The sequence below is a fragment of the Telmatherina bonti genome, assembly GCF_933228915.1.
Source record: "Telmatherina bonti genome assembly, chromosome: 23".
Lineage (NCBI taxonomy): Eukaryota > Metazoa > Chordata > Actinopteri > Atheriniformes > Telmatherinidae > Telmatherina > Telmatherina bonti.
Window position 1 is genome coordinate 8,861,562 of NC_136632.1, and position 56,927 is coordinate 8,918,488.

At 40.2% G+C, this 56,927-nt stretch overlaps 1 protein-coding gene across 2 annotated transcripts; it reads right to left on the reverse strand.

The window, feature by feature from the left end:
* Positions 1-927: 927 nt before the first annotated feature.
* Positions 928-43,763, reverse strand: sema3aa (sema domain, immunoglobulin domain (Ig), short basic domain, secreted, (semaphorin) 3Aa). 2 transcript variants are annotated; one of them, XM_079263463.1, is made up of 17 exons: positions 43,667-43,763; positions 21,022-21,182; positions 19,719-19,781; positions 16,095-16,214; positions 15,216-15,306; positions 15,005-15,124; positions 12,325-12,467; positions 12,072-12,186; positions 11,890-11,959; positions 9,514-9,658; positions 9,202-9,421; positions 8,346-8,437; positions 8,206-8,247; positions 7,829-7,986; positions 6,172-6,239; positions 5,929-6,077; positions 928-3,684 (listed from the first exon to the last, which is right to left on the reverse strand). In XM_079263463.1, exons 2-17 carry the CDS (start codon positions 21,178-21,180, stop codon positions 2,959-2,961), a joined length of 2,481 nt encoding a protein of 826 aa, XP_079119589.1. In that variant the 5' UTR covers positions 21,181-21,182; positions 43,667-43,763; the 3' UTR covers positions 928-2,958. The 2 variants fall into 2 exon arrangements, with proteins under 2 accessions (XP_079119589.1, XP_079119588.1); XM_079263462.1 differs by lacking the exon at positions 43,667-43,763 and adding an exon at positions 34,390-34,941.
* Between the last annotated feature and the right edge of the window lie 13,164 nt (positions 43,764-56,927).

The window sequence follows — 56,927 nt, forward strand, 5'->3', positions numbered from 1 at the left end:
ATTGTTTGCCATTAATCATTGATTCTCATGAGCTTATAGCTTTGAGCCAAATCCATGTTTTGTTAGTGTTTCTTCAATGTTCTGAGTCAGTAGACGTCACACGGCATCCAAACTGGTAATTTTATGACTTTTAGATCATCTTTATAGAATATAACCAGTTTGGACAGACAAATGTTATCACCCATGTCGGCAGTCAGAAAGATGATGCTGTATAAATGCTGCACATACTGCACTGACTTCCACTCAGGTACTTGGCATAATTTATAATAAATATTTGTTAGTATTGATACAACTGGGTGTGCATTCAGGCAGAGGGGGAAAAAACAGAATAACCCCTTTTTCTTCACCTGGATATTTTACCCCATGCCTGCAAAATGACCCCCAGTCCTCCACTAAGGATGCAGCAGGTTGCCATGGAGGATGGCTTTTTCCTGAAGGCTGTGGGTGGAGATGAACAATGATGCATCTACTAAGTCTAGATATGGCACTTCATATTTGAGAAATTAACTTTAACTCATCACTCAACATGTCCTGCATTGTGTGTTTTGTCATATAATCACAACAGTTTCAGTCATTTTACTCCCATTTGACCTCCAGGGAAAAAAGCTGGACTTCACATTACATTGTAAGTACTACGTCATTCCTCTTTAAAACATGTCATCAAGCAGCATCTAGGAACAAAAAACTTATAGGTTATTAAAGTCTACGGGATTTCCTGATTAAACCTGATGTTTGAAGAGCCGTAGATTTGTTTTAAATATGTTTATTCAAAGTTATGAGGCTGACTAATCACTGAGCAGAAATGATTTAATCCCACCTAGAAATAAATGTTACCTTCAGCTAAACAGGGAGTGAAAAAAAAAAAAAAAAAAGATTGAGGAGACTTTTCTTTTTGTAACAGAGATGTTTATTTAGACAACTCAATGCATGCCAGAAAGAGCTGTGCTACAGCAGCTGTAACTCCCAGCTCTCTCTCATATTTCCAACTCTGAGGGAGAGACAAACTTCTGAGTGCTGGAACACTTTCTGCTCTAATTTATTGCATTGACACGTTTACTTTCGTCAAGTATTGAGGAGCCGGGAGGAGACAGGAGGTGCCGCTGTTGAATTAAAGATAAAGGAGCCTGGATCTTAAAAGAGCTTTGGCCAGAGTATCAGAAGTTGTTAATATCACCGTTTTGGCAAAAAGGACAAAAAGTAACTCACACCTTGCCCACATTAAGGGAATTTTACCTCTCACACAAAAACACGTAAAAAGACAATAGAAAAGATGCACTTACTGTAGGTAGCATTCACATGCAGTATAATGTGTCTTCTCCTCAGACTAGATTTAACAATTTTCTCCACTATTTCTTACAGAGATTCACAGCTAATGTTTTTTTTTTTTCAGCTTGGGGGATTATCTTACATATAGTAGCTACTGGTTGGGAAGGAGACGCGTCAGGTGGATGTGTGTGGGGAAGGAGGACATGATGAAATGAGTTCATATGAAAGGCAAGAGAGATGAAATTGTGCTTATCGTTGTCAAAAAACATGGTTAATAAACGCACAAAACCCCTTAATTAACCCTTACATCCCACAAAGAGGGGATTCTTAGACACATTTTTTCACCAGTTGGTCCATCAAAGCATCTTTTTGTTGTTGCTGTTGCCATGGTTTCTCCAAGATACTGATGAGCTGAAAAATATCAAAAATAAATGCAACCCTTTCACAAAACAATGAGCAATAAATAATAAAGTGGTGCTCTTGTACTGTATATGTACTGTATATACACAGAGAGTTAAGGTTGTTGTATATATGTACACACAAGGAAGGAGAAAAAAAAAAAAAAAAAGTGGCAGCCTTCTTTTAGGCTGGGATTTTTTCTTCTTCTTTTTCATAGCTCAAAACTGGGATTTGAGTCCAAATTCGATAAATCCCAGAAGAAAGCATTAACATAATTTACAGAGAAACTTTTGGAGGACAGGGGAATTATGCACAATGAAGGCTTTTATGCTGCCTAGAATCGTGAAAAAAAAAAAGTGGTGCAGGTTTGGAAAGGAAAGCAAATATTAACGAAAACGAAAAGCAGGAAAATAAAAAAAAAAAAGAAAGGCCTGGAGTTTGCCATAAAATAATTAGCTTATTAAAACATTTATTGACAACAACATGCACTATGCTTTCCCAGCCTCAGTGGAGGAGGTTACGATTGGAGCACTCTTTAGGTTTTTTTTCTTTTCTTTTTTCCCCATGTAAAAGTGCTCCTGTTTGTTTTAAAACAACATGACAGCAACTGATGCAAGCCGTGCACACGTGGAGGTGAAGCGCAACCCTTCTCTCTCCTCCGTTGAGGGCGCTGTTTTGTTGTTGCTCTGTTTGTCTCAAAAGACGAGATGATCTTTTGTCCTCTAGCAGTTCTTCAAAAAGCTGTGAGCTTTTTTTTTTTTTTTATCCATTTCCATGTAGGCGAGTTCACATGCTCAGGTCAAAGAGGGCAGCAGGATGCATTAATTCTGCTTCTGTGAATGTCTGGAAATAGATTAATGTCCCCAAGACTGTCCTCTCAGCACATTAGTCCATTTGCTTTTGCTCTGCAGACAAATGCTTCACTAACCAGTACCGTCCCAGTCTTATTTTAGTAGCTTATGTACAGGAGGAGGTTGAAATATCTGCCAGGCGGTGTCCAAGGCAACCAGGAAGATCCTCTCACATTTACAGTTTGCATTCCAGTTTTCCAGTCCTCTGATCGTCCTCGTCTCTTTCACAGGTTATGTGCATTTATGTGCGTGTCTCTTAATGAGTTTTATGTGTGTCGTCCATCTACAAACTGTGCTGGATGGTTTTGGTTCTGGCTGCTGCTATGAAGACGTCACTGGATTCACAACTGACAGAATGTGTTTATGTATCTCTGCGAATGCATGGCTTTGTGCTTATGTGTGTTTGGATCGGACTGAATGTGTGCATCTCTGTGCCTTTTTCTCAAACGCTTCGTGGGGGTCTTTGGAGCTCATGGGTTCTCCTGTTGCGTCCCTTCTTATTTTCCTGCATCCGTCTCCACTTGGCTGTATGCTGGCTGCTCCCCCGAGATCCCCCTGCAACCTGAGAAGTGGCCAGCCCGCCTTGCGCCTTCTGGCCATTTTGTGTCTTCTGATTGATCTTAGGGGCTTGGCCGCTCAGCATACCCAGATTCGTTTGGCCTCTCTGGGTATTCTGGCTTCTTGTTGACCCTTCTACTGCTGGAGTTCCACTCTGCAGCCACGGCCTGCTTTGGGGTGGACTGGCCTGCTGCTTCTGAGCAGTGGGGGCCAAAGCTTTGGGTCGTAGAGCAGAGTTGGAGCCAGTGGCGCTGTCAGATTTGCCCTGACTGTTTGGAGTCTTCCCCTTCTTCTGTTTGCGTTCTTTCTTCCAAACTTTGTCGCAAAACTCCTCCACGCTGTTCAGCTCTGGGTGGTCTAACAGAGACAGGAAGTCTCTGTACCACACCCTGTGCTTGGGCGACTGACCTAAGCCCCCTCCTGCACTGGGAAGTCCAGGTAAGATGTCACCCAGTTTCTGGGTTGGGATAACCTGGAGGTTGAGGCGCAGCAGGGGTTGAATGAAGCCGTGTTCGACGGCCTGGCAGTGGTAGACGCCTGAGTCAGACTGAGTCAGGCTGCGGATCAGCAGACCCTGGCCTGTACGGAGCACCCTGTCATCCAGCTTGATCTAAAACAAACAGACAGACAAAAAAAAATAAAAGAATTTGAGTTGGCAAAGCAGGAAATAATGAGTCCACAAGTCTGAAACACAGCTTGGAAACTTTCCAAAACATTGATTATAAAAATTACTGTTGAATTGTAACCATTAGTAGTGGTTTGCTGCCAATTAAATACTATTATAAATTAAATTAAATACAATTAAATACTACTAAATACTGACAGAATATAAAGTTTTAAAAAAATGTTGCTGTTTTTCATGTTTTTTTTTTTTTTACTTCTTTGGCTAATCTTAGCCTAAATGTACGAAGACATGCTTTATCCACTCTGTAAATTAACTCAGCATCCCCGATTCGTCATGTGCACACTCATGTAAAATCTGTGGATTTGGCATCTCTTGACTCATCAATTCATTACACTCAGCTTTATCTGTATGGAGCAAATTTATGACACAGTCAATCTCAAGACATGGTTCAACTGTATTCAAGTATAACCAAATTCAGAGATCACAAAAAACTCCATATTCATAGGGACCCTATGAATATGCTGTAGAAATAAAGACATTTCATTTACTTTTACAGGAGAGCAACACGCAGTTTTGTAACATTTGGTCTGGTCTACCCTGAGACCAAGAACTGGTGACTGATAAGCACTCCTACACATTGATATTTTTTTTTAATATAATCTAATTTATTGTAATCTAATTATAAGCAAATTAAATAAAATTAAAAAGGCTCATCCATATCTGCTCAATTAATAATAACTGCGTTTAAAAAGTTACAATTACATCCTCAAATTGTGAAGAAAAGAACAAAATGCAAAACAAACGTATAGAATAAAATAAACTAAGCGGTGGCTAACAGTGGGATGAGAACAACACAGCTGCTGCAGAAGAAGCAGGGAGGAAAGACATTTTGCACATCGTAAAAATAAATCATTAAAGCATGAGCAGAACTGGGGATTTATGATTTTTGTTAAATGAATGAGCTGCAGGTGCACTCTTGACTCTTGTGAGAAAGTTTCAGTCTCATTCTGTCAGATGCACCAAATAAAGAACAAACAACAATAAAACAGAAGAAACGAGCTCTATAACTCTATAAGTCCTCAGGCTGAACCTGGAGTTATCTCACTAAGCCACTAATTCAGCTGTACAGTGCAGGCCCCACCACTCTCGGGACGAGGAGCTTTTGTGTCTCAGTGTAGCTTTCCTGGCTAAATAAAGGATTAAAAAGAAGATAAAAAAAAATAAAAAACAGCTCTCAGGAAGTGGATTTTGACCACGGCAAGGATGTTTTTGTGGCCTTAATGAATGTGATTTAAATCTGTAACAAAAAATGTAATTCTACGTTCATTCTTTTTTTCCTTGTTTCAACTTTTAACCAAGTTTAATTTACTTTGGCTTTTTGATTAACAAAGAAAAAAAACTATCTCTGCAAGTGTTTAGATGAAGGAGCGGGGAATATTTTTCAAGTCAAACTTAAACTCTGGGTGTAAACAAAGTCAACAAATCTAAAGATTCAATTGCAGCTAATGCAGCTTTAAAACCAGCCCAGAGTCCATATTGTTGATCAGATACGTGGACGTGAAGCTGGAAAACTGTATTTCTAATCCAGTAGTAATATCCTTCCAGATAAAAATATGAACCTGCTGTGTTTTACATCTGATAAGCCATTTGACTTGCTGCTATTTGACCCAGCTGGACTTCCTGTGTCATGTTACTGCTTCATGCTGATACCTGAAACATGTTCTCATTGACCAGCTAGAAAAACAGCCACAGTGCAAATTCTTGCAAAAGTAATCAGTTACAATCTTGGGTCAAAAGTGAAGCTAAACACCCCACACCCAAAATTTTCACCCCTCCAGGTCGATGAGGGTGAAGATTAAAAGAAGTCAAAGCTCACCAGAGGGGTGGCGCAGGACATGCTGAGCACAGGGCAGATGGATGTTTGGTCTACAGAAATCTAATCAATGTGAAATAGATATTTAACACTTGATTTTTCATTTACTTGTTCTCTCTAAAACAGGGATCCCCAATCCAGGTCCTTGAGGACCGGTCTCCTGCAGGTTTTGCAAGTTTCCCTGCTGCAACACACCTGATTCAGATAAGTGTGTATTTAGCAGACATGCACAGAGCTTGTCTGAGTCTAAGTCAGGTGTGTTCCAGCAGGAACACTTGGAAAACCTGCAGGACACCAGTCCTCGAGGACCAGGGTTGGGGATCCCTGCTCTACAACACACACATGTACACACAGACCTCTTGCTTGCGATCATCGTTGGGCTTCTGCAGCTGCCAGTAGATGAGCGCTCTCTGAGACTTTGGACTGCACTCCAGAAACATGCTGCTGTTCTCCACCCCAAACACATTCCTGTCCTCCACGCTGCCTCCTAAGCCATCAATGTCATCTGGCCAAAGCAAAACACACACATTCAGAGGGATGAGACATATGTGGCATGAAACATGAGGCGTGTGTGCGTTAGCATGCAGCCTTTATAGTACCATGATGCTGAAGGTCTGAACACTGGGAGAGAGGATCCCCGTTTCTGATGTCTTGTCGCCTGGTTCTCCTGTAGATGAAACAAAGTGAAGTGAATGGTAATGTTTCACATCTACCACTAGGGGGCAATGTTATCCAATGTCAGAGAAAACAGGGATTTCTTCAACCTTTACCCCACTGCTGAATGACACAGATGAAAAAAAAAAAAATAATAATAAAAAACTAAAACCCTGGAAAAATGTAAGAAACAAACCTGCTGAACAGTAAAAAGTTGAGCTTCATTGCCATCCAATGAGCCATTATTATAAAACACACAGAAAAATGTTTTGCCCTTGGAAAACCTTGTAAAAGCAGAGCAGCTCTTTGTCCTCTCTGCATAAAATTCCACTATGTCATTTGCTTTTTTTACTATGATGGCGAGGCATTTTCATAGTCTGGCTTTACTGACTGGCTTCGTATATCTCCCCTGCTCTGAGCTGTCATGGTTTGAAGCTGTTGACAGGCTGACAAGTGATGTAATAATAAAGAAAAAATAAGAAACTTAAGAGAGCCGGACCCAAGGGCTGGACAGAAATGTTCAGAGCAGGATAAGAGAAATAGATAGGAAAAAAACACTGTGCATGTGTGTATTCTAAAAAAAAATGCGACAATTTCAATCCTCCTTTTCTGACTTCTTTGTCAATATACGCTCATCATTTCCCTCTTCTTCTCATCTGTCATCTGCCCATTTCCTGAGCTAACATTCCAGAGTTTTTTTTTGAGCCCCTGAGCACGTGCGGGCCCGGTGTCTGGTTCTCGTTCTGTGAGAGAAAATATTTTCAATGCAAAGCGGAGCAGAAAGGAGCTGAACCTGGCCTTTAACCATGGGGTGTGCCACCTTCTCAACAACCCTGCCAAGCGGGAGTATACCCACTGGCCTACTTCTCCTGGTGTGAGAAGTTCTGGATGAATGAGATGCAGGGGTGTAGTGCTGTGTGTGTGTGTGTGTGTGTGTGTGCGTGTGTGTGTGTGAGGGCTGAAGCGGTCAGCCTAAGCCTGCTGGAAACAGCAGAGGGTAATTTGAGGGTGTGTATGTTCATACCTCCTGGCTGCAGGGTGAAGCGGTCAGACAGCTCCTGTTGACTATAATTTAGTGCATGTGAGTTGGTGTATGTATATTCATGTGACTGTGTGTGTGTGTGTGTGTGTGTGTGTGTGTGTGTGTGCATCCTGACTGCACGGTGATGGATTCACAATCAAGAACAACTGCTACTGGCAGGAGAACTAACCTATATTACTGGATTGTATTTCTTGGAATGCCTTCTGGTGCATATGTGTATTTAATGGCTCCATTTTGTGCCTGTATGATATTCTGATTACTTCCATGTTTGGGGGTTTTGGCATGCACTGTGGATCTTAGTCTATTTTTTTTTTCATTCTTTGCATTTGCCAATAGGCCTGTGGAGGTCTGTAGCAAGAGAAATTAGATTTCACATCAGGACAAGTGGACTTTTTTTAAAGCCGACTGCAGCAGAGTGCAGGTGTGCTGATAACTCCCAGGTGTGGCTACATTTAACAACATTATCACAAAGGCAGGATGTTGCTGAAAGGAGCCATGCAGGCTAAGCAAACCCTCCGAGGATACATAAAGAAGACTTTTAAATGTGTCCAGGTTCCTACCTCTTAGCAGTAGGAAAGTATCTGGAACACTCAGCACCATCCCAGGCACAATAAGGGTCTCTGGCCAGGCAGCACTCGGCGCAGGCTTTCCCATACACCTCACAACGGTGTAGAGACATCTGTGATACACCCAGACCTGAGCCAAGGTACAGCTGTTGCTGTGAGAGTGAGAGACAAAGCAAGGATGTAAAATGAAAGGTTCCTGTGGGAGTTTGTCTGGAAACATTCTTGTAGAGAGATGGTGGTTGTGGGTTCAGGTCTCAGTAGACATATTGGTTTTTGGATAGCTGTGTTAGGTCAAAAAGCCACAACTGCTTTTTTATTGTTTTCACTTGAACCTTTTTGGTTAATTACGATGTGTGAAAATGAGCCTTTACCTGCTTGGTGGACAGCTCCATGACAGTTATAGGAGTGGGCTCCTGTACAGACAAAATAGAGACCATTTAAAAGCACATCATTAAAGAAGAAAAATTCTGGATATCTGTAATGTGGTGCCAGTAAATTTTCAATGACATACCCTAAAAACCGTCATCTCTTCTAGCACAACCTCCTCTAGGTCATGCCAGCTCTCTCGGGGGATTGTGACCACCTTCAGCACTGTTCCCATATCTGAAACACAGAGTAAGTGAACATAAAAATAATTTATACTGATGAAATATAAACTCTTTCGCCTTTCTTGCTTGCAGCTCTGGACATTCCTGATTGGTTCGGGAACTCTAAGCACCTTTATGTCCACCTTTCTGTCCGAATCACGTCATGGAGAGTCTCCAACACAGCTCATAAAATTGGTATACTTTAAAGTTGTTCCAGCTGTTTGTAAAGACAACATTTGACTTTGGTTGTACGTGCCCCGTTCAATCATGGGGTGAGGACATAGAACTGCTGTGGTCAAGCAAACATGAGAAAGAATGAGGAGACAGAGCAAGAGTCATGAGGACAAAGCATCAAGATGAAGTGTAACTATGATATCTTTGCAGCGGTTCTGCCCTTAAGTGCAAATAAAAGCACAAATATCCCAGAATAACTGCAGAAAGATGAAAAAGTGTCAGATTTCACATGAATGTGGTGATTCAAACGTTTTTAAGCCTTCCTGCTTTGAGAGATTTTATCAAAATTCTTCTCTAACACATTCTATGATGGACTGGCGACCTTTCTAGGCTGTACCCTGCCTCTCTCCCAATGATTTCTGGAATAGACTCCAGCTTCCCCATGACCTTTAATCAGACTAAGCAGTTTGGAAAATGAATGTTCTTACATCTTATGTGATGTATGAAAATGAGCTGTACTGTGCCTATTACTGACTGATCTTGACTTTGTGTCAAAAACTTTGACACAAAAGGGGCAACCTGACAGGAAAAATGGGCCTACTGTACCTGTGCCGATGAACATGACATCATACTGCCCATCTTCTGCTTCCACTCTGTCAACAACCAGCTGGGAGAACTGGTAGTCCACATCGGTCCGCACCATGATTGGCTGTCCACCTATTGGATGCACTGGGTTGTACATGGCAGGGTGACCCCGAGCAAAGGTGATGACATCATCAGGAAGGTCCTTGGTGGAGTCAAAACCTCCAAATGTCTTGCTGGGGCACTAAAATTTAGAGTAAAGAAAGTATGGATGTATTTAGATGGTACAAATGCAACTTTGCTGCTAAAACTCGTGCCACATAGATGAAAACTCACAGTGCCAGGGCGAGGGTAGGGCACCCGCCCTTGGAAAGGCACCCATTGGTAGTTTGGTCCATCTCTGTGGGCGTAGGGACCCAGGAAAACCCTTCTTATGTCTGCCATGTTATACATACACACCGCTGAGCCTTTGAATATGTTACTGCGGAGGGAGAAAGAAACGCAGAAAGGGTGAGATACAGAGAGAAAAAAGTGTAAAGATCAGTTGAAGGAGGGAGTGGAGTAAAGACGGATGACAAACAAGGGGGATTCTTAAATGATTGGTCACCAGAGAGAGGATTAGGAGCTTGTGAAATACTGAGGAAAGACAGCAAAATAACCCTTCACAGCACAAAGAGAGAGGGGAGAAAGGCTGTCATTACCTAAGTACAGGAATGACAGATTGGAACTTCTCTCTGATTGCTTCCAGCCTCATGAGAACAGACAGGAATTTGGGCACACCACCAACCAAACGGGAGACCTGGTTTAGAGTGCATTTGAAATCCAGTCCAATATTCTTGGCAAGCCTTCGCTTGAGCAGGCTTCAAGATTGAAAAAGGCAAAGTTGAACAGTTTTGTGGATCCAGAAAAGGAAAATTATGTTGGTTTTCTTCCAACGTAGGCTCGATCAGGGTCAAACCATTGGCTGCATTTTGACCCGTGAGTCATATAGGTGGAAGAATTGGAAAAGCTACATTAATATTGAAAGATTCACCACAAGTTGGGGAGATTTGGACAAAATAAGCTGTTTTGTTGCAATTTGTGCACACCATCAAGCCCATTAACCTCTGAACGTGTATAAAGAGATCTGTTTCACAGCTTTAAAAATTGGTAATTACTCGTTTTCCTTGCTCAAAAATAACCTCAAGCTTGTTCTTTAACGTCCCAAGTGTCACCTTTTAACAGATGGCACATTTTTATTTGGGCAGCAAATCTTCTGCTATTGCAGAATCCAAATGCTTCAATAAGATTCAAAATGTCCTTTGTCTTGCTGACTGCAATGGGAAGTTGTATCAGACTAATTAGGGATGTGGCTGGCATACACACAGCCGGCGATATTCACTAAAGCATGGAAGATGAATGGATTAGCATTTGAAAATGTTAATTACAGAGAAATTCAATTAACTCCAGGGGCAAGGAAAGACACTCCAATATCTGTGCTTAGGAGGAAGGTTCACTATGTGTTTGTGCACACACACACATGCACACACACACACACACACAAATACAGACACAGGGGCACAATCAAACATTGATCTGTCAGTGGCAGCTTGTCTGTGCCTCATTAAGCAGTGATATTAAAAGCAGGTTCTTCTGTATCTCTGCACCATTCATCTCTGAAAACCGGCCACTTAGAAAACCAATTAAACCACTCTAATTCCCCAATGCACCATAATTGAATTTTAAAGTGCATGCATGTGTGTGTCTGTGCAACAGACGTGCTTATACGTAGGTGGATGCACGCCAATGCGCACCCACCTCCTGGTCTGAATACAACCCAGAGAGCTGAGAAAAGCCATACGGGTCTGGTGATGCAAGGCGCCGTCCGCTTCACCTCTGTTCTATTCAGCACGTCTTATCATTAGCTGTGATTGATGGTGAAGTGTTTGTCCTCCTTTCAAAATTGCTTCGCACACAGCATCGGACACAAAATACCCCCCTCCTCTTCCTTCCAAAAATGCAAATTCATCACCATCTTGATAAGTGCCACCATCTGTGCCAATTCAGCTCACTTATCTGCCCTTCCCCATGCCTTCACCTCTCCACATGCTTCTATAGAAGCCACACCCGGCCTCTGAAAACCCCATTCATGGCTGGGGAGGTGGCCAAGAGAGGAACGTGCATTCCTGCTAAGTGAATATCATGTTGCTCCCGCTCCCTTCTGCTCCCTAATCTGATTTCCCTACAAGCCTGCCAAGGTTTCAATGAAATAGGGGACAGGTAGTGAGGTATGGGGGACTCAGATAAAAGCAATCCCCATGCGGAGACATGGGGAGGGTTTCGGAAGTCAAGGAACCATTGGACACCTGTAAGTGGATTAAAGGCACTCTGTGTGAGAAATAGACAGAGGCACGTTTGGTCACTCATACAGTGACGTGTCATTAAAAAAATGCTTTGGAAATGATATTACAAAAAAAAAAAAAATGGAATAAATTGTGAAAGAATGAGATCTTGAAAGCAGATATGGAGCAGGTGTTTTTCAGATAAAAAGGAAATAACTTGCCTAGGAGACATACCCAATAAAAATACCGTATATCAACTCCTTCTGATCGCCTAGCAACAAATCAACAAAACAAATATGATACAACCGGCGTCTGTCACACTATTTAAGAATTTGAGCCCTTGCATGCATGCAGTGGAGGTCATGATGAAAAGACCTGCGCAGGACTGTACCTGGATGTAGTGAATACAGCGTAGATAACTGGATTCTTCGGATCCTTGGAGCTCATGAGAAACACGTCCTCTAAAAGTCAAAACACAATTATGAGTGAAGGTTTTCCAGCAGCTTTTTAAAGACGAATGCAAGGTTGTTTTATCTTCCCAGCATTAAGGAAAAGAGGAAATGAGATGCTTACGTAGTTCATCAAAGTGTGTGTCAATGCCATTGACCCCAGGTACTGAACACATGAGACGCGCCTTGAGGAAGGTGGTCCACTTGTTTACGAGGCTTCTGTGACCTCCCATGTCATTCTGCAATCACATCAGCCCAGTTTCATGAGATTTACTTGTTCATATACGAGGAAAAGAACCAGATCAATGCAAAATCTGTCTAAAAATCAGCTTTCTTGTTGTTTAAAAGACTGATTTTGTTTAGTTTTGTGTTGTTACCTTACACAGTTGTCCTATCCTGGCGATAGTAGCCTTCCCGGTGTGCTCTCCATCCATAGCATTCTCTTTAAAAAACAGGAAAATCTTGTCGTCCTCAGGGTTGTCACTCTCAGGGATCAAGTGTACGCTGATGAACCTGGGGTCTACACAGAAAACATCAAAATAAGTAGAGTAGAAAATATTTTTGTACGTCATTCTGAAGTCACAAGATTACCTTCTACCTCTAAAGCAATCCCTCATCATGTTTTCTGGTCACAGCTGAGCAGTAACAGCACAGTGCTTTACACCAAGCTGTTACAGTATCTGACTTTACCTCAAGTGAGAGCCCCACATCCAAATCCTACATAAACCCTGCCTCTGGACCACATCCTTGCAAGTAGACATGGCTAATTGTCCAGGGTAACACTTAAATAAATTCATTGTGACTGTAAATGCGAGAAGGAACCAAAGCTAAGCCGAGGAGTCGGGGCCACAGAGCAGAGATACCTCTCGACGTCAAGGAGGCATAAGGAGCAGGGAAACCTGGCCGCAGTCATTGAGGCGTCTTCGAGCGTAAAACGAGCCTGCGTCTGAAAGCTCGAGGGTTAGCCGGGGAGAAACAAGCAGTGCCATGTTACACCTCCACGGCAGCTCAGGATATAGAGTAGCTGTGAAAAAGGAGAGTGTGGCCAAAGTGGGAAGCAGATTTATAAGTGCTGTGCGGGTGCGAGACCTCTGGTATGAATCATGTGTACCCCACACAGGCCGTATATGCTGAATATGTGCCGTTAAATCTACAAGTTCCCAAAAATCATATGTGCATGCGATCGCACCGAAAAATAGGCTGCCGGTTGTGTTGCCAAATCCTGAGGTCATTCTATTCATCAATTCCCAACAAAAGACCCCCTTTATTGAGAGGAGGTTTAATCCAACATTCATGTGAAGGGAGTGGGGGCATTAACAGGTTGATAAATGTAAATAAAATCCATGAATATAAAGCTACCCGTGTCTAAACTACCATTTAACCCTAAATCCTTTTCGAATAATCCGCAATTACAGATTCATTCCCGTGTTTCTCTCTTTCCACGTTTGAGTACCATGTAACCTTGTTGATAAAGGCCCAAGAGAACCTCCCCACCCCGGTAATCCATACAATTACAAGCCCCTCTTTGTGAAGAAGGCGCTGGATTTTGCCAAGCCGAATGACGACAATCCCCAGCGTATTTGTTTGAACAAGGTGAAAGATCGATGGGGATTAACGTTATAACAAAGACTTCCCCTTTTTAAACGGCCGTTATTGATATATCATAGTAATCAGCACTGTAGAGACCAGTGTTTGTGATTTTTGACAGTGCTTGGGGGGTTGAGAAGAGTTGGGAGGAATTTGACCCCACTACAGGAAAACAGCTGAGAGCGGATTAGTTCTGTGGGAAAGAGGAGAAAAAGGGATGGCACAGCTTGAGGGAAAGGTTCAAACTGACCTTTTGTGGCTTCCTAAGTCCTCTGCGGTGCCGAAAGATAGCCAGACAGACTGAGCAGTCAATAACCCTCACTTCAGCTCTAATCTTACTAGGACAGGCAAATCCAGTGACTTTTTCAATGGGCTCTGATATCTGATGTCTGCACATGAATGGAAATGATTGGAGACTTGAGACTTGGGGGAAAATTTAATGCGTCAACGTCTGCTGAAAAGCTAAGCAATGTCTTTTGTCCAAATAATAACCTGTGATAGAAGGTTTATCCTGGGTGCTACTGAGAAATGAGGTGTAAATAAACTGCAAACACCTGATTTTTTCTCTAAATCAGAGTAGCCTTGAGGTGAAAAACTCAACACAAAAAACAAAAATGACATTGTTATAAATAAACAAATGAACTTTTTACTCAAAAAGCTTTTTCAAAATTTATTCACTTTTGTTTCCTTTTTTAAAATTTTTACAAACAATGAAAAAAAAGTAATTAAAGATGGAAAATAGCATTTCAGAAACATCTAGCACATTAACTGCGGTGTGTTGTATGTTTTTAATACTTATTACATATAATCAATTAGATTTGTTTTAGAAAACACTACAACTCAATGATAAAAAGATTCGAAGAGGTTTAAGGCATAAAATGTCATGCTGCGTTTAGCTCAATTCTTTTCTCTTTGTTGTCATAATCCTTGAACTATTGTCGGATTTTCTAAAATGCTGATTGATTTTCTGTAAATGTTTTGATTTAAATTTTCTGTAAATTTTCTATTTTCAGCTTTTGTGATATATTTTACTTTATTTCTAGGACCATTTTGCGAAATGATCACTGTTAGATGAGCTTTTTTCTGTTTTATAAAAGCTGTTTTGAGAAATTTTACTTTGTCTATTTTTGCTGAAGCTTTTTGTTCCATGTTCTGTTACATACCATGTGTGTAAATTTGGTTGTGCTTTTAGTTTTGTTGTTATATTCACTGAAACTTGTGCATTAGCCATTAAGGGCCAACATAATGATTTTTTTGTGTGCATTTGCTGAAAACCCTTCTTTTGGTTAGCACTTTGAGACCCGATTTACAAATATATATATATATATATCGCTTTATGAATAAAATGCATGATTGATATTACTATAACCCTGAAAAAAAAAGCCATATATTTTAGTGATCCTTAATTAAACCATGCAATATAAAGAAGAAATAAACACTTTATTTTTAAGAGGAAAAAATGTAATTTACCATTCAGCCATCTTGAATCATGCTGCTCTGTTCTGATTGGATGATGATCCCCCAGCGTACGAAAAATAGCAAAGTCCCTTCCCATGAAATCAGCAGATGTGCCCGAGTACAGCTCTCCATCTGCCAGAGAACAGTCATAGTCAGACACAAATGACCACCTCTGAGGTGAGAGCTACTTCCTGAAACTAATAAAGGCAGTGATCAAACTCACCAATCAGAAGTGAGGCTGAGAGCATTTTGGGGTCATAGGGGCTTTTCCCGCGGCCATTCTCAAATTGTGAGGCCAATCGAAAGATGTTGTCCTGCGGTGGAGAGGTCAAAGTTCAACATGAGGTCAATGAAAGTCACATTAAGCCTGGTTGAAGGTGTATTTATAGCTGTGTTTCATGTTACAATATACTCTCATTATTACATGCTATTTTGGGCTGGGATGCAAAACAAATTCAGTCTGACATGAGCAATGAGTAATGTCTTTATTTTTTTCTCTCCCTTTTTTTTTAACACTACTGGCTTTCTGCTTTTGCTGAAATAGTTTCTGTAGTTGAACAGAAATACACATAGATAATGAGGAGTAAAGTAATATAAAAGTAGACAATACCTCTGCATCTAAAAAGTAACAAAAGGTAGATACAGCTTTTTCATACTGACAGCACTTTCAGCGTGAATGAACACACACAGAGTCAGCTACACGTGAAAACTACATGGTGGAAGCATTCACTCCCACCCCTTTTGTCCGTCTGCAGAACCCATGCTGCTACATTGATTAACCTGTAGACCTGTATCAAGATGACTGATTAAACTTATAAGTAAGAGGGAGGTTGTTTAATATCCGACAGCTGTAATTGAACTGCGGTGACCCATTTTTTCCCTTTACTTCTTCACAAGAAAGAAACCATCAATGGGAAGATAATCGATGAACACTGCTGCGCTTGACTTTTCCTCCATGTTTACTTTCATTCATTTGGTTACAATAGCACCGGTGTCACATTTACTGCCAGCTCAGTTGAGAACTAAATTACCTTTTGCATTTATATAACTTATTAAAAATACAACATATTTGAAAACATTTAGGTGACAAATGTATTATTACCTCTGCCCTCTTGCCCATTTCCAGAAAAGCACAAATGGGGTGGAAGGCTCCTGTGCCACAGATGTACAGATGGGTCTGGTTGTACGGTTGAAGGACCCGGATGAAGTTTGAGCACTCTCTCTGTATAACAAGCAAAAAACAATTAGCTTAAAACTTCATGATGAAAAAAAAACAAGTAGCTGGTAAAAAATAAATAGTTAAATACATTGTTTTAATGTGATACCTGTCCCTGTTTATGTTGTAATCTTAGCAGTGAAGCACACTGAGCCATGAGCTTGCATATGTTGGTCATCTCATTCTGGCAACTATCTATTGTCCTCTACACAAAGTTGATATTTTCAGATGAAGAAAAATTTGGGGGAAATTCAGCTGAAGATCTAAACTAATAAAAAGCAGAGCATCCATCGGGCTTGAAAAGAAGTGTTGGTGAAATTCCAGTTTAAGCAGGGACTTTCCAGTTGGTTTGGAAAAGGCTTGTGAAACACAGTCTGCTTTAAGGAAATCCCACCTGTAAGTCAAATCAGGCAAATCTGCCACAGATCTTTTAATGACCCATATGTTTAAATTTAGTGAGGGTATTTGGGTTGGCTTTCCACTATGTTGATAGTCCCAGTGGTGTGAGACTGTTTATTAGAGAGCTAATCAAGGGGATTGGTTAATGTAGGAGGGTTATTAGCAGTCTCGAGGAGCTGATTTGGGTACATGTGTTTAAAAGATTAAACTTGGGTTTGCCTAATTTAGAATACATGCTGAATATTCTTCTAACAAATAGGTACACATTTGCAAGGGGATTTGGAAATGCAGCACACATCACATCACATTACATGACAGCTAAATTACCCCCTTTTTTCTTCCTCGCCTCAACACATGTATCTTTGCTAAAGCTCTCACTTTGATGATGTGATGATGTCCCTCCTATGAGACGTAAATGGATGCAGGGCATCAGGTTGGTGTGATGACATTTTCCAGCACTGCTTAAATTAACTCTGGGATCGCAAACTGCAAAGCTTTTCCAAAACACAGAATTTTCTGTTATTATTCAAAAGGTCAGAAACCTTCAGCAGGAATAGTTTCTCCTCCTTAGTAATCTGCTTAAGGGGAAAGTTTGACATTTTTATTTGGTTTCTTGTAAAGAGTTGGATGTAAAAAAAAATCTGAGCAATCACTGTGTTTGCTCAGCTGGAGAGGATAAGCTTGCTAGCTTAACTTGTTGGTTAGCTTGTCTGGCACTTTCCAAAGGTTGCAAAATGTATTTATTGATTCATCATTTCAACCTGTAAAAAAATTGTGTTAAAAATGCTAATTTGCAGTTATATGGAAAGTTATAGGATGGAAAATTACTTGGATAGGGGCTTAGTCTTGAATAAATGTGTTAAGTTAGCTAAATTTAGCATAACTTTGCAATAAGTAGTGATGGTGCTGTTTATTCAAAAATACCTGAGGACTCAGTGGAAATCTTTTTGTCCAAATCTAACCAGAAAGAGAAGATTAAAAAAAAATCCTTTATCTTACAAGTGATAGATTATATAACAGAAGAACCAAAAACATTCCAAGATTTTAATCAGGGGAGATTTTTATTGTTAAAAAACAAATACTTTAGCATCAAGCTAAACTACTTGTGCTAAGTTATGTGACTGCTAGTGGTAATTTCGTATTTCTCACACAGATGTGAGCACTGTTTAATTTTTAAGTTCCAGCTCTTAACATATACTAAAATATTAAACTGCGTTTGTATTACAGAATATTATCTGTAAAGTATGACAAAGACTTTGCTAGCTGCATCTTTTCCTCTCAGCAATTTAACGCCTTTTACCATTCATGTCACCATTAACTCACAATCCGTACAAAGTCCACACACGACAGCCACAACACGACTGCTGACTTCCAAGAGAATGACTAAACTTGCATTATGCCGTGCAGCTGACTTCAAAACTGCTGGTCTGTGCATCGGCATGACTGTTCAGCTATAATGACTTTACCCTCTGTTTCCTACTGTTGAACTGTGCGAACACATGTCCCTTTTCAAATTATTCTCACGCCCTTCTTATACACATTTCATCAATCCCTTAAAAACCCTTCATGGTCAGCTCTGCTAAGCATCTTAAATGGTTGTCTTTGTTACTCATCAGCTATGTGGTAGGTAGGGTGCACCTAAGCACTGACAGGCGTTAGTTATGGTCACTCAAGTGCAGCTGTGTGCTGCTCTCAAGTGAAAAATGATTTCCTCGATCACAAGCCATGTCATTAAATGAAAACCAAAACACCCACAGAGGATAAATGAATCATTATCGGATCAAATTAATCACTCTTTGGAATGGACATTAATGACGACTGTCCGTCAGAGAAATGGGTGGACAGATTTGTTCGTATTTGAATGAGGTGAGTGAATTTGGAGTTAAAAATTTGGGTTTGTTGATTGAATCCAGAAAATGGACTGGAAATGTGGCGTAAATGTTAGATTATTATGCTTGGTCCTTAATAGCTGGGCAGCTGATCAGGAATGACATCAGGCGGTTCAACATAAAGCGAAAGTTGAGAATCTGACTTCTTGGTTCAGTGGATCAAAATGCAACAACCTAGACCATGTTACAGTCACTCTACTAGTGGTAGTGATAAAGCTCTCAGGCATTTTGAGGGAGGGACAGGGGGGGCCAGCTGTTACATTTGCTTCATGGCTGTAAATTGTGGTTTGGAGAAATGCATCACTTTGAGAGCTCTGAATGCTTTAGTAATGTCCTAATCAAGGTCTGTGGATGCAGTACTCTGTCTCTGCTCTCACCGCCTCATTTTCAAGGGTAAACATTTTCGCAGCACGCAAATACCTCATCACCATGTTTTCTGTAATTCTACTCTTTCATTTATATGGAGGAGGGAAGGTGGAGTGCTCCATGGACAGTTATGACTTTGACCAAAAACTCAAAAAGCCGACACTGAAATGGACCCCAGTGGCATTTCTGTGATTTAAAATGATGTATGTAATTCTGGATAATCCTAAAACCCTGCAGCCCTGCACTCCAGACTCACCCAGCCATGAAATTGAGAGCAGATACAACACGCAGAGGGCATTTCCAAACAGCAACACAATAAGATACACTTACAGCAGTGTGCACACAAACAAAGCCGGTAGCACACAATATGTGTTCAAGCAGAACAGCGCATGTGAGCTAACACACCACCCGATAACAAGTACTCAAACAATACACTTCCACATAAAAATGCACACAAGCTCTGAGGCAGATACATAAACATGCTCCCAAAATTAAACCGTACATTAGAGAAGCAAATAACCTTTGTCATTGTTCTTGTGACACAGACAATCTGTGTACACCTCCCTGTGACTGCCATATTTTATGTCTGTGTGTGGCTGTAGGTGTCATTGGGATGTGGCCCCTAAAGAGAACAATGCAGCAGAGTTGAAATGCAGCGCTGCTTTTATCAGAGTTAATTTCCGACCTTTTTGTTTCCGCTGAGCTGCTGAACAAAGACAGTGACTGTATGTCTACCCTGTAGCATAGGTGAGACATTTCTCTGAAAATCTCTGACATATTCAAAGGAAGACAAGCTAAAAGGCAAACACTGCATGAAAGAGCTCAAAGCGTGATGCTATCATGAATGAGGACTTACACCAAGGTCTTTCCCTGCCCACTTGCATTCATCCCTCTTGGAAGGAGTGGCGGGCCACGCAATCTGTGCAAAGGAGAGGAAGACAAATCCAAATTACAGGAGGTGGAGGTGGAAAGGAGGACCAACATGTTGCTTCATGAGACAAATGCCACAGTTGTCAGAAGGCTGTGAGTCAATGCGGTGAATCAGAGGAAAGAAAGACTAAATTTGGATTTGTCATCTTAGCACTCTTAATCACTTTATATCCTTGGTAATACCGCCAAAATAATCTCATGTCAAGATGTGATTAATGAGGGATAGCCTTTTACAAAGACATGCAGATTAAATCCATCATAAAAGCAGAAGAATGGTTTAGAGTTTCTTTATGGTAAATGTAAGAACATAACTGGAGTTCATGTTTGGAATTAAGCTTTACAAAAAAATCAACTTTCCTTTAATGGTTTGCATGCGGTTGCACTTTTCCCTTCGAGTATTAAAAGAAAGCATCTTTATTTCAGAGATCAGTCTCACTGTCATGCATCTGAGGCCCCTGATGTCACATGAATAATAAACACACATGCAGAATGAGTGTGCATGTGCAAGCTGTCATATATAAGGGAATCATTAAATCCTGAAAACTAGGGTATGACAGAGCTCAGCTTTTTCTTTTTTTTTTTTTTTCGTCTTTGCTGCTGGCCACACAGATGTCGATAGACAATGGAAGCATATGCACATGCATGCCCATGCATTATTATGTCCTTATGATACACAAAGAGTCCCCCATTCTGTTCCTTTATGTTATCTCCTCTCTAGATCAGCTGAGTTTTACTCTCGTGGGAATATGCACTGCTCATTTTATGGTAAATAGATTAGCTTTGCTTAATTACCGCTTTTTGGCCTTTATCTTCTAATGGTGCACAGATTAGAACAAAAGAGCGACAGGAGAGAGAAATAAAAGCACACTTCCGAGCCTAGGGCAAAGGAATTTAGGGACAAGCTCCCTTTCTGCATTGACTATGCATTTTTCAGCACTTTCATTCCCCTGTGCGGCTCTCTCTGCAGCCTGCAGGCAAGTGCGTGTCAGTCTTGTGTGTCTATGATAGCAGGCTGAATCAGATAAAAAAAAGACTGTTAACCTAGTCCAGGTGGAGTAATACAATTATGGACAGCCGCGTCTGGCCTGAGACAGACATTGGGAGGGATAAAGGCAGGAGAGAAGGAGATGGAGTAATGGACTCCAGAAGCAGCAGGCAGAAGAGAATGCATTCAGCTCTCAAACATATAAGTAAAATTTTAATCAGGGGAAGAGGCATCTCAGTTTCACCTGTTTGTTGTCTCTGTTGATGTTAACAAGGTCAAAGGAGAAGATGTGGTCCTCTGCTCCAACCAGCAGCCTCCCTCGCTCTTCATCCAATAGAAAAGTGTCATAGCTCGAACTATTGGCCAAACCATTGAAGGTGATGAGGTTACTGGACTCTAACATCTCTGGAAGAGGAGAAGAAGAGGAAAATGAACACATTTTAACACCTTTGTATGAAAAATCCTTGAAAATATCAGAACGGTACTTGAACAGTTCATGTTTTGCTGTTTTGATGGCAGGTCTAATGAGCTCTAAATAAACCTAACCAGTTATGATGGCCTGTTGTAAGAAACTGCAATTAGGGAAATTTCATGTTTCCTCAACATCTATACACAAATATTTGCACACACTTGCATACCGACACATGTCAGTCATATATACCGTGAGGCATTTGATGTGAACACAGCATGTCACAATCAAGGACTCGGAACAAACTGCTCAGCCGTGTGATTTGCTGAATAATTCATATGGAGCGGCGGAGACATTTTGTGTAAGGAAGTATGTGTGGGTGTATGCACCTTTCTGCAAATAGGTTATTATGTAAATGAACAATAATGAGTCTGTGACTGCACATGTACTTGTGCAGTGTGTTTGATTTAGAGTGTATAAAGTCTAACAGAATGTGACAAGGATAAGAGGAAGCCAACACAATGCTTTACATATGGGGGGAAAGTCGAGCCACATATCCAGCAGTTAGCTAGATTTTAAGTATGAAAGATGAGTTTTGTCAACTTTTAACAGCTGGTGATGACATGAGCAATAGTAATAAACTAACAAGGGAAATACAGGGAAATATGCCATATAAATATGAATATGAACTGTTTTTTTTTTTTTTTAACCATGAAGTTTGGTTTTTTATTTCCTCATATATCAGTGAGGCTGAATTTTATCTGGCATTTATGTCCAAACAGAGACTTGTCCAAAGCGTCCACATTAGGATTATTGGGTTTTTACTCTTTCTTTAAGTGTATTAAATAGCTTTTCTTTATGGAAAAGTATGAAAAGTTACAAAGCTCAAAATCCAAACCAAGAGTTATTCATTCCAGAGGAAACTGGGTTGAAATGTCTCATCTGCAGTGCAGGTTTTACTTCTAGGACTTGATGTCAAGCCAGATACAGAAAGCACTCTGAGAGGACTGTGTGACCCTCCATCCCACCACAGAATGTGACACAGATATGAATACAAGGACTGGTCTACCACATAACATTTTTTTCCACCACAACCATGGAAAACATTTGCATAACGCCTTCCCAGTGGCCAGTTCAGCACCTCCAAGTAAGGGTGTTGTAGAATACCAGGACTGACCATGATCTTGATCACAATCGTGATATTAAAGACATTGAGATACTATGCTGTGTTATTAATACAAACCCAAACAATAATACTCAGTTGATTAAATATCACGATTATTGACTGAAAATTTGTCACAGTAATGACTGAAGACATGTGCTTTCATTGTGCAACACAAGTAAAGTACACTGATGCATCAGCCTCAGCTCGGACATCATCATCCATCATTATAAGCATTACATAAACAAAAAGAAATGATCTCAACCATGCACACAGATACACAATATATATATATATATATATATATATATATATATATATATATATATATATATATACACACACATATATATATATATATATATATATATATATACACACATATATATATATATATATATATATACATATATATATATGTGTGTGTGTGTATATGCATGTATATAAGCATGTATATAAGCACAGCACACACACATACAAGTGTGCCATCCAGGGGATGGTGATCTCGCTGCTCTCCCTACAAATGTCTGATTGACGGGCTGCTATAGGAGCCATCTGCGCCCACTCACATTGTGTAAGATCTTGGACATCTGTGTCCACATAAAAGAAGAAAGTGATTGAAGAGGAAGTCAGTCATTTCTGTGTACGAGCACCAGTGGGGTGGATGAGGTCTGTGAGAGAGGAGTGGTTGTCACCTAATAAAGACGGTTGCAGCTCATCTACATCAGTTGGACTTTTGGTTTAAGGCTAAGGAAACGGTGTGGGTGGATGTAGGCATGAATGAAGGTCTGTGGTTGGGAGTTTGTGTGAGAATTTGTAATGTACCACAGATGGGTTGAGCGTATGTGAGTGGGATTCAGCGTGTGTGTAGGTATCTTTTCTTCACTGACCATTTCTTCCACGCCGACATCCTGACGTTCGCATTTATAGTCATTCCATCACGGCTACAACTGGAAAGCTACTTTACAAGGCTCATATTACAGCGTCATGAATTCAGCGTTAAAGCGCAGCACATAATAAAGTATGTGGAAATGTAAGTGTTGCTCATTTTTATGTATTTCAAGAAACATGAAATAAAAATTTAGGAACAGAAGTGTTGAATGAGGGCAGTGCTCTAAAATCATTATTATTTCTTTGTTTAAACATAACAAAAGCGAGCTAACAATGCTGGACTTCTTGCCTGGGTGCAGTTTGGACAGTCAAAGAGCAGAACTTGACGCCTCTGTGACAACAAATGAAACTGTGTGCCGTGTTCATTTTAGATGGGTGGATTATTTAACTAGAAATTTAATGTAGTTCCACATGGGATGTTGAAGCCTGCAGAACTTGATGAGACGAACAGCAGATCCCTCAATGCAGCTGTTTCTACTATATGTCTCCGTCTGAATTTGGCTGCAAGGACACAATGAAGATGTACACAGACTGTGTCCGAAATGAAGTGCTTTACGTCTTATTGATCTTGTTTACGTGTAGTTTTTTTAAAATTTTATATCAAAGATCAAAGATACTTTATTCATCCCCAAGGGGAAATTCAAAGTTCAATCCACCTCGTCCAAGGTTTGACATACAGACATGTAACATTAATGACAAAAGAGTAATACAGAACCAAGCTGAAGCTCAGGCCATGCAGCCAGTTTTACCGGCGCCGCCTTATAACAGGTAAGAACAGAGATACATCAGGATAATAGGTGTGATATGGCTAAGAGCTTGTTCTCAGCTGTTTTTCGTTGTGTTTACCACTCCAGTAACAACTACCTCTATTTTCATTATCCTTTGATTTGTGACAAAAATCTTGACATTAGCCATTATTAGCTGATGTCACCAGTTAAGCAGCATGCTACCACTTTTTTTGTTTTTTTTATTTAAACATATGTCATATTTTTCATGATCTTTGTTGTTTCCTGGTATTTTTACTGGCTATTAGGTGTTGGTCTTTCTTGCGTGTATAAGTTCAAATGTTCAGTCTGTTTATCATTCAAACACCTGCGCTGGTGTCAATTTATTTCTTTAACCTTCCAGACCTTTCTGTTCTACTTCATGCTAAATGTCAATTTTATTTTATTTTTTTTGTTTTGTTTTATTAAGGTACACAATACTAAGTGACTAAAACAGAGCAAAATGCTATAACAGTGTTTATATAAACTTTTTTTTTTTTCAAAACCTAGCTCTTCGCATGCTCCCATGCTTTGCTAACCTGCAAGCTGCACTTGAAGAGGTGTTTTCAGAGGCGCTTTGTAATCTTTTGGCAGCCAATCAGATAGATCTCTGCTCTCAGTTTCTCAATAAGATGTGTCACAGCAGGGTCAGGAAATTAGTTCAAGAAGGCAAGCAAGGAAATGCAATTTCCAGTCGATAGAACACCAAGAGGTCTCCTTATGTTTCGGCAATCAAAAAGTGGAATGGACATGGAAGGAAGCCAAGCTGGGCATAAATATGGAAAACAAAATGAATATTTTGAGATGTATTTGGGGAATTTTGGGATAGGTAAATGATAGTTACAATAAAAAAGGTCGCTGAGGCATAAGGACAAATGGTCAATGAGAAATTACCAAACCAGAGGGCGGAGAGAAGTTTCCACTTTCTTAACTTGGACTTATCCAGATCTGCACGTAATGACCCTTATGATTTAAATGCAAGATGAATATAGCAGATGGTCCAAAATCTTTCCGTCATGAGAGGTTTCCTCTAAATGGGCCAAAGTTTTAAAAAAATAAATAAATCAAAAGAGTTAAAAAAAAAACAAAAAAAACAAACAAAACAGACAGACATCTTTCAACATGTGGTGATCTTTGACAAAGACAAGGTGGCTTATGCACAAGAAAACACACACAGAGAGGCTTTATCTGGGCTGGGATCTACTGTGGTTTGGAAAATAAGGAGGAACTGGGGCGTGAGCACCTAAGGACCTCCAACCTAAACACAGACACGCTCGTTTGGAAATGGGAGCACAGGACAGCGCACAGCTCATACAAAATATAGTAACCATAAAAAGGACAAGAAAACACATTCAGTGAAGGCAAACAACACATATACTCATACACTCAAAGGAAAAATATGTTTAATATGAATTAATGGAGGTTTCAAAAGCATATCCTGAGATCTATGTTTATATTAATATTGACTTCAGTGTGCACACTGCACTTGTTTTACCTGAACACACATACAAATACAGGTCTTCTAACTCTAAGCTGTAATCCAATAAGATTTTTTGTCTATGCAGCACGAACTAGTGGAACAGTGAGCACACTCAGCAGCTTTCACCTCGAACACAGACCCTGTACCCTCCGACACACAAGTCCTCTCATGAATATGGGTCCATACACATGCCACGTGCCCCCTTAACCACACACAGTCTGCTTACACCAGACACACAGATGTATTTAAACACACGTACCCAATGTGTGCATATGTATTTCACTCACTTCAAACAGATTCACGCACATGCACTTACTTCTCGTCGGTCTCGGCTTCCAACTTTCTGTCATTACACACATTCTCTGTCTGCTTTCTATCACTCACACACTCAAGATGTGTGTCAGACGTACAAAGACATGCATGTGAAAATGCAAAAAGTGTAATCACACCTTTATGAACAGAAGATTCTGTTAGAACAGTAGTCTGGCTCAGTGTGTTCAGGACTAATGGTGGCATGCTACAATGTGGTTATGCAAACGTTTGAGCATGCAGGTGAAAATTTCTGCTAATAAAACCCAACGAGAAATAAATAACTAGATTTCCAAAAGGCAAAAAAAAAAAAAAAAAATTGTCATGTGAAATGTGTTTCTTCAAAGTTACATAATAACAGCTGAGAAGAAAAATGTGGACTATTCAGGATAGTAGACACGTGAGGGACGTAACAAAGCCTTCAGCTTGCCCCACTGGAGTTTATCCACTGTAAACTTTGAAGTTTATTTTGGGCCATTGTCCTGATCCAAAGCCCATCTCCTTTTCATCTTCTGCAATGGTAATGTTGGCTTGATGTTTTCTAAGATAAATCCTTTCTTTTACCTTTCATTGTTTCCTCTCTTTCTGGCTGCAACACACAGGATAGATCCAAACTGCGATAGATTCATGCTTAACATTTACAGTGGGGAAATTTCCCGCTGCTTTATTTTTCCCAAATGTAACTTCACTCTCTGCAGCCAAAACTTTGGATTTTATTGTCATCACCAGTCTTGATTTAAAAAAAAAATAAATAAGAAAGACTGGGTATTGTTTAGACTTTTATTCATAACTGAGTCATTCTGGTTGTTGTGAAGATGCAGAAAGTGTTATGATTATTCCTACATGACGGTCATATTTGCACAGGTGTGGGTAACCTGGTAGAATACTGCAAACAAATTGAAATGCTTTGCTATCTGCATATAGCCGTCTCCTGCTGTGTGTGATTGGCAGCTGCGACGAGCAAGCCGGGGACTGGTTACTGTGGGGACAAAGTTCATGAAGTCAGGGTATTTCTAGAGCTTTTAGATTAGCTTCACCCGGCCTTTTCGAATAATAAGTGTAAGCGAGTCAAAGAGCTTGGTTAAAGTCATCCAGCAGCTTAAATCTCCTTTACACTGATACTAAAACAAACACAGTAGCGTTACAAAAAAACCTTAAACAGTTCATTATCTTTATACCTTTATATTATCTACTGAGAGCCATGCCTTGCTACGATTCCCTTTGTTTTCAATTTCACATCATGCACACACAGTATTTGCAAGCATACAGCTTCAATCTAGCAAATACAAGAAATTCATTCACATAAATTACCATTAGTCCCTCTGTCACACTCCATTATGGAAAATAACACGCTCTTGTCTCACAAAGCTTTGAGGAGAAGAAAAAAAAAAAAAAAATACATTCGAAATTCAAGTGCAGTTGTCTGTGGAGTACCCTTCACTCCCCCATTCTCCTAACAGGCAGGCATTTTAGACGCCTACATGCAACGCAATAGCAGAATAATGAAACGGCGTGAAAGAAAAGCGACAGGGCATTAAATTATGTTTATTTGAATGTGCGTATGTGCAGCTGTGTGAGTGTGCCTTTGAGTGACGTGAGACATAAAAGCCTCGCAGCGGAAAACACTTGACTGAGATTCAACAGATAGAAAATATTCCATGAAAGTGTTGCAGCTCTTTTTGAGTGTTTTTCTCGCGAACATATACGGCAAAAACAGCAAGCAGAGGAGTTCTCAGCGTCCGAATGGCACGTTTTACTCGCTTGTTCCCTGTTCTCCAACACATTTTTTTTCTTTCAGATCCTGTGGTTTGTTGGAGGATCAGGCTGTGTTTTGCTAAACTTCTAATACACTGATGTGCAGGGGGAAGAAAAATAGTGGAAAAGAAAATGGAAGCACTAAAAACAAAGAACAACTTTAGCAGCCAATTGCACTGCTTTCAAAGTCTAAGGCTCGTTTCTCAAAGCAAATACACAAGTGTAGTGACATGTCCAACGGTTTGGTTTTCTCCTCTTAATGCTTTCTTTTTTCCCCCCCCTCTCTGTGTGTGGCACAGTGTGCATTTCGCTGCTCCCATGACGGCCACGGCCACAAAACGCAGGTGTGAGCTACAGAAGACCAGACGGCCGCCCCGTGGAAATTTGCTGAGAGCTTTTCTTAACAAAGTGTTCAAATATTATCTTAAGCTCAAGGATACCCACACATGCCTCCAAAAGTTCACCTCCTCTCTCCGTTTCTCTGCGTCTGAGCACAGAAGCAGGTGTGGGTTGGTTGCCATGGCGACCGTTTGTACAACACAACCTGGGCCATTGGAGTTCTCATTCAGGTGCGGATGAGCGACAGCTCTGACAGGAAATGTTCCAGCGTAGCAGCGTGTGTCGCCATGAACTCTAAAAACTGAAAGGATCTAGTGTGTGTTTTAGTCTAAAATAACTGTTTGAATAAAAAGTGTGCTGGCTAAAGCTGATATTATGGCTTTATTCAAGCAGAATTTTCTTTTCTTCTAGATGAATCACAGCCATTGACAACATATTCTGTGTTTTAACTATGACTCAGTGTATGTCCATGTATCAGTGGGTAAAACAGGGAAAACATGGCAACACCCTGAACCTGACTGATCCAACTCAAAATGCTGGCGCATGTGGCGTTCCTCCTTTCCTCCTTGAGCGAGGATAAATACAGAATCCAAGACGATGGTTTACTTGATGATTTGACAGGATGAGAGGGCAACAAACTAAAAGATAAAGGCAACAAAAAACATTTAAAATCATAGATAACGACGGCACACCATAGACAGGAACTGGAGCACACATGAAAAATGCTCTCACAATACAAAAGCGGTCAAATATGGAACCATTTTATTAGTGTGTGTCTCCTCCTGTCACTGGACGGCTGGACCACAGACCAGCAGAGCGACCACAGACGGCTTGAGGCCTGGCTGTGCCTGCCGCAGAGAGCCCACTCACACACCACTAAATGCTCCGGGTATAACCAGGCTGCTCTGTTTCTCTGGCTCTTGTTCCCTCGAAGGAAAACACACACACACACACAGGCAAAGGCACACATGCAAATTCACTTTTATATGCAAATAAAATAACCAATGTAAACTCATTAGGTTTGAACAAACAGGCAAAATGGGATGTGTGCATCACAGACGGTGTATCGCTCCTGCACAGAGAGGAAGATAGTATCACTAGGCAGGTTTGATGGATGGGGTTTGAGAGGAACCAGGCTGTGGTTGTCGTGGTCATGTCTGGAGCCAGTGCCTGTTAGTGCAGCCTGTCAGCTGTACAGTGTAGCTGAATGTCAGCTCTGCCATTTTATTACAAATTAATGAGGCGAGCCTGGAGATCTGAATGTATCCCGGGCAAAGTGTGACAGCGAACACGCTGAAGCGAAACAGTCACTTGAAGACAAATCCACCAACCAAAACGTACATCTAAAGATCTTATGTTAAGCTTGTTTCTATATTGTGTAAACACAACGTGCTTTTTTCTTTTTTTTTTTTTTTAATGGAATTCATTTGCACTAGAAAATGCTGAAAAAATTCTGTATAACAACCGTTTTTTCTCTGCATTACATCAAAACACTTCTTTTTCTTTTGTTTGTTTTTTTTAATTGATAAGCAATGAAAGTAGCTGAGGGAAAGAGCAAACATTTCACAGCAAATTGAGCCCCGAATTACTGGGATTTTGAGGCACTGATATTTCAAGTGGGCTAAATGTGACATTTAAAACCCTCATAAATTGGATTAAAAATACCTGGATTGTCTATAATTACACAAAAAAACACAAAAATGGCATGCTACTTTTGGTCATTTTCTGTTGTCAGTCAGTCCTTCTGTCTGTCTTTTTGCAGAGATGTCGCCCTCATTTGTAATAGGACTCTACTCAGATTGAACGGTGCACGCTTTCTCCATCTGACTGACAAGACTTAGCAGGTGGTGGGACCCATTCATACCGTGGTTCTTGCAATCTGCACCAGGCTGTAACTCAAGCCTCAAGTCCCAAACACAGATGCAAAGACACTAGATAGCATGCCCAGCAATCACGCCCATACAAACATACATACACACATACAAAAAGCTAGAACGTACAGTTGCGATGTGCACGCACTAAACGCTGAACAAACAAACTGCGCTGACATTGTCTCCCACTGTGGCGTTTCAACTGATCGTTTTTTTGTCCAAACAAAAAATTTTCCCCAAAGCGAATCATGGCATTAAAGTTGAACGTTTTGGAAGCAGGGGGGGAGGGAAATATGTTGCATTCCAAAACACAACTCATAGAGGAAACCACAGACACACGCAAAGCAAAGGTCATGCAACTCAAAAGTTCCACGAGAAGGAACGATAACACGCTTTTAGTTGCAGTTTGCAAAGAAAACAAGAGATTTTCAACGCCTTCGATGAATAGCTTTAGGTTTTGCAAGCAGAGCTGTGTCATTGCACAATTATCTGTGGGGCAACGAGCGTTAGCACAAATATATGCTCGCACACATTCATTCCGCCATCTTTCAGCTTGTGGACTTGGGTGGTGGGAGCTTAACAAACTCTGTGGTTAAGTTAGTGAGTCAGAGCAAGGAAATGGAATACACTCAAGTTCAACATGGGGGCATGTTTGAAAGGGAAGCTATGGCAAAACATTGGTTTTTACTACATGTATAGGAATGTTTCTGCGTGGGAGCAAAGATGAGGGTGGTTTGGTATGTGTGGGTATCTGTCCACATAGAGTTGAAAAGAAAGACATGTATCAAGTGAGCTGCAATCAAAGGGATGGGAAAAGAAGACACACACATACATCGTCTGCTTGAAGATTACACTTAGTGGTGTTGTGGTTCCTAGAGAAGAAGCCGGGCTGCAGGGGAGGAGGAAGAGGAAGAAAAGAACTATGAGAAAGATGGAGGGAGAGAGATGGAGGCAGACATCTCCAAAGTTGGCACGCTGGGTGAACACCTTGTAATTATCTACATCCGCTCTGTCAGCCGCAGCCCGCAGCACGGACCGATACGGCGGAGAGGAACTGCTGCCGCCATACTCGCATGCTCATTCATATATCAAAGAATAAATATAAAGAAAGAAACACCACATGGATGAGACAACACACACGTAAAACATCCACAAGCAGACAAATTCCACATACTTTCATTTGCAAACAGGCACACCCACACACACACACACACACAGGCTTATTATGGGGCTTGGTTCTGACTGCTCTGAGTGTGGTTCAGCACTAAGTATCTATTTTAAAGGCCAGTTCCAGATTCCTTGTTTCTCTCTCAGTCTGTGTTTCTGGGTGAAGTTTTGCAGTTTCCTACATGTCCGTCTGCACTTTTTGCATGGCTGTAAGATGTATGTGCATGTGTTGACCTTTAGGGGTCAGTGTTACTCCTGATGGCTTCTTGCACCGCATGCGAGAGGACTCTTCACTGATTTGTGCTCAGGAATGTAATTGTGTGCGGGTGCGCATGGATCCATGGGAGTGTAATACCACGCTTGTAATTCATATGAGTAATACTGTTGTGCAGCATTGTTCTGGTGTAGTTGTGATAGTTTCAACATGATGGGATCAGCTCCAGATGAGGCTGATTCACTTCTAGTCCAGTCATTTCCACGAGTTGTTCGCCAAACTAACGTAATACTTTTCTTCATACCGTCGTGTGAACTAGTCGAGGTGAGAAAAGTTAGCGCCATTTCAGCCTCAAGGAGAAGAGAAAATCATTAACCCTTGTGATCATCGCCCTGTCCCCTCTTGAAGCCGTAACCTTTTAGCTAAATGTCTAACTGGCCCAACTGGGAAATCATTTACTCTCCACTTGCTCTGCCAGCTATCCCACGAGAGGTCATTTTATCTACCTGTCTCCATTTCCAACTCATTCTCTGTGGCAAACTGCTCACTCTGCAGTCGTTTGCCTGTCCTCTCCAGAAAATTGCTCACTTTTTTGTGACTATCGCTCCCTTGAGGGCTTTTCATCGGCTCTCATTTGAGGATGATTTCATGGGACTCTGCCTGCATGCTCTGTGTTTATCTGAAGGGCCCAAAAAGAAAATCACAGGCTCTGCTAGCTGTTTAGAGCATCCTGGGAGTCAGAATACGATGGCCCCACTTCAGGACCCCCGCTCGGGAGATTTGCTTGTTTGACTGTCCTTCCCAGGAGGATTCCTCCCTGTTGTTTATTTGACTTAATTACTATGCAGGCTTCGCACAGGGAGAGGGGATGAGTGACACTTCACTTAACAACCAGCCTCCCTTTCCTTTTGCGTCATCTACTGTATATCTGCCAGCTTATCCTTCGTTAAAGCAATCTCATCCCTTTCGCCATCACTGCCACCATCCTCCACAATGTGGGTGTTAACTAACCATTGTCTCCTGACAGACATCCAGCCTACAGACACCTGTGGGACCGAAGCAAGAGACACCGGACAGCAGTGGGACACAAAGAAAGTGGCATATGATCCACTCCCAGGTCTTTTTACGCTCCACGTTCATGCACGCACAAATAAAAAAACACACGACAATACCCAGCACACTAAGAGATCTCGATTTGTGAGCTCGCGAACAAGCACATGCACAAAACCAGGTGTCTAATTATATGAGGACATGCAAGGCCTGACACATTTTTGCTGCGCTAAAACACACACATACACACACACTCACATGCCAAGGCACCGCTTACAGTCCAGGGGGAGGAAATCACAAGAGAGGGTGTTGAGTCCTCACACCGAGACGTTGCAAGAACATTTGCACACACACACACAAAAATGCACATAGACACTAACAACATGTACTTTTTTGCAAAAATAAAAAAAAAAAAAAAAAAGAAATATTGAAGTACATCTATGGAGGCAGGCTGCTATTTCCGAGCAGACCTCCTCGCTCCGTTTAACGACGCACATCCATCATTCGTACAGTCAGTCAATACACACTTTGATGCTAGATGACATGTCTGTTGTCTGGCACTGTTGTCAGCAACGTGTTCACTTGTCAGACTGAACGGTGGAGAGGATCACAAAAGGGGGCAGGAGGGAACTATATTCGCATTCTTCAAACAGATGGCTGCATGAAGAGGGGATGACATTTTCCCATCGTGCTTAAAAGCTTTGTTCCGTGTGAACTGACATGATGGAGCCCGGGAGACGCATGACTTGCAGCAGGTAAGTTCAACTATGATTATTTCCTGCTTTATTTTCTTCACATGACGAGTGTCTGTCACCACACTTTCTATCATACCATGGCCGTCACACTCAAGCATCGGTCATGTTTTTTTATTTCAGCTTGAGAGCAAATGCGATCTTACTTATTTGGAAGCTGAGAGGGTGATAAAGGAAAATATACTACCCTCAAAATTACAAGTTTCCCTCCAGCTAAAGAATATAGCAGGCCTCTAACTATAAGTTATACTAAATGTCTAAAGATAGAGATAGAATTGGTGACAATCATGTTCACCCCCATTTTAAAGACCATCATTTGATTCTCTTTCAATATGAATTAAAATCATCTAAGGACCCAGAGCTTCGGGTCATAATCAAACAAGCACAATGAGACTTTCAACCGCAAATCAGCCTGTTCATAAATTTCCAAGAGGGCGTGATTTGGTGAATGGGACGAAAATAAAGAATTGACAGACCACACTCTGAGCTGTATACTTTCAGTTTAAAAAAAAAAAAAAAAAAAGGGGGGGGAGAAAAAAAAAAATCCCAAAATATGGCAAAAATGTTGCCAGTTATTTCTGGCCGAGATGAAAAGTCTGCTATTACAAAGAGCCTGATTTAGTGTGGGGTGTGAGAGAGGAGACGAGACGGAGAAAGAGAAAGAGGGAGGAGGAGAGGAAGAGCCGGCGCTCCGCAGTCTCCCCTCAAAATAACACAGGAGAGAGAATAACATGTTTGCTATATACGTCAAAAAAACTTACACGTGCACACTGAAAAGAGAGGGGAAAAAAAAAAATACAAAACTTCTCCACACTTTCCAGCAATACCTGAAAACAGGCGGTTTGGACTGCAAAATAAAATTTTATTTCAATTCTCCAGCTGTAAGATCCATTTAAGATAAGAAATTGAGAAACTTGCTCATCACAGAAAGGCTCTGTTTCATGACCGAAGCAGTGCCCCCTGATTTCTGAAGGTTCTGGGACAGAATGCATTAAAAACCGAGGCTCTCCTGCCTTGTTAGAGCACTTAAAAGAGCTGTACAGTATTAGCAGAAGGGGGAAAATTGATACATCGGCCAATATATGCATTTAACTTCAGGCATGAGCCCGTCCACTACATATGGAAACAATTACTCTATTTTTTTTTAAGCAGAATAGTGATCTCTAAGAGACAAGCAGTGTGAGAGAAGGAGCGAGTTAATGGGGAGAGGATGTTTAGGAAATAGAAGAGTTAGGTGCTGACCAAGAGATAAGAGTGGAAGAGACTAACTCAGAGGCAGAAATAGACTTAGTGAGATAGGAGAGGGCAAAAAGGATTCTAACACGGCAAAGAATGGATGAAAAGAAAAGCAGAGAAGAGCACCCATGGGCAAGAGGAATAAACTAAAAGCACCAGCTACCAGAGTAAGTCTACATAACCTGGAGTCAGGGAGACAGAGAATGGGCTTACCCTTGTATGACAGCCTTAGTCTGGGTACGTTGTGCTTGGGCTCAGCTCCTCTTCCCAGCTGCACCGCCCCGCACAGCAGCACTACAATCCCAAGCAGGTAATCCATGGTGCTGGAGTGACTGGCCTCCAGACCAGGGGGCACTCACAGCCCAACCCTGAGATGAGTGTCCTCAGCTGAGGTACGCAGAGCCTGGAGAGTCCCTCCACGCGAGCCCTGACTGAAGAGGTTCCAGAGAGAAAGAGGGGGGAATCCTGGCTGCACTCCCCAGTTAAGACTGCAGACAGTTGGGGGAGTTTTGTAGTGTGAAGTCGGTGGAGGGGTTCCGCTCACATGGCTCCCCGTGTGGAGGTCCAGGCTATATAGTCCCTTATCTATCCTCCCCCAGGTGAAGGCTCAGCAGTGCCTGGGCTTGGTGTGACTGTGATGGGATGTGGAGGCTGTGTCGAGGTGAATCAGAGCACTTACCCACATCAGCAGGGCTATCCTTTCCCTAGATCTGGTTTTTATCTCTTTCTGTTCTCTGGCTTCTTCCCTTTGAGCAGATACTCACAGCAACACTAATCCTTATGTGCAGCTCCACCAGACTGAGAGGGAGCTACACCATCCACAGGAAGGGAGGGGAGGGGACGGAGAGCAGCTGAGAGAGAGAGAGAGAGAGAGAGAGAGAGGGAGGGAGTGCTGGAGGGTGGGGGAGTATGACTTGAGCGCAGTGATGAAACCAGCGAAGTGGATAGGAAGTATTGTGAATGATTTAGATTTATAGTGTTATGTGTTCCACACCCCCCACTCCCCCTTTCACATGATTATTTCTTTTCTTTTATTCTCCATTATATCAACAAAATGATTTCTCCTTATTCTCTTTCAGTCTTTCTGCTACTCTCCATCTACAAATGCCATTTTGAGTTCCATCATTGACTCTCGATATCACCTCCATTAAAGCAACGGAGGTCAAAGTAAGCTGCTGCTGCAGATGATTCAAAGAAATTATTCTAAATCGAATGAATGAGCTTTTAAAAAACCAGCAGATTTTCATTAATCACATTTTTTTCTGAAAAATCCCCCCATTGCTGCTGCTAATATTTTTACCCCATTATGAAATCTCTGGGAAATTTCCCTCAACAAGATCTCATGACTGAGATCTATGAGCTTTTTGACTTAATTAGTCAGTTTTTATAATAGGTTTTAGAAATCTGGATGTGTGAGCTCTTGTGTAATCTCTGTAGTGTAAATTTAATGATGAGCAAGGCGCTAGTCTTTTAAAGTGTTAACTTAAGGACATTAGTGTCACAGGACATTCATTTCTCTAAAAGGCAGCAACTTGTCATCAACAAAATACTCCCAGCTGAAAGTATATCCTTTTGTCCCATCTGGTTTTTTTTTAATGGGCTGTAATTTATAGACCATTTTTCCAGATAAGTTTAGAAAGTTTTCCAAAAATTAAAGCAGTAGAAGAAAGTTGGCAGAATATACAAGATTTAATTTAAAAAAAAAAAAAAAAATAAAAAAAAAAAAAGTATTATAATGAGCTGTTTGATTGGTGACAGGTGAGGGTGTCAGGATAGGGTATAAAAGGAGCATTCACTTAAGATTTAGCCTTCCCAAACAAGGATAAACCTTGTCGTTTTTCAGTTTACACCAAAAGTTCATTCATAAGAATATTTGTCACTTAACATTACAAATAATAAAATAAAATAAAAAAAAATCAAGGAGGCTGGAGATATCCTGGATAGATGCTGGTACATGGGTGGGACACTGAGTCATCAGGAGGCACTGCATAAAGACCATGATCTTAGTTTAACCACTTGGGCTCAGAAAGACCTTGGAATAACTTTAGTCTTGAAATGACATTACAATAAATCATAGCTGTAGTTTTAGAACCAGTGAAACGTCATATGTTTTAGTTGCTTTCTTATATTTTATAGTCACTTTTCTATATTTTATATCATATTTTATTTTATTTTAGAATTATTTTGTCTCATTAGCAGTGCTTGTTGTTATTGTATTGTATTGTATCCTATGATTTTATTATTTTGTTGTTATTTGTTTGTTTTAGCACAAGAGCTGCTGCACTGATTTCATTGCACTTGGGCAATGACAATAAAGTTTATTCTATTCTATTCTATTCTATTCTATGCTATTCTATGCTATTCTATTCTATTCTATTCTATTCTATTCTATTCTATACCATCTGCAGCTAACACAGCTCGTCGCTGCATCCAGAACTGTAATCTGAAACTGTTTTATGTTAATGCAGCATACATTAATGTTACACAGAGAATTTGTTTTGACCTGAGTTATTGGGGAAAGAGCTTATCTCAGATCATATATGGACAAATGTTTGAAGGTACAAATAATGCAAAAGTGTTTGGTGGAATTTTCTTGAGAATTATGCTACCTTAAAGTCTTTACAATTGTGTTTATTGGTCATTTTAGCAGGACAAATCAAATTATTCAAACCTTAAATCATAAACACAAAATGTGTCTTTCAATAACCTGCTTTCAATTCTGATCAGTGAAAATGCATGATATAAAATAAAGAAAATATTACAACACACAACTGTTGAACAGATAAAATTATACAATAATGATGGGCATTAAATCCTCTTTGAATTTTAAATGATAATATCAGGCTCAAAACAAATAAAAGTGTCATAAAAAGGGATGGATGATGCCTCTTAATGATGAACCTACTTCTATTCTAATCCTTTATATCAACGATCAAGTTGCAGGCATGCATGAAATCGTAGTATTTGCTGGGATGCACTCTGTCTTCCCTCTGACAATTAATTGGACTAAGCAGCTAAGAAATTGAATATATAAAGGTTAACAAAAACCTCAATGAAACTAACATGTGCTTTAATGGAATATGTGAAGCCAACATTGTAGAGTACTGCGTCATAAAACTTAAGGGAAAAAATACAACAGTAAAAAACTTTCTTTTTTTTTTTTTCAAGAATTCAGTTATTTTTGTTTCATTCAGTGATTTTGTGATTTGCTAGAAATTTATGTTAGAATCAGCTTAGCTAAAATTAGCTTAAGCAACTCAGTTTTCAATCAGTTTGACCTACTCTACTTTATTATCCAAAGTAGTCACCATTGTCATAAAAAAAAAAAAAAAGAAAAGAAAAACAGCATCAAGCAGGACAGAACCTATTATTCTCTGTAGCCATATCATGTTTACCCCAAGCACCACGTCCAACCCAACAGAAAAAAATGTTGCTTACAAAGACTAGCATTACTTTTTCCCCCCAGAATATTTAGTTATTAATTTAATAGAATTAAAGGAAATGTCTATACAATGAAAGCAATTCTCCCCCATAAAACATTAGATTTTAGTGTATAGATGAACACAGTTAAAGGAACACATGCTGCTAATTATCCTGCATGATCTGACATGGATCCTGTCTCTGCTAAAGTCATTCAAACCAACAACAACCCCCTCCTCTTAACCTTAGCTAGTCCCTGCAGGTGCTGGTGTATGTCTGTGTGTGTGTGTGTGTGTGTGTGTGTGTGTGTGTGTGTGTGTGTGTGTGTGTGTGTGTGTGTGTGTGTGTGTTGAGTGGGCAACCCCTGCTTCCTCTGAGGGGTGACAAGGCAGTGCTGAGGTGATAAAAGCTTTGATAAACAGGATAAACAGGAGTGCTGATGTGTCAACTCACACACCTCATGGTACTGAAGGCAAACAGCCTGAGAACAGGCCGGCGTAGTGAGCACAAGGGAGTGTGTTTGTATATCAGGGTACCCGTATCGTCCAGCACTTCCACCCGCACTGTGTTTAGGAAACATAGTCGATGCATCATAAAGTGTATCTCATTTCACATTTGTATTTGTTTGATGCACACAGCGGAAGCCTTCTAACTATTTTTAGACAAAGCTTTTGAATTATGGATACTATCCTACAGTAGTCCTTGTTGTTTTTTTTGTTTCGTATACTGAAATCTGGAAATGTAAAATCACTATTAAAACTGCATCCTGGCAAGATCTTCTTTATTATTACTATTGTTTGTATCTCTTGAAACATGTTGTAATATGGTGATATGGTTTATAACTAAATGGGATTTCTGTTTATAACTGATGTTGGGATGTTTCTACTGAATTAAAACCACCAATTTTAATGTGTTTGATTCCATTTAGCCTCCGACATTAGGGTTTGTGAAGTTCTGGCTCGCTGTTTTGCAGCCAGTGGATCTTAGCATTTAAATTTGAGTTTCATAAAGTAAAAATGATCCAAGAAAGTTGGATATAGTTGCAGTTTCCTGTGATGTTGATGGAACTGATGGGTTAGTTACAGCACTTCCATGTGTTGAAGCTGCTCTGACTGAATCCTCATGGGCTCATCTGCATGTGCCCACTCATCCCATTGTGTTTTCACTTCCCCAACGGAGCAGTCCCCAGCCTTGTATCTCATCACCCTTTTAGTCTAAACAGCCTTTTTAGCCGTTTACTCAAAACAAAAAGAGGTGTGGACAGATGCATGAAAGCACCCTCTCACTCAGTCCATCTCCATCAACCTTTTGTCTCTGTCCTCTGCCCTGATGCACGACCCTCCGTCCATTTATCTGCATTAGTCCATGTAGCAGCAGCCTGACTACCTGCATCGATCTAACCGCTGGAGTGAGATGTGTTGGAGCACGCCTTTACGGGTTGTTCTCCGGGGAGTGCAGCAACAGCCCGGCCTATCATTGCCGATCTATTTCCGACACCCCCTGGCACCTCGGCAGCAGTAACAGCCCTGAGTAATGATGACTTAATAAATGGTGACACACCGTTGGCAGTGGAATGGGACGCCTATTGACAAAGATCTTCCAGAGGCTTTCAGCGCCTGCTGGTAAAAATAGAGGAGGGACATGAGACACCCTGCTTATGAGGACGTAGCGAATCGGGGGACAGGCGTCAGGCAGGTCTGGGTGTGTGGCCAGTGTCAATGTGCTGTTACTGATATGCTGGCGTATCTTCATCCTGTGTGCCGTTAATGTTCTGCGTGTGCGTTCGAGAAAAATGATTACTGTTAACGTGACCCCTGATGTCTGTTTTACACAGAACATCGGAAATGTTCCACCCTTGGACTTCGCACACATTGCCCTTTGACCTTCTTTAGCCCACACCTCCAGACCACCCAGCTCATATCCTAAATGACCCCATGTTCCTGAGGCCTTTGCCGCTGGGAATCCTGCAAAAAGACGAACCACAGGCTGTCTCTGTAAGTGACACATGAAGTTCAAGGTACGAACAGCCATCATTTCCTTGACACTGCGGGAGTTCCTCTTCCTATTCACTTCCTGTTCCCGAACACCGCATCCGATTGCATGTTAACGGGTCGCACAGCAGCCTCTTAGTCAGCAAAGGAAACAAAAAGGTCAGGAAAGATAGGAAAATGGGCAGTAGCAGGTTCTGGGAGCATTTGCTTATGACGAAATTTCAACCAAAGCTCTAATCCTGCCCCTCTGACAAGCATAAAAGATATACATAACACTGTCACACATCTGGATATGCACATGGGATGGGAAGGAAAAGGGCACAACAAGAACAAAATGTATAACGTTATTAAAAATGAATTGTATATTGCAAAAAGCAGGAGAAGGGGAGTATAATTTAAGGAGATTAATATACAATTCTGGAGTTTTTCAAGCACGCTTACTCAATATACCACTGCTGCACATGCTGTATGTCACATATAAACAACATGAACATGTAGGTGGGATACAGTCAGATAGTAGAACAAGCCATGTGTAATACTTATAAAGAATGACAGTATGTCTATTTGGCCATAATATTACTGATATCCAGACAAATGTAATTTGTTTTCAAGATAAAAAAAAAAAGACATCTGGAGTGTGATAAAAATAAGGTCTGGTAGTTGTTTGAAGTGCTGACCTCAGTGTAAAGCTTCACAATAGCAAAAGATGTAAAATCATCCCCCCTACAGCATGTTATAGTCGGTCCAGGCAAGCGCTGACACCTGTTTCTGCTCTTGCATGCTCTTTTTGCCCCACATTCACTCTTCAAACAAAGTGGTGGTTTCATTAAAAGTCCATTCTCGAGCTCATTAACAATGCTTCCGCTACACCAGGAGAGCTTGAAACTCTGGTGGAGGGAAATAGGAGGTTTCCCTTCATTTCATCACTTCTCACAAGGTCAGGGGTCAACCTCCAGGTTTACAATGGGGGTCACGCGACCTTATCGTGTGTGTGACGGAGCTTTGGTAATCTCTTAGCAAAGCCTCCACCTACATATACAGAACCACAGTTCAATGCATGCACATCCAGTTTCCGCATCCACTCAATACGAGGATAGGAATGAGAGAAGAAATAAACAAAAGTGGAACCACATTGCACCATGGGAAAGAAAAGAGCGCAGAGCTTGGAACATCTGTTGCACCGAGGGTTGAATGAAAGGAAGTTGTTGGGAGTATTTATCCATTGCTGATGCTTTTCCATCCATCTTCTGCTCATGTAAATTTCCCATAGAGCCTGACCTCGAACAGATGTGCCTACCTTTTTTTTGTTAACCGGTGACGCTGGTATGCAACAGATCAGGTCCCATTTACAGGAAGACGGGGAAACTACCCTGAAATGCTGCAATGGTTCCTGAAAATGACATAATTTCCTCATGTTCGTTGATGATGAGGGTGGAGGAGCCGTTTACCTGAGATTCGCTGACATGAGCGCTTATTGAGCAACAGTTTAACCACATCAGAAGTAAACAGTAATTGGCTTTACACATGACAGCAGCTGGATAAGAAATACAATGTTGCAGAGGAATACATGAGTCACTTCCCACTGTGAGATGAAAGATTTCTAACTTAGTTCCACAGGAAGCTCATCATGAAGCATCAGCGATGTGGAAAGGCCAAAAAAAAAGGGATAGCGGACTAATCTGAGACAAAAGATTCCTTTTAATCGTATGTATGTGCAAATGCTAAACACAGCGTTTGTGAATGGGAGCTTTTTGGGGGAGGACTTCAAACTGCAGTCAGGCAGAAACAACAGTGAGAGAAGCTCATTATTCCTTCTATACGGTGAAATCAGGGAGCTTATAGGCCTCTTAAAAACTCCCTCACCCTTTCCTTCCATTTAAGTCAAAGTAAATGGGAGATCTCTATAAGAGCATTAGCTTCTGTGCTAGATCGCTTAAATTAAAGAGCAGCCCAGTAAATACCTGTTAAAGTGTGGGAGCAAAGATTTATAGCTGGTTTATTGTCATGTTCACTCCAATTCAGATTAAGTCTGAAGAGAATACATTTGTGCTCATATGTATTCATCCCCTTTCATTAAAGAAAAGGTTGAATTTATAACAGTCACTCAAATAACTGGAGACTTAAAAAAGGAACAATAACTAAAAATTTGCAAAAATGTAATTTAGTAATTTAAGACACTGTTTTTTCATTTAATTGAGTTGAAGAAAGAAAAAACAAACAAACAAACAAAATGGTCCTGGACAAATTAGAGCACTTTTCTGTTGAACAGTGGGACAAAATACCTGTCAACAGGTGCAGAAGTCTGACTGAGAGGAACAGAAAACACCTGACTGGAGCGGAAACATTAAAGGATTGTAAAGGATAAACATTAGTTTATGACTTATGTAATATGTAATAAATTATCTTATTAGTTTGCCTTTTAAAAAAAAAAAGTATTTCTATTGCACCAGAATTAGAAAATAATGTAATAACTTTCATAAATTTATATTTATTATTACTTTAGTGAATTTCAGCTTATTTTAAAGGCAGATGTTTTTTTCCTTCTTTAATGAAATGGTAATAATAAATATGAGCACAACAGTATCTTGGAAAAACTCTATGGGGTTTCTCTTATCAGTTTCTTATTTTCAAAAAGAAGAAAAAATGCTTATACTGTCAAATGTGTAATTTGAAACCAAGTTTAGCAGAAAAAAGACCATCTATGAAAACATGAAGTAAGGCCTCAGCAGTTGGTCTAACTGACAACACTCATTTACAGGTCAGCTTTCCATGCTCATCACTACTTCTTTCAGTCATACTCACAACTGTGACAAGAAAGTTACGGCACATGCAATACTTTGACGTCTTCAAAAAGCATGTCTGAGTTGTTCATCCTTACTCGCATGACGAGTGGGCCGTGGTTGCCTAAAACATGCTGATAGTTGGGAGCAGTTAAAAATATGGCTTACATGTTGAGGCTTGTTGAAAAGGCAATGTGCCCAGCCTTAATGAGTGTAGCTGCTGTTTGCTTTAAAAGAATAATATGTTTACTTTGTCTGGTTAAATGTCTCTAGTTTTACCCTTTTTTGTCCTGCGTGTGTTTATAGCAGACAGCACAACCATGAATGAGAACAGTGTTATTGATAAAATTAATTTTATAGATATTTTACTTTTCAAAACCATATCTAGGCGAAGTGATACAAGTAATAGTAATATAAAGAACAGCATTATCAGATTTAAACAGCATAAAAAATTACACTAACAGCTTTTATCAATTTATTTTTTTATTTATTAAAATTGACGTGTATTGCATCATTCAGACGTATAATATGCCAAATGAGGAAACGTGTGTGTACCTGTCCATTAAGGTGGCAGCATGCAGTTCAGTGTTGACTTATAAATGTTGGAGAGTCTGACCCTTAAAGATTACTTGAGTAGCTGTTTCAGAAAAGTAACTTGAAGCTGATGTGTTTAGATGCTGTCAGAGTTTTGGACACAATCCTGTGAAAGAATGACCCACTGATGTTTGGTCTGTTTGCTTTTTTTTTTTGTTAGTTGTTGTTGTTTTCAATGGAACAATAATTTTACATTAAAACGCAAACAGCAGATAAGACTTAAACTTCCATAACCATCACAACTGAAAGGTTAGCCCCAACTCTGATCTAATAATGCAGCTCTGTAGCTTAATAAGGCTAAAAACAATGTTTTAAACTGAAAAATAAAAAATCACTTCATACTGGTGGGGACAAGATTACTGTCCCAGTGTTAGCTGGAAGTCCTCATTAGCTGGTGTGCAGTACAGTGTGTCCCCATCATGTATGAAAAACAAGTCACACAAACACACAAATAACATTTAGCATATATGAAAAGTTTTACAGAAATGCAACTTTTTTTTCTGTTTTCTCAATTTGGAGATGTTAACAAGGACTGAAATGCTTGCATTTGAAACTATAGATGGAAAAATTATAAGAGCTTACATCCTCCTTTTGCAAACATCCTGACCAAACAGATGCCCGAGGACACCACAAGCCTGGAATGCTGCACCCACAAATCATATTTTATACATATCAAGTTTGGAATCAACATCTACACCAACTTACATCTTCTTCATCCATAAACAGCTTGTATATCCACGTCTGTGTCACTGGATCCTAGTATGGTACTCTGATGACGACTAAAATCTGCGTATGAAATTTTTCTAGCTCCTCCATAAATGTTTTTCTCGTGTCAGGAAAAAGTCCCCTCAGTCAGAGCAGGAACAGTGACACAGCACTCCGTTGCGCTCTTCTATTAAATATTTACACGCTTGTGAAACATATAAAACTAACCGCCGGTGCTGGCATTACTGAGCTGCAGCGGAGTCAGATTTAATATGGCTCACATTCACTTCCAAGAATATGTGTCAAATAAGAAGAGCTGGAGTGAGAGACACCAATAGAGACACCAATACCGCTGAGTGAATGTGTGAAAGTCCAATGGGAATTCTTATTTAATGGTTTTTGTGACGAACCGAGGCACAACATCACTCATGAGGAGATTTTGCAGGTATTGGACTTAAAATATTATTCTCAAAAAGTTAGTTGAGAGATTCATGGTTGCCATGACGTTGCTGCCTCCATCATTAACGTGGTTTTTATTTATAAACTGAACTGTAATTGAAAATGCAGTGACTGCGCCTCGGCGGATTTCACGTCAATTGTGTTTATCTTTTAGAGCTGGCAGATACGCATTAGTCATAATCTAATTATTTCTCAGTGTTGTGTAGCGCTGTGTGACAAATGAATATTTAATTTCCTGCAATAACACTACACTGACAAAGTTTAATTCAGTTAAAATGTAAGCCCTCAAGATAAATGGATGTTCTGTGTATAAAATATGCATAAATATCCATCAAATGATCTTTTCCTGCTTCCCCTCCCTCAAAGCAAAGATTTGTGACACAATTTCATTTTTTCCCCTCAGTGTGAAAGTATTTACAGTCCTGCTCTTCTGAAATGAATAATTTAAATCACTACAGTAATATATTTCATTGTTTATCTGCAATTATTGACAAGAAAATGGATATCTATAATATTCTTTCTCATTTTTAGGAGCAGGAGAAGTTCCCACTTAATAAAGGTTATAAATTTTTTTGTGTTGAAAACAGAAGCTGCTTTTAGATATTTTTACGTAACTGGAAGGGGAAATGATTGCGTACAAATAAAATATTTCATACCAGCAGGCTCCATAAGGGGCTATGTCTTGAACCCAGGTGATGACTAAAACTAAAAGTTGATTCAGAAGCTGAAAAGTTGGTTCTCAGCTGGAACCCAAAACATAGTGGTTCTTTGTCGTACACTGTGACAGCTTAGCCTGACCACTGATCAAAAAGTTTAAGAAAATAAAAAAGGAATATCACAACCGTAAGGGTTATGGAAAAGTTGAGGTGGGAGTGACGTCACATGTCCTTATTTTGAGTTGCTGGACATAAACCAGCAGACCCGATAAGCAGGGGACAGAAATCTGCCACTGTAGCCACCACAACTGAAGAAGAAGCCGACTGAGCGATGTCTTCCACCCATGGGTCTTCTACAAATTTAGATGGCTTCCAGTACAAAAGTTTGTTAATAAGTAACATTATTTGCATGAAGCCAAGTCTGCCCGGTTTGGTTCCGGGTGAACTTGTGTGAATGCGGGCCGGTTCAAGTCTCCAAAATAGAGTTGGAGCCAGAACTAGAACCAGAACCAGAATGGTGTCTGTCTGAAAGCATTGATAGTAAACACTTTTTTTTTTTTTCTCAACAGTATGTTTTAATCAGCTCTGTAATGACTTAATACCACCGTAAGGTGATGTAAATTTAGCAACCTGTCTACCAGCTTCCCAGAAAGACCGAGGAATGCTTCACTATTGCTAAGCTATGGTACAAAGTGTGTGGTACTGAGACTAAGTGCTAATCCTTTTCCTCTCCCAGCTCTTTACCTCCCATGTATAATCATATGACAGTATTGGCATCATTAACGGCGTAAATTCTCATCTTTCTGCAGGATAAAAGTTGCAGTGCATTTTGGCATCTCTTTCTGGTCCTCTCCACACAAACCGGTTGAGGCAGATGGCTGCCGTCCCGGAGTCAGGTTCTGCTGGAGGATTTTTCTTCCTGTTAGAAGGGGAGTTTTTTCCTTCCCACTGTCGCCTTGTACATGCTTTGCATGAGGGATTGGATCAAAATAAATAAATAAATAAAGCTTAGTTAAATAGAATTTAATGAACTATGAATATGAGAATCATGGAGTGTTGAAGGCAAAGGCTGCCAACAATTTTCTGTGTGAATTGATTTTAAGAAATATGAGGAAAATGAGTTGCAGTGCAACTCCAGCCAAGTAAAGCTAGTATGTCTACCAAAACTATTTGAGATTTCAAAGCAAAGCATCCAACAGTACAAACAATAAAAAAAAAAGCGGCTAGATTTATCACCAGACAAAGCTCAATGCTTGACATAAATATATCACCTAATAACATGCTTTCTATCATTTTATTATCTACACCACTTAGTCCAATTAAGGGTTGCAGGAAAGCTGGAGCCTATATCCCAGCAATGATCAGGCGAGCATAGGGTACATCCTGGACATGTTGCTTGTCCATAACAGTGATTCCCATTAGTATTGTCAAAGTTAATGTTTTCAAACATTGAATTTGTTGGACAATAAAGTCTCATGAGGAAGCACCACGAGACTGAAACTATTAGCTGATTCTATAGCTGAGCTTTGCGCCTAAGTGTTGAGAAGAAGTATCATTATGATTCACAGAGAGCAGCGACAGGGTCTTATATGACAGTTACGTCACCTAATGTGTTTCCATTACACCTAGAATTGTGAAAAAACTAAATATCGCATTAAAAAATGCCAATGGAAAAACCTACATTAAGAAAGAAATATCAAATATTCCTAAAAAGTTTTTACGCTCTCATGAGGTGGTTTTTCCAGATGTTTTGATATAGAAACATTTTTCAAAAATGTAAAAACACTTTTTTCGCATTTACGTGTCCTCAGACGTGACGTGAGGTGGCATGACCAGTTCATTTCTGGTAAAGATGGTGCAGTGCGGAACAAACAACAACGAATTTCATAGTTTTAGAAAAGACAATGGGGGAGAAAAGCTTTGAAAAGCTGTTGTTAATTCTCAGCAGCAAGAAGAAAACCCAAAAATATCGCTACATGGCTACATTGTATAAGCTGCAATTTTCGTAAAATCGCGTAAGAGGAAAATATTTTACGAGACTTGAGGCTAATGCACTAAACACTGTTCAATGGAAACACACGCAAATCGCAATTGTTGTTTGTCAAAACTTACAAATATCACTTTTATTTTGTGAAAAAACGTAATGGAAATGCAACTATTATGTACTTAAGTAGACAAAGCAGAGCCGTTCTGTAGAGCAAAGCCATGACAGAGTGTCATACTTCTGAAAATTAACAAACAACAAAGATTTCCACTGCTACTAAACACATTAAAGTTTAAAAGGTAAAGCAGCAAATATAGAAAAAAACTCAAAAATACAGCAGTAGACATAGAAATATGGGGGTATAGTACTTAAATTGCCACATCTCAAGAGAATTTGAAAGGTATTTTAGCTTGAAATGTCCAAGCTGAATAATTAACGGATGATTTTTTTTTTTTTTTGTGTGTGTGTGTGTGTTTGTTTTTTTTTTCCCAGGAGCAAGTCTAACTTTTATCACTGCCATATGATTCTAGTAAAAGTTCTCTGAAAGTAATATTAGTTTCACGTACTTGCTGAATTTCTCTGTTTAATAGAATAGATGTGTTGTGGCATGTGGGCCACTCAGTCACCACATATGAGCATTTCTCCGCTGTGATTTGCTCCAGCTGTGTGAACAGACCAACACTTCCACGCCTAAAAAAAAAGCTTACTGTGTTTTCTCAAGAAGACAAAACTCCATAAAAGGCACGCAGAACTCTTTTTAGTCTTTATTGCAACACAATATTTCCCCCTCATCACTTTGTGCTTTGTTTTTCCTAAAGATAAAAACCACACCTAAATAGTTATGGCTGCCCGTTTTTGACCTTTTAACCATCATTACCACTTTTTTCCCCTCAAATTTATTTATTGTCTTAGTCTTCTTTTTTAACCATTAGCACAATATTATCAGTTCAAAGTTATCAGGCCTCATAATGCAAGCTTGGGAAACTTCAGACAACCTTTGTGCCCCCGTCTGTGTGTGTGGGGGAAGTGGTTCGTGTCTGTCACCTTTACGAGACCTCATGTCATGAAACCCTGAGAACAAAACTGTCATGTATTCACCATTCAGACAAAGTCCACGTATTCTGCTGGCTTTACAGCATTCATATAGGACCCTGGGTGAATACAAACCATCTGTGTAAACACAGACTTCTGACAGGTCTGTATGGTGAACGATGAGTCCCACCTGTACAAAAGTAGAATACCTCAAACACGGTCCTCTGAAGTGGTTCTTATAAAAAATCACACACACACCAACTCATGCAGACTCCGGCTCTATACCTGGAAGAGGTCATTCCCTGATAAAAGCGATGACTGAAATGACTCACTCCATTTCGACAAGGGATAATTGAAGGACAAGCAGCCATGTTAATGAATGAAATATCCTGCCATCTCCTCCAGCTCTCGTGCAATCAGCCACTCACAAATTGATGCTTCACATCCGCTGTCCCTTAGACACCTTGTAAATCAAGTGTAACTGACAGACAGAAGTGATGAAATGCAAAGCGGTGCAGCTAAATGACTCCATCAAAGCAGCTCCATTTAAACTTCCTAGGTGACCAATTATCTTTCACACTCGCTTGGCAAATATCACAGGCCTACTCTAAACACCTGCAATGCAAAAGTAAGTTCGACATGAACTTATAAAAGTGCATTTTGAGGAGTAAGACGCTTCAAAATGGCAACAGTTTAATGCGAACTACTGGAATCCAGCCAACACAGCTCACTTTATATCAATTATTTGACAAAAGGGCTTGGTCATAATTGACAACTTATTCGCTGCAACTTGAGAGGGAAAACAACCTTGCAGTGTCAATGTGCTTCACAAATTGATGCTGATTATAAAAGTATAATTTTAGCCATTTTCAGCATTGTAGAAGTCCTGAAAAGAGTCCAGTAAATGTTTAAATTATAAACTCTGGGACTGAGTAGAAACAGAAAAAACAAAAAAAAAAAAAACACCCAAATGTGCTCTTAGATCCAGATTTATTCATTACCAAAGTTATGTTTCCACATACTTTGAAGCCAGATTCTAAGCAAATATCTGATATGTTGCTGCCCAAAATAACTGTGCCTATTTTCTAAGCCTGTTCTCAACAATGCAATAACCATACTGAAATTAGCATATCCATGCAACCAGAAGGTCTATATCAGGTGTGCAACTCTGGTCCTTGAGAGCCACGGTCCTGCAAGTGTTTGGGGTCTCCCTCTTGCAACACATCCTAAAATCTATAAAACTTAATAAGCAAACTTGTGCAGAACTGGACAACAAGCGCAACACTAGTCTGCTAATTACTCATGGATTTGAGTCAGCTCTGTTGCAGCAGGGAAACTATGACTACTTTCAGGACTACCCATCCCTGGTCTGTGTGAACACTTTAACGCAATAGGAAACTTGTGTGATTTGTTAAATGCATTGACATCCATACATGTGTTTTTTGGGGAAGACCAAATGAAGGTGGCGTATAGCACAAATGAAAGTAACTTTCAGGCTAGCCTAAGAAACAAAACAAACTTTCAAACAAAACTTTCAGGATGAAGCTGTAGGTCTAACCTGTACAGCAGTATGAGAAGACAAGGAACAAAAGGTCATCTCTAATACAATGAAACAAAATAAATAGATGGTTCAAGCAAGCCCTTTAAAATGACTATTTTTTGCCAAATTTAAGCCATCTGTTGTCAACATCCCCAAACTGGAGGATTTTAGGTAGTAAAAGGTGAAGCATGTTTCCATTTCATCGGTTTGGAAAGAATAAATTACTCTGTGCTGTCATCAGAAGATGGTGGTGTAAGCCAGTTTGTGAATAGCTGTATTTAAGTAGTGATTGGTAACCAGAAAGAAAACCAGTGTTTTGTTGTTTATGCAGGAAAATGGAAAAAGGATCTTTTCAGGAAATTGCATTTAGTCATTTATCTGAGTGTATGTTCCTCAAGTTTATTCTCTGAAAGTGAAAACAAAACTTTGTGTTTTCTATCTAAATGTGCATACAAAAGACAGATCAACTCTTAAAATGCCAAATTAAAAGAAAAAAAACTTTAAATGTGGGTGTTAAAAACATCTTTGCTAAATGAAAAGTCATTTAGTTAAATTTTTATATTTTTAACGATGCAAATCAAGCTACAAATTAAAGACACAAGCTTTGACTTCAAACGTTTTGTTCAATATAATAAAGTTGTTAAAGTTGCTAACATTGTTATTGCAGCTTGCAGTTATTGTGGAGTTAACTTCTTTATTTTCCTACCTTACTCGTGCATATTTGCTGATTGAGGTAAAGAAATCTTATCTCCAGCGGCTCTACCAGTAAGTAATAAGAATTTTTAGGTGTTTTAGTGTTCACAAACATTACTTTTACTAAAAATATCATCTGCACACATTGCCCCATAATAGATTGTTAAATAAAGGATAATTGTTAAAAAGAACTGGGTTTACTGGAAAGGCACATTTATAACATAGTGACCCATTTTTGTTGAGCAGTGCCCTGTTTCAAGAAAGGTCAGCTGACTATTGTTAAACAATCACATTTTCAAATAAATTACGTTGTACTTAAAAACACAATAAACCGCATGCTAAAAACACACACACACACACACACACACACACACTCTTGACATCAGCATGCCAGTAAATATCTTCCCAAATCAAACAGAGCCAAAATGAATGGTGATACCTAAATATCAAAGCAAGGTTGTTTTACTTGAAACAACCTTTAGTCCTTCAGTTTATTATTCAGTCAAACTTAAGAACCTGCAATCTCAAAGCAATAAACTACATTTACACATAATGCCTACTTGTTGCTGCTGTATTAAAGGGATATTTTGTTTCCTTTTCCTTTCCTAAACTGAGGTATTATTTATTACTCATGGGTTGCATCTTACAAATAAATAGCCAGCTGCTCTATGCATGGGCCCAGGGTCTCCCAGGTAATTCTCTGCTGAAAAAGGGTGAAAAATGGCTGAAACTTGACCAGGAGAGGCATATTTGAGTTGCTCCATCTGTACCTGCAGTAAATAAGAGTCGGTTTTTTCACTTTGGAGAGGCAGAAAATCATTCTAACTGAGGAGCTAAATACTATTCAGAAAAGACAAACAGCAACATTTTCACCATGTAAAGCTCAACAAATGTCAATGTGGTTCCATAAATGCTGTATTGCAGGTTTTTCCACAGCAATCACTTCAGCATCAACAAGGTATGTTTTCATGTAATACTGTGACTCTGTGTTGGAAAATAAAAGACCACTTAAGAATCTGATGCCAAAGTGTTGCATTGAAAATAAACATTATACCATGTTTTTTGGAACCAGTGTGAAAATTGTGACGCTTTAGATGATAAAAATGTTGTTTTTCAGTTGCTTGACACTGACCTTTCAACAAACGGGAATGTATCTGAGCATTACAGTAAACTATATTGATGTCTAGAAAAAAACATTTTTTGAAAAGATTCCCTACCAAGAATTGATTTTCCCACAAGTTAGAAAAAAAAAGTTACTGCCAAATTCATCACTTATAAACATGCAGACTCAACATGAAGGAATCCCTTCCCTCAACTGCTTACCCTGACAGACTGCAGAGCCTCTCTATTCCAAGGCTCAACTCGGACTATTTAACAGATGGACAGACGGATTCAAGCACTGTCTTCAGGGTGATTAAGTTTCATTATGGCAAATGAAACACCCCATTACTCTTTACTGTCTTATAATAAATGTCTTGAAGGAATGCTTCAGAAAAAGAAGCGACAGCCCAGAGATTGGGACTATGACCGCTTTGACTTTTGAGGCTTCCTCAGCTGATCGAAAGAAAACCAGACAGATATTAAGGATGTCAGAATGAGGAGAAATAGGAATATAAATGTCAGCAGTTTGTGTCTGTATGGTAGAGCCTTGTTAAAATAAATAAGTCAGCGTGTCACTTGGATGCTCTGTTCGACCGGCACAACACAGTCCATCTGGGACATGGAGCTCAAGCATGAAGCTCTAACAGCCTTGCATCTGGCAAATTTAGGAAACAAACACTAAACTTTCTCCTTCTTGTCAGAAATACTGACAATGCAGAGGCAACTAATCTGCGCCAAATCCAAGTCTGCTTGGACAGTTCCCCAGAAATGCTGCTATCTGCATAATATCCAGAAATGAATATGGGGAGGGTGGAGGGTAGGAGGATAGCTGAGGGTTTCGCAAGGGTGCAGCCTGTGGATGGTAACCCCCAGCTGAGGCTGTCTGGCAAGGGATCAGTCTCATTCCTCTTCAGGCAGAGGGGCCTTTTCTCTGACCCATCAGTCTTCAGGTCTCAGAGAACTGACGCAAGAATCCCAGCTTTAAAAACAGTCACTGGTCCTGCTGGTGAGAACTGGGCAGAGCTCCTTGCACGCATGCATTCAGTCCACTGAGCTCAAGCCACACCAGATGAAGCTGTGCATGAGGAGGGGCTGTATGTCTGCGATAAAGAGAAAAGTTTGAGATGACACACACTGTATGTATTAGGTGTCCCAAACAGCTGTATTGCAAATGTTCTGGCACTGCGTCATGCCTTTGAAGTAGAGCTTTTGCGGTCTGTGTAAAGTAAGATGTCCCACACTGACAGTGTCAAAAACCCACATCAGTAACATGAGCAAAAACTGGAACATAATGGTGCACTGTTCAAATTTACTTTCTCTTTTCCTGACGTGCAACTTTTTAAAAGTGCTCCGAAGCCTGAAGTCTTTTCAGAGCTCAGCGCATTCATGAAGATGCATTCAGTCCAACCTTTTTCTGCACACTTGTCTGCCTCCAAATGGAACAAAAGACAACTAAATGACAACTTTTATGTGGACATGAATGACTGCAGCAACTCTTTCCTCCAATAACAGGACAAGTTTCCAGGCTGGTAGCCATTCCGGTTCACCAGTCACCTCAGGCGCAGAAACGCTTCACATCCTGTTTTTCCTGTGCCAGCCAGGTTGGACAATAGCAGCGCATCTCAGCGCTGTGTTTTTCTTCTGGGTGGATTCTTGCTGGATGATAGATGAAGCAGTGTCCTCCTGTTTCCCTCTGATGTTTGGGTTCTGGATTATCCCCTGAGCTCAGTGTGGTTGTTTTGGGTGGATTCGGCTCTAATCTCATGTGCTTCTGTCACACTGTGATGAAAGACAGCCTGTTGGTGTTGGCTCAACGCTCAGGCTGACTCACTAGCACAGGTGCAGCATGATGGAGGAGATTTTACACTAATAGAGCCCTTACAGTGCATTTTCATCTTCTTTATGCAAACCATTAAAATAAAAAGTGGTGTTTTTCTAACAATCATTCATTAAAAAAAGTAACAAATTAGCCAAAAACTAAGACTTAATGTTAAAACTTGAAGAAAACGATACTAGTTTAGACTTGTAAAACCTGAATTTTGAGTGACTAACCTGACTGAAATCTAAATTCTGCTTTCCCCTCCCATAATCCTTTAAAAAGGTGGAGATTTTTCTTTCTTTTTTTCTTTAAAAACAAATCAGTCACTGTCTTCTTTGTTGCAGGATTTTGCTAACTTGACAAGTTTAGCCTCTGCAGCCATGCTGTTTATGATGAAAATCACTACTACTTCTAAAAACAGGATTACCTTAAAACAACAGCTGTCAGGACAAATATGCTGGAAAAAAACTACATTACAAATTAAGACATGTCTCTTAAATCATCTTTTTTTATCTGCACCAACACTGGATTATCATACCGTGAGTACAACATCTGCACGCCACAGGTGTGTTTGGTTTTTCTGAGTCAGCATCAGTTTTCCTTTTCTGACACCGTCTCGGCTGACATGTTGAAGTCATTTAACATAAACGATACAAATGCTCAGTCTCGGTCGGCACGGCGAAACAAATAGGTCTCACGAGCTTTCAGAGTTTGATGTTTTGCCTTTTTGAGCAAACTTATTAGAACGATTACATTTTACGTAAATGAGACAGGCATTTGGTTGATTATATAAATAAAACTGTTGTGCTGGTTCTACAAAAACAAAGTCCCAGTGGACTAGGTGGGTTTCCTAACCTGCTGCTACACAGCTTGAAGCCTCTAATCCTGCCAGACAACTCCTATATTTTCCGCTCGGCCAAATATCAACATGTTTTGATTATAGCTGGTGAACATTACCGCTTCATAATGTACATTAATTCATGTCAAGGCATGGGAGGGTGGATGGGGAGGGTGAGGGTTCTATTTTTTGACCTTCTACCTGCTGGGGTGAGATGAGTAAACAGTGGCTCTAGTAATGGTTGGTGGTCTACATCATTCAGTGGTTTACTGGGGATTCGCTCCTCTGGGGAGCAGTCCTGAAGAGGGGAGGATTACCTCAATCCTCTCTCTCTGCTTCACCCCATCCAAGCCGACACTTCAGATTCAAACAAAGGCTCAGGGACTGTGGGCCTCAGGCCCCTGGCGCGCTGCTAATCCCATTCCAGCTGGACAACAATCCTTCTGGCTGGTGGCCCCTGTGGGCCTGTAAGTCCCCGGTAAGAGGCTTGGAGAAGTCAGACAGCTCATCAAGGATGAGGACTTAATTAGCCATGCAAAGTCAACCTGGCTAATTGAAAAAATTCAAGCCAAGTGCCGCCAAAGTAGATAAAGAAGAGAAGAGAGCTTTTTTTTTTCTTTTTTTATTACTTTCTTGTATTTTTCCACTATTCTTTTAGGTGTTTAGTTGCCAAGCACACAAAAATGCCAAGGATGAGGTACCCCTGCTGCTTAGGAGTTGGCAACATGAAAAAAGCGCCTGCTTGGAAGGTTAATTGCACTGGACACAGTGCCAAGATGAAGTACGGAGAAACATGTCATTAAGTGTTTTGCTGGATCCGAGTTTAATCTTTCATGATGGCCTTTATCGGTGGGGTCACAAGGGTAGTTCCTTGAGTGGACCCAAAAGTTGGTTCTATTGGAGGCTTCAAGCAAAAAAAAAAAAAACTCAGTATACTTGTCATTTTCTGACTTTACTCATGTTTGCCTCTGTGTAGACGTCCATATGAGTATCTCACAGTTCATGAAGCTGTACGTGAGCCAAAACGCTCTCAGGTTTGCTTGGAGGAGAAACGACTGACTCGGGTAAGTTTGTGTATCCAGTTCGAGCTGATGTCAAAACTCAGTCAGCACTCAATGGGCAGACAAAGCACACACACCTCACCGAAATAAAACAGAAACTCTCTTGACCCCTTCTCCCTCTGCTCTCCATCAACACTCTGTTAAAGCATGCCATCGCCGCTCCAGCATAATGTGTTTAGAAACACTCGCTCAACCTCGCAGACTCTGTAATGCATTTCGCTACATGACCCCCATCTCTCTTATCCATAATGTGTTTGAATACGCCACCTCTCCCTAAACACGGCGTGTTTAAAAAAAAAAAAAAAAAAAAAAAAAAAAAAAAGCCACACTCCAGCTCTCAGGCTCAATCACTGCAGGCTGTTTGAGAGCACAAACTACCTCTCTCTTTGTATGATTTGTTCCACGATGGCAGCCTCTCTGACGCCACTTACATCTAATGCACATTCACAGAATCACATGCACACAGTAATACACATGCAAAGTGTTTTTTGTTTTCTACTTTGGGCATACAACTTAATAAGCTGAAAGCAGACAAAATGACTAATTCATGAGGCCTGGCAACACCAACTCTATCAGCATTCGTAATCTTAGGTTTTATTAAACCTGTCAATAAAATGAAGCCTTGACTTGAAAAATATATTAAAAAATAAATAATTAACACTGTTTTTATATATGTAACAGCTCACAATACTAAATATTTATGATATATTATTCATGGCTCTTTGTGTAGTCATGTGAGGATCCTCCTGCAATGTCAAAATTCCTAACCATTATGTGTTATACTACTGTTAAACCTTTTACAAAGAGCTGGACCCAGCAAGTAAAAATGTCAGGTTCTAGTCCTCCCGGTCCAATTTCCTGCAGGCTTTTGTTGCCTCATTCAACACACCTGACTCAGATTGGTGGCTAGTTAGGCTTTTGCAGAGCCATGCATTGGATGTCTAAAACCTGCAGCAAAATAGCACTTTGATGGCCAGAATTGGACATTCCTGAACTAATGAGACACTGAAACTACTTCAGCTGAGGTAAAAATTGTCCAACACATTGTGGGAAAGAGAACAGGATAGCAGTGAGGCATTATCTTCAGGGAAAAATGCATGAAGAAGAAAATCTTTTTCATACATAATAAAAAGCAACCGTTTAAAACAGGTGTGTCCTGTTTCAGTATTTGAGATCTACTATCCTGCAAGTTTATAATGCATAGCTTCTACGACACATCTGGATCAAATGAACGGCTCATTAGCAGTTCTCTGCAGAGCTGAATGGCATGCACAAGAGGGGATAAAGCAGTTTGATTCAGGTGTGTGAAAGAATGGATCTAAAAATTACAGGATAGTAGATCTTAAGGACCAGGCTTTGGCACCAGACCCGAGTATTAACTAAACAGCTGTGTTTGGTTTAAAAAAAAAAAAGGCATATTTTTTTAGGGAAACAGATTTGAAAGGTTTCCCATCAGATATGGTTTCTTCTTCTGGCATCTATTGCCATCTCTACATGATATTTTATTTTTATGTTTCATACTTTTATCAAAGCTAAAGATGATCCAACCACATATTAGCAAAATAAATAAGATTTGTGCTTGATGTATTATTCTCCTTGCTGTAACAATGCCTCTTGGTAATAAACCTAATCGTGTTAGAGAGCTTGTTTATTTCCCTTTTTTTTTTTAATGGCATCACATTTCTAAACAAAATGCATTTTGGTGATGAACAACAGAGTTTAGTACCAGAGTTTCACCTGTGAAAAACTTTTCAAATCTTCTCTGCCAAAGCAAAAGTAGCGAATTCTTCTATTTACTCTTGTTTTGACTTCTTGTCACTACCCCAGTTGCTGACAATTAGATGACGGATTAGTAACATCTGTAACATTAGGCCATACTATAGAGAAACACTCCAGCTGGATCTTGTTTGTTCTGATCATGTTTTTTATAGTTTAATCTAGTTTTCCCCCCTTTTTGTTTCTCTCTTGGTTTAATTTTAAATTATGCCTCTTATTTTCTCATGTTTTACTTTTGTTGCCTTACAGCAGTCAGCTTGAGTGTGGGGTCAAAGATGTGCAGGGGTTCTTGAGAGCCACTG

Excerpts from the sequence above, each read along its gene's own strand:
- sema3aa (XM_079263462.1), bottom strand. The coding sequence starts at position 34,495 with ATGGATTACCTGCTTGGGATTGTAGTGCTGCTGTGCGGGGCGGTGCAG. Across the intron at positions 15,307-16,094 it reads AAATGGGCAAGAGGGCAGAG|GACAACATCTTTCGATTGGC; the intron begins GTAATAATACAT and ends TCTCCACCGCAG. Across the intron at positions 6,240-7,828 it reads TACTTTCCTACTGCTAAGAG|GAGAACCAGGCGACAAGACA; the intron begins GTAGGAACCTGG and ends TTTCATCTACAG.